This window comes from Euwallacea similis, chromosome 12 (assembly GCF_039881205.1).
Source record: "Euwallacea similis isolate ESF13 chromosome 12, ESF131.1, whole genome shotgun sequence".
In the NCBI taxonomy this organism is placed as follows: Eukaryota; Metazoa; Arthropoda; class Insecta; order Coleoptera; family Curculionidae; genus Euwallacea; species Euwallacea similis.
Window position 1 is genome coordinate 4196992 of NC_089620.1, and position 70029 is coordinate 4267020.

General features: G+C 35.0%; 9 protein-coding genes across 9 annotated transcripts; 6 read left to right on the plus strand and 3 right to left on the minus strand.

Moving 5' to 3' along the window:
• Nucleotides 1–872: 872 nt before the first annotated feature.
• LOC136412410 (dihydrofolate synthase/folylpolyglutamate synthase-like) lies at nucleotides 873–2066 on the minus strand. Its single transcript, XM_066395467.1, has one exon. The coding sequence runs from the start codon at nucleotides 2064–2066 to the stop codon at nucleotides 873–875; it is 1194 nt and encodes a 397-aa protein (XP_066251564.1).
• A 4626-nt stretch (nucleotides 2067–6692) lies between these two features.
• LOC136412411 (DNA polymerase III subunit gamma-like) lies at nucleotides 6693–8177 on the plus strand. Its single transcript, XM_066395468.1, has one exon. It carries the CDS (start codon nucleotides 6693–6695, stop codon nucleotides 8175–8177), a length of 1485 nt encoding a protein of 494 aa, XP_066251565.1.
• Nucleotides 8178–8198: 21 nt separating this feature from the next.
• LOC136412412 (uncharacterized) lies at nucleotides 8199–10007 on the plus strand. The gene is made up of 2 exons (XM_066395469.1): nucleotides 8199–8494; nucleotides 9254–10007. Exons 1-2 carry the CDS (start codon nucleotides 8199–8201, stop codon nucleotides 10005–10007), a joined length of 1050 nt encoding a protein of 349 aa, XP_066251566.1.
• Nucleotides 10008–10336: 329 nt separating this feature from the next.
• On the plus strand, nucleotides 10337–11218 carry LOC136412414 (RNA polymerase sigma factor RpoH-like). The gene has a single exon (XM_066395470.1). It carries the CDS (start codon nucleotides 10337–10339, stop codon nucleotides 11216–11218), a length of 882 nt encoding a protein of 293 aa, XP_066251567.1.
• A 613-nt stretch (nucleotides 11219–11831) lies between these two features.
• Nucleotides 11832–12989, plus strand: LOC136412415 (beta sliding clamp-like). The gene has a single exon (XM_066395471.1). It carries the CDS (start codon nucleotides 11832–11834, stop codon nucleotides 12987–12989), a length of 1158 nt encoding a protein of 385 aa, XP_066251568.1.
• Nucleotides 12990–26327: 13338 nt separating this feature from the next.
• On the plus strand, nucleotides 26328–26945 carry LOC136412416 (superoxide dismutase [Fe]-like). Its single transcript, XM_066395472.1, has one exon. It carries the CDS (start codon nucleotides 26328–26330, stop codon nucleotides 26943–26945), a length of 618 nt encoding a protein of 205 aa, XP_066251569.1.
• A 1-nt stretch (nucleotide 26946) lies between these two features.
• Nucleotides 26947–28218, plus strand: LOC136412417 (uncharacterized zinc protease RF_0338-like). Its single transcript, XM_066395474.1, has one exon. It carries the CDS (start codon nucleotides 26947–26949, stop codon nucleotides 28216–28218), a length of 1272 nt encoding a protein of 423 aa, XP_066251571.1.
• A 5996-nt stretch (nucleotides 28219–34214) lies between these two features.
• LOC136412418 (cell cycle response regulator CtrA-like) lies at nucleotides 34215–34985 on the minus strand. The gene has a single exon (XM_066395475.1). It carries the CDS (start codon nucleotides 34983–34985, stop codon nucleotides 34215–34217), a length of 771 nt encoding a protein of 256 aa, XP_066251572.1.
• Nucleotides 34986–60252: 25267 nt separating this feature from the next.
• LOC136412419 (pilin gene-inverting protein-like) lies at nucleotides 60253–60987 on the minus strand. Its single transcript, XM_066395476.1, has one exon. It carries the CDS (start codon nucleotides 60985–60987, stop codon nucleotides 60253–60255), a length of 735 nt encoding a protein of 244 aa, XP_066251573.1.
• Nucleotides 60988–70029: the final 9042 nt, after the last annotated feature.

Consider the following 70029-nt stretch of genomic DNA (forward strand, 5'->3'; position numbering starts at 1 on the left):
GATTATAATGAAAGTTTATTTAAAGAGCTAGGCATTGAAACGCAAGAAGTAGAGGGGCGTAACTTTTTAGAGATATCTAATATAATAACAAAAAAGTATAGAGAGTTAGCAAGAAAATCTCACTCAGATAAAACAGGAGGAAGCGATGAAAAAATGCAAGCCATTAATGAATATAAGGCAGGACTTTTAAAATATACTAAGCCATTAAGCAATGGGAAAAATTTAATAATTGTTGAGGAAGAGCAAAGATATGTGCAATTAGCTTCACAAGGCCAGAATGATAAGCGCATAAAATGTTTCATTATTTTTGGATTAGTAAACCTATTACTACTCATTTCATCATTAGTGTCGTATCTCTACTTAGGATTTAGGTTATTTAAGGCTGCTAATTTTACCAATGCACCTGGTATTTTGTTTAGTGCTAGTCTAATAACAGCTGTTACAACTTTTTTCTTAACAACTTATCTTACTTTTTCTTTAGTTAAAAAAATTGTAGACCTGCAGAATACTCAACAAGAACAAGGCGAAAACTTAGATCAAGAAGAGCTAAAAGAGGAAATGTTTAAAAGTAGAAAATATAAATTTTTGACTTTCACTTCTCAATATTTATTTTATCTTCCTTGTATTTTGTTGGGTGCTGGTTTGACATTACAATATCAATCTAGTTGTGTAGACAGTAAAATACTCATTGGGTTTGCTGTGGTATTAGGGTGCATTTTATTATTACAGTTAGCAACTGAGATCTACGAGAGAAAGGTTGTAGATCTTGTGAAAACTGAAGGAAGGGGTACTGAACAAAGAGCACCTGTAGGAATGTTAACCGAAAAGCCAAGCAGTACTATAGATCCTGATGGTGCTTTTAACACCTCAGCTCATGAAGTGGGTTGATTATTCTCCGTACTCAAATCTCTAGCTAGGAACAATGAGCCACAGATTAGTATGGTTTTGACGTTTTGGGTAGAGGCTTTTAATATGTGATTTGATATTGCATCGCCAATTGATTCACATTCAACTGCTTTTATTCCTATGTTATTGGCTTTTTCCCTAATCAAATTTGTATTTGTTGCTTTAGGTTCAGACTTAACACAAACCGCACATAGTAGCTTGATATATGGCTTTAAGTGCTCTAAGAACTCTTCCACATTTCTGTTACGAGTAACACCAAAAACCATATAAATACCTTCAGCAAAATTATCTTTTACCCACTGAGATAGTACTCTAGCACCATCATTATTGTGCGCACCATCTAAAAATAATTGCCAATCTTTCGGTAGTAGGAAAATTAAATTACCTTCTTTTATAGACTCTAGCCGTGCAGGCCAATAAGTGCACTGTAAACCTGAAGTGATATCCTCTTCTCCAATATCAAATTCATACTTTCCACTTAAAATACTACATGCTGCAATAGCATTGCCTGCATTAATCACCTGATGATCACCCTTTAAAGATGGCAAAGGAAATTCTATTGATTGAATAGCTGATTGAAAAACCATTTTGTTGTTCTTTTTTTTGCAATTCCATTCAAGGCCTCCTCTATACAGAGGAGATTTCTTATTTATTGCATGGAATTCTAGTGTATTCATTATAGACTTTTTTTGTGGTGCTATTACACAAGGAATATTAGGTTTCATTATTCCAGCTTTTTCACCTGCTATGGTTTCTACAGTAGGGCCAAGATATTCTGTATGATCAAGTGCAATGGAAGTAATGATTGTTAAAATCGGATTATCTATAACATTTGTTGCATCAAGCCTTCCACCCATACCCACTTCAACTAAAGTTATATCGGCTTTATGACGAGAAAAAGCTAAAAAAGCTGCAATAGTTGCAGCTTCAAACAGAGTGATAGGTTGTTCTGCAATTACGGCACGGCATTCTTCTAACAAGCTATATAATTCATTATCGTCGATATAACTGCCTGCAATAACTATTCTTTCATTAAAATTCACCAAATGTGGAGAAGTGTATGCGTGTACCTTATACCCTGCTGCTTGCATTATATATCTTATAAATGCTAGTGTTGAGCCTTTCCCATTAGTTCCAGCTATATGAATTGCGGGAGGCATTTTTTTCTCGGGGTTATCTAGTTTGCTAAGAAAGCCTTTTATGCGATCAAGAGAAAAATCATTCGGCCTGCTACCAAGTGGCTTAGGCCAATGAGGCATATATATCATAGATTATTGTTACATTTTAATTCACCTATCACACTTGCTATGCCATGCGTGTCGATTTTTTCACTAAATTGAGAACGTTGATTAATAGCAATACTTATTCCACTCATTACAACATCACTTATCAAGAAAGAACTGTTATTTTTAGTAACTTTAAAATCAATATTTGTAAATTCTTCATCACCGTAAGAAAATCTTGTGCCAATTAAGCAAGTTTCATCGTCAACTGCTTTTGTACTCATTATGATCATTTCACTATTACTCATGTATTTAGATAAAATTTTAACGCACAAACGTGTAAGATACACTTCATACTCTCTTAAGAAATCTTCCCTTTCCTTCTTGGTAGTCAAAACCCAATATTTTCCCATGACAAATCGAGATATTTCTTTGAGGTTAACATTATTCTGAATGACCTCCTGAAGCTTTTCGTGTACATGCTCTAGGTTTTTTCTATTTCCTTTTGTAGATATGCTGTCTACTTGTTGTTTCATAGTATGCACAAAAATTTTGTGATCTGTACAATTAGTGTAAGCACTTGAAGAAATTACAATAAAAACAATGATAGTTAAAACTTTAGTAATGTTCATAAGATATATTTATTAGCTATGATACTTAGAATGCAAAGTTTAATAAAGATTAAATAATAATCGCTAGCTTTAATATATCTATAGACACACCTTGTATAAATCATCTACAATTAATTAAGGGTCTGTTCTATGCGTTATGAGTTAAGTTAAATTTCCCGAGCGATAATTTCTAGTCAAGGGAATTGCCTCTGCTGGTTTCGTGGAAACTAATATGCGATGCCCACCTTAACTTCAGGTCTCAGGAATCTACTAAGGCTGACGGTAGATACGGATCCTTTTTTGATTGGTACTAAATTTATGCTTCATCAATACAGAGAACAAGGTACCTTCCTATGTTCGCCTAATGAAGTATTCAAAATTGTAATTGATGTTGAAAGGTATCCTGATTTTGTTCCTTGGTGCAAAGCCGTTTATATAAAAGAAAAAATTAACAACCAAATGGTTGTGGATCTCCTCGCAGCTTTTCATGGAATTAAAGGAAGGTACACATCAGAAGTTACTTCTCTTTCTCCAAGTGGAACAAATGAAAGTTGGATAAAAGCTGTATCATCAAATGGAATATTTAAACATCTATACAATGAATGGCAATTCATTCCCATAGATGAAAATAAAACCATGGTAAAGTTTTATATAGAGTTTAAGTTTAAGTCCAACTCATTTTCAACTCTATTAAACTCAGTATATAAATATACACAAAGTAAAATAATTGCTGCATTTAAAGACAGGGCTGAAAGCCTTGCTAAACAAAAGTTACCTTGACATTATTTATATAAATATATAATTTTTTTAGTAAGTTAAGTATTTATATTGTAATGATTTTTAGACTGTTACTTTTATTAATTTTTATAAGTGTTAATTCTTATGCAGTTGTTAACCAACATATTCAAAAAGAAACTAATGAAATAACATCAAAGGAGTTACTATCACTATTACCCGATGATAAATTATTAGGAGATCCAAAAGCACCAATTCTAATGATAGAATATGCTTCATTAACTTGCTATCACTGCTCTCTTTTTCATAAGAATGTTTTTCCTAAAATTAAAGAGAAATATATAGATACAGGTAAGATGTTATATATATTTCGTCATTTTCCTTTGGATTACAGAGGGCTAAAGGCTGCAATGCTAAGTCATTGCTACGAAAAACAAGAAGACTACTTTAATTTTAACAAAGCTGTTTTTAACTCAATAGATTCGTGGAATTACTCCAATTTGAGTGATTTGACTTTACTACAAAGAATTGCTGCACTAAGCAACTTAAAGCAAGATGCATTTAACCAATGCATTAATGATAAGAAAATAATGGATAAAATCGTAAATGATAAATCACTGGCAATTAATAAACTTGGTATCACAGCCACTCCAATATTTTTCATCAAGCTTAACGATGATAAATCATATATAGAGCATAATAAAGTTAAACATGGAGGGTATAAAGAGCTGAAATACTTCACTAATGTGATAGATAAATTATATGGAAAAGCTATAGTGAAGTAATACCACTGTAGCTTACCATATAAAAGACTCTATGCTGAGTCATTGTTTTTCACTACTGTTTGTTGTTTTTTACGCTCAAACTCTCTTTTTTTACTGTGCCAAGTGTAGTAATACATAGCGATTTTATTCTCTATTAATACTATTGTCCCATCATAAAACTGAACCATATCCATAACTTTTCTCTGAGCTTCATCAAAACGTTCTTTATACTTTTCACGATAAGCTGGATTATGTAGTAACATAACCCCTTCATTCTTGTTAGATTTTTTGTTTAACGTTTCAACTTCACCAGCAATAGTATAAGACATATAACCCCCTCTAATTGATTATAAAAATTATATTTTAAAAAGAGAAATGCGCATAAACAATCCCTTTAATTCTAGCATAATAATCGACTGTTTATTATACTAGTTAACTATAGTACGATATATAATAATTTTTGTCACTTAAAATTTTATACTATGAAATAATAACTTAAAATAAATGTTTTTATTATTTTAAACTATATTATTATATTTATAAATTGTGTATGAATTAAGTCTCCCTAATTTATAATATATGCGTAATAATTTTAGTATAAAATTGTCATACATAAGAAATCTATTTGCAAAAGAATATAAAAAAATAGAAGAATATTGTATTCTTGAAAAAAAGCAACATATTCAAATTGGCCCTGAAGAAGGAAAGCTATTAAGTTTATTTATAAAAATCCAAAAAATCAAAAGTATTGTTGAGATTGGCACGTTATACGGTTACTCGTCGATTTGCATGGCAAAAGCTCTACTAAAAGACGGTCATATATATACAATAGAAAATAATCCTCAACACTCAAGAATAGCAAAAAAAAATTTTAGTGCTTTTAATCTAAGTGATAAAATTACTCTAATAGAAGGCGATGCACTGGAAAAAATTAATGAATTATCAGCAAAAGCACCATTTGACATGATATTTATTGATGCTGACAAAAGTAGTTATCCTAAGTATTTAGATTGGGCAGAGTCATACATTAAACAAGATGGGCTAATCGTTGCAGATAACACTCTACTGTTTAACACAGTATTTTTAGAATCGCCTCCAAAAGAAGTATCAGAAAAATCATGGCATGCCATGAGGGAGTTCAATAATAGATTATCAGATGAAAAAAAATATTTCTCTATATTGATTCCAACTGATGAAGGAATGACTATAGCTTTAAAGCTAACATAAGTTAAAAATCAAGGTCAGCATAATGTTTAGGAGGGATTAAACCAGAAATCCTCTCTAATAATATCTCACGAAAACAAGGCTTTGATTTAACAATGGAGTACCATTCTTTTAAAATTTTACTTTTTTCCCATGGAAAACTACTTACATAATCCATTACGGAAATATGCGATGCTAAAGTAATATCAGCTAAAGTGAACTTATCAGTTGCAAGCCAAACGTTCTTGTTAATTAAGTGTTCGATGTATTCCATATGGCAAGGCAGGTTATGCTGAGCTGCATGAAGAAATCTAGAGTCAGGGCTGCGGTTAGTAATTACTTTTTCATTCATAATATACTTAGTAACTTCATTGTAAAATTTGTTATCGAACCAATTGATTAGAGCGCGTATTTTAGACTTAATAATAGTGGATGAACCAAGTAATTTGACGTCGCTATTGTAAGTCTCTTCTATATATTCACAAATGGCATTACTATCCGCTATTACAAAGTTATTATCTATTAACACTGGTACTTGCCCGGTTGGATTGATCTCCATAAATTCATTCCGCTTTTCCCACGGATTTTCATACACTAGATCACAGCCTAATTTTTTTTCTTTTAGAAAAGCTCTAACTTTTCGTGAAAATGGACAAAGAGGAAAATGATATAAAATCATAATGTTCTTCTTTTGTTATACCAATATCCTTTTTTTGTTACTCTATGGCTTGACCTACAACTGTACGAACTTTCTTTGTAGTCCACAGAAGTTTGCGTAGCAGGTAGTGTCATGCAAGTAGCTGACACTGGAATCCAGTTCTTGTTATACAATTGCCTAGTGCGCTCATTTACAGTTAAGTTTTCTGGATCCAAGTAGTCAAGCACTGGGATGACATCCTTTTCGGTAAAAATTGCTCTTATATCACAACATTCATACAGCTGTATGCCTAGGCACTGGGATGACATAAATAAGCGCTGAAATGACATAAATAAACATTGGAGTGACAATCTTGTAGTGACTTGCATGACAACTAACTTTTTTTTTACTTCAAAATAGCACTGTAAAAAATTTAACATATCAAATTATAGAGCTAATATAGGATATACCTTGCTAAATAAAAAAAAAAGTATAATATTTTATAAGGTATGCAGGCAAAAACTCTGTAATTTGGTCAGATCAGAAATGAAGCAGCCATATCAGAACCTTTTTGGGTTGCATACCTATTTCATTATTTGTTTTATCCGAGGCTATGAATATAGCATTAAAACATCGTCCTAGTAGCTTCAAAGATCTAGTAGGTCAAGATATATTAGTGCGTGTATTAGAAAATGCTTTTATTTTAAACAAAATCCCACAATCTATACTGCTCTCTGGTAGTAGTGGAGTTGGTAAAACCACCACTGCAAGGATAATAGCTTTATGTTTGAATTGTTCCCTGGGGCCAATTTTTGAACCTTGCGGATCATGTGAAAATTGTCTAGCAATAAAAAATTCAAGCCATCCAGATGTAATTGAAATCGATGCGGCAAGTCACACTAGCATTGACGATATTAAAGTAATCCTGGGAGATATTTGCTATTCACCTATAAGCTCTAAATTCAAAGTCTACATTATAGATGAAGTACATATGTTATCCAGCAGCGCATTTAACGCATTACTTAAAACCCTAGAAGAGCCACCATCTAGTGTAAAGTTCATTTTAGCAACTACGGAAATAAAAAAGATACCAATAACTATTATTGCACGTTGTCAAAGATTTGATTTACACAACATTCCTGTAGCTAAAATAGTGGAACGTTTAAATAATGTTGCACAAAAAGAGAGTTATTCCATTGAAAAGGGAGCATTAGAATTAATTGCACGACATTCTGGAAATTCAATGCGTAACGCCTTGTTTTTGATGAATCAAGCAGTGCTATATAGCAAAGATGGTGCAATATCCACTAAAAATGTGACAGACATACTTGGCCTAGTGGATAAAGATATTATATTCGATCTATTAGGGGCAATATTAGAAGGTGATTTACAGAAAGCTCTATCAGTGTTTGACAAGGCGATAAAAACAGCAAACCCACTTAGTATTTTTGAAGGTCTATTGCAAACAATTCAGTTAGTATGCCGTTTTTTGATTACAAAAGAGATTGATAATGCAGTTACAGAGCATGAAAAGAATAGGATAAAAGATTTAAGTATAAAGAGATCTTTAATATTTTTTTCGAGATTGTGGAAGATGTTGCTTAAAGGTATTCAAGATGTAAAAACTTCAACATGCAACGATGTTGCTGCTGAAATGATGTTAATTAGCCTCTGTTATCTTTCTGATCTGCCTTCTCCGGAACAGGTGGTCAAAAAAATTCTTTCGCAGAATGCACAGCCGGAAAATACGCGTAATGTAAGAAATGAACAGCAACAAAATTATGATTTTGACAAAGTTTTGCAACTATTAAGGCGGAGTAACCAAATTTATCTTTACAAACAACTGTGTAATAATCTACAATTAATAGATTGTAAACCTGGATATTTAAAATTAAAAGCTGTATCTAAGTTGGATAGTAATTTTTGCAATGATTTAAAAAATTACTTAAACCAGGTGACTCAGCGGGAGTGGGTTATTACAGTTGATACGGGTTATATAAACAGGGAAGTGAGTAATTTAAATTATGCACCTGCAGTTAAGGATATACTTGACACGTTTAAAGGTGCAAAAGTAGTTAATATAGAAAATAAGGAGTAAGTTGTGGATCTTAGTCAAATAATGAAACAAGTGCAAGAGATGCAAAAAAAGCTTGCAGAAGCTCAAGAAAAATATATTGGAAAAGAGTTTCAAGGTATTTCTGGTGGTGGCAAAGTTTCTGTATTAGTGGAAGTCATAAAAATAGGTAGCTATAAAGCTAAAAAGATGAACATAGACTTAGAGCTTATGAGAAATGAGGAAAAAGATATAGTAGAGGATTTAGTAACAGCAGCGTTTAATGATGCCGTTAAAAAAGCAGAAGAAGATATGGCAAATGCAACTCCTGATCTTGCAGGTATGATGGGTTTACCACCTGGGTTTAAACTTCCTTTTTGAATTTATTTCTATACTACTGAAGTTTCTTTTAGTGTAAGTATTTTTTTTCTAATATTTCCAACGCTAGTACTTCTTCATATAATGCACCTATAGTTAGCACAGCCCTACGTCATACCGCCGCGGTATCTCCAGATCCCGCTGGGATGACGGTTGTCGTTTAGCTATAAATATTTAAGAAATTTACCAAACGAAAAAAAAGGCAAAAGAAGCCCTAGTCATTGTCTATTTTCAGTATTGGCGTTTTTTAAGTCTAAAACACTGCAATTTAGCTGCTTTTAAATGCAACTCACCTTAGTTTAAATGTTTAAGAAATTTACTAAGCAGAAAAAAAGGCAAAAGAAATCCCGTGTTAGCTAGTTGTCACTCTCTAATCCTGCAAATTGGCGTACTATACTGTCTTAAACGACTTATAAGCGCGTTTCAGCTTATATAGGTAAAAACCCAGAAATGTTGTGAAGACATAAGGTGCACATAGTGCAAAAAATTAAAAATAAGACGCCAACTACGTTGTTTTCTTGCTGTTTAATCTGCACAGATGAAGATAACTGAATACCTTCAGTTTCATGATAAGGGCGCTGGCGAGGCTTGTCAAGCAAGTTTTTTCGTTTCTATTCCCAATATTATATGGTTATGCAAGAAGTCTATTAATAAAATCTTTGTCTTCTCCTAAAAATTAGTTAAAATGTAGAATATTTTGTGTTATTAAGTTAGCACTTGACTTAACTTTAGTTGTTACTTAGACTGCTAAAGTGGAATTTTAATTTTTTTACGAGGACAATTATGCATTATAAAAAGTTTTTTTCAGCAGCCGCTTTAGCAACGTTGCTAAGTTTATCAAACTCTGCTTTTTCAGATCCTGTTGGTCCAATAAGTGATGAAGAAACTAGCTACTACGTTCGTTTGCAATACAACGGTGAATTTTTACCTCTTTTCACAAAAGTTGATGGTATTACCTATAAGAAAGACAAGAGTGATTACAGTCCATTAAAACCATCTTTTATAGCTGGTGGTGGTGCATTTGGTTACAAAATGGACGACATCAGGGTTGATGTTGAAGGAGTTTATTCATACCTAAACAAAAATGATGTTAAAGATGTAACATTTGACCCAGCAAATACTATTGCAGACAGTGTAACAGCAATTTCAGGATTAGTGAACGTGTATTACGATATAGCAATTGAAGATATGCCTATCACTCCATACATTGGTGTTGGTGTTGGTGCAGCGTATATTAGCACTCCTTTGGAACCCGCTGTGAATGATCAAAAAAGTAAATTTGGTTTTGCTGGTCAAGTAAAAGCTGGTGTTAGTTATGATGTAACTCCAGAAGTCAAACTTTATGCTGGAGCTCGTTATTTCGGTTCTTATGGTGCTAATTTTGATGGAAAAAAAACAGATCCTAAAGATTCAACCAAACAGGTTACTGATGCAGGCGCATACAAAGTTCTTTACAGCACTGTTGGTGCAGAAGCTGGAGTAGCGTTTAATTTTTAGTCTATCTCAGTCTTGTTATCCCAGTGGGTTTTTTCTTGTCATTCAAGTAGCATGACACTGGGATCTAGAAAAAGAAATGTGGATTCCAGTGTCAAGGCACTGGAATAACACTATTTGCTATGTGTTTAAGCTATAACGTTCACCATTGTGTTGATAGAATATCATCTAAAGTTACATAATATTATCCAATTAGCTAACACTGCGGCCTACTGTCTCCAAGAAATTAGATGGAAAATTTGTACTTTTTTCAAATCAAAGCTTGAATTTTTGCTGGAAAATCAATATATTATATGCATGAAGTTTTAATTTAAGTTGTTATGTTGACCTCAATGGCAAACTTATGTGTCGATAGCAGAACCAATCTCATGCAATATATTGCTAGGGTGCAAAAATTTCCTATGCTGTCTCAAGAGGAAGAGGTACGATTAGCAAAAAATTGGAACCAATATAAGGATGTTTCTTCTGCTCATGAATTGATTACCAGCCATTTGAATTTGGTAGTGAAAATTGCAATGAAATTCAAAAATTATGGACTATTGTTGATGGACCTGGTCATGGAAGGAAATATGGGTTTAATGCATGCAGTGAAAAAGTTTAATCCTGATTTAGGGTTTCGTTTTTCAACTTATGCGGTGTGGTGGATTGAAGCTTCAATAAAAGACTTTATATTGAAATCTTGGTCGTTTGTGAAAATAGGTACAACGCAAGCACAAAGAAGATTGTTTTTTAGTTTACGTAAAATAAAAAAAAGAATTTTACAGTATACAAACAGGGAAACCTTAAATAATGAAGAAATAAAAGCAATATCTAATGAGCTTTCTGTATCCGAAGGAGACGTTCTGCAGATGAATTACCGTATGGCTTGTAAGGATCAGTCGCTAAACGATTGCATAAAAATAGGTGATGACTCTAAAAGGGAGTTACAAGATATGATCCCATGTAACTTGGTCAGTCAAGAAGTAACCTATCAGAATCATGAAGAAAAAGAATTAAAAGAAACAATTTTAAACAATGCACTAGTAAGCCTCAACGAAAGGGCAAGAGACATTTTTATCAGTAGATATTTGTCTGAAAACATTCAAACTCTGGATGAACTTAGTAAAAAATATTGTGTTTCAAGAGAAAGAATAAGGCAGTTGGCTGAGCAGGCGATGGCTAAGGTAAAACAATATATACAATCTGAAAGTTTGAAATTTGGTTTGCATGCGTAGTTTTTTTATATTTCTAATATTTTTTTCGATAGGCGCTTTTGCATCGGTTAGTGATGTACAATTGAAGGAAAAATATAAAGATTGGCTCGTGTATACTGCATTGGAAGATGGAGAGAAAGTATGTTATATTGTATCCTATCCTAAAAAAAAAAGCGAATATTATACAACCAATCGCAAGCCGTATGTAATGGTTAGTTATGTTGATAAAAAAGCAGATGAGGTAAGCGTTACCTCTGGTTTTCAGTATGATAAGGAGCCTGTAGCTCTCAATATCGACAAAAAAATTAAATATACACTGCCCATAATACAGGGAAGTTTTGCGTGGGCAGAGCATACAAAAATAGATCAAGATCTCATTCTAAAAATGAAGCAGGGATTATCAATGGTAGTTAATGGAAAAACAAAAACAGTGACCATTGATGATACTTATTCCCTACTTGGTTTTCAAAAAGCGTATCAAAAAATGCATGATTTATGCCATACAAGGTAAATTATTGTAACAGAATACCCAGCTATAGTATAAACTAGACTACTCTTTCAATGGAAATGTAAATAGCACTTTACTTTATATGGGATGTGGATATCATTTAAAATATATTTTTGAGAGTTAGCAATGTCAGAGGTTGCAGGTGTAGATACAGAAATCAAAAAGCAAAATTCTGTGTGCGAGCAGATGCGTTTTAGCGTGAGCCGCACAAGTCTTTTAAATACATTATCCAGAGTCAGTGGAGTGGTTGAAAGGCGTAATGCAATAGATGTTTTGGCGTGTATAAATATCAAAGCACAACACGGCAGCATAAAATTAATGGCAACTGATCTTGACATTTCAATGTTTGCCTCACTTGCTGCAACCGTATTAACAGAAGGAGAAGTAAAAATTTCAGCGCATACTTTACATGACATAGTGAAGAAGTTACCCGCTGATTTGGATGTCAATTTTGAAGTAAACAACCAAGGAAAATTATTGATGTCTTGCGGAAATGCAAACTTTTCTTTACCGAATGTAGTTTCAAGCAGCTTTCCTGCTCTTGAAGAAGACAATTATAAACATGATTTTACTCTACTAAATACAGACCTGATAGACTTATTAACTAAAACAAAATTTGCTGTATCACTAGATGATACAAGGTATAATTTAAATGGAATATATCTACATACAGATGAGCAATTTCTGTACTGCGTTGCAACTGATGGCCATCGTTTATCATGTATAAAGAGGCCAAAGCCTGGGAACATCAATGGCGAATTTGGTGTGATCATTCCACGTAAAACTGTTATGGAGCTGTTAAAAATATTGGACGATTGTAATGAAATTAAAGTAGAACTCTCAGACAGAAAAATCAAGTTTACATGCGGTGAATATATTCTAATATCAAAATTAATAGATGGAACTTTTCCAAATTATAAAGCAGTTATTCCAGCATCTCAAGATAAGCATATGATTATTGAAAGTAAAAAACTTTCAGACGTTATAGATCGAGTTTCCGTTGTTGTATCTGATAAAGTAAAATCTATTAAATTCTCACTACAAGAAAAGCTGCTAACTCTGCATTCAAACTCCCAAGAGTGCAGTGATGCAACTGAATCCATAGAAGTGGACTACAATGAAGCCCCTATAGAAATAGGGTTCAACTCGCGTTATTTACTTGATGTTCTATCCTGCATAAAAAATAAATGTAAGTTTAGCTTAGCCGATGGTAATAGTGCTACAATTATCACTGATGAAGACGATTCAAGTGCATTATATGTAGTAATGCCAATGAGAACTTAAACTCGTCATCTCGCTGCTTGTTAGCGGAATCTGGAGATACCGTGGCGGTATGGCACTTATTTCACTAGCTTTTATTAAATTAGTAATCTATCTTTACCAAATATAAGCCAAAAGGTGGTGCAGTAACTCCAGCGGCACTTCTTTTGCATTGGTTTAATATATTTAGCATTTCTTGCGGATTGGTTCTATTTTTTCCAAATTCAACTAAAGTACCCACAATAATCCTCACTTGGTTATGTAAAAAGGAAATAGCAGATATTTTGATGTGTATATGATTCCCATTTTGTATTATATCGATATCATCAATTGTTCTTATCGGATTTGCGGCTTGACAATCTTTTGAACGGAAACTTGAAAGGTCATGTTTTCCAAGTAGATGTTTAGCAGCTTCACGCATAATATTTACATCAAGTGGGCTAAACACTTGCCATACATAACCCGTCTCCAGAGCGGCAGGAGCATAGCGATTAACTATTCTATATTCGTAATATCTTTTTTTTGCTGAAAACCGTGCGTGAAACGCATCATCTACAACTTTTGCATTAAGCACGACTATAGGAATTGATTTTAAATGATAGTTTATTGCATTCCTTATTCTATAAAGCTCAAATTCCTTTTCCATATCAAAATGAGCAACTTGTCCTAAAGCATGAACTCCTGCATCAGTCCTGCCACCACAGTACAAAGTAACTTTCTCACCACTAAAATTAAATATAGCATTTTCTATCTTCTCCTGGATTGAGTTAGCAGAGTGTTGCTGTTTTTGCCAACCAGAGAAATTACTACCATTATATTCTACCGTTATTTTGTATCGCACTGCATTACATCAAGCTCTATCTAAAATAGTCATTTTCTATCTTAACATAATTTATGGTCAAGCCTACAGTGCTGCCACTCCCATAAAGTAGTTCGTCCAATCTTAAATCTTGCTGCCACTGCTTCTCTGCTTTCTCCTTCGTCTAGCGCCTCCATTGCTTTTTTTCTTAAATCAATAACTATATGCTGCTGGCATTCAACCTCCTTATCATTATCTATCCTTATCACATCCGGACTTCTATGAAAAGAGCTATAAATCGTGAAAAAGAACTGCTCATTAAGTGCTATTTGCTTAATAAATTTACTGACATTGGTATGGCTAAATTCGAAATGGCTACATGAATTTATCGTAAATTATTACCGTATAAGGTACGATGCGACAAAGCCATCCCAGTGTCAGCTACTCGGATGACACTGTCATAAAGGAACCAGTGTTAGCTACTTGGATGACAACCATTGTGCTTGAGGCAAAATTGACTATCACTTCTTTTTATAGAGCTTGCTCCAAACTTTGTTGTTAGTTAATACAAAAAACACCGTTAAAATTATAAAATACGCCACTACTTTTAATCCAAGTTTATGCCGGCGCTCTAATTCTGGCTCTGCTGCCCATTGTAAAAAATTTATCACATCATACGCCATATTTTCAACTGTGGCTTGCCTTGCACCATCATATTCCACCATTCCTTCAGAAAGTGGTGGCGCCATAGCTAATCTGCCTGTTGGAAAATACGAATTAAAATATAAATCATTTTCATCGTGTTCGCCGTTTTGATAGCCTGTTAACAATGAATAGACATAATTTGCACCATCATGCCTTGCTTTAATAATTAATGATAAGTCTGGTGGGACTGCACCATTGTTGCTTGCTGCAGCTGCTTCTTTTGTATCAAAAGGTGCAATAAAATAATCCGAAGGTATTCCAGGTCTATCGAACATTTCACCCAAATCATTTGGGCCATCTTTAACTTGATAAGAAGCTGCAATCTGTTTTACATCTTCTTCAGAAAAACCAACATCTTGCAAATTACGAAATGCTACCCTATTCATTGAATGACAAGCAGCACAGACTTCTTTATACACTTTATAGCCACGCTGAATTGACTCTCTATCGAAAGATCCGACAATTCCATCAAATTTCCAGTCTATTTTCTTATTTGGTGATGATTTAAATTCTTCTGCAGATATAAGACTAGATAGAAATAACATGCAGAAGATTGCAAATACATTAGATCCCATGCATAACCACTGTTTTAGTAAATTTCGAATTGATGTCATGCAAGTAGCTGACACTGGAATCCAGCTTATTTCATCACTGACATTATGGTTATCATGCACTCCTAGAATCTGTTGTCCATTGTATGATTTGTAAGTATTTTTATATCTGGATCCCAGTGTCAAGCACTGGGATGACAACGGAAGATAGTGGAATGACACTGTGTGTTGTATACAACGTTCATACAGTTGTGTACATGATGCTGGAATCCATTTATTTTTTTTCTGGATCCCAGTGTCAAGCACTGGGATGACAAAAGAGGGCTCTGGGATGACAGAAGAGAGTTCTGGGATGACAGAGAATTTTGTAAGAGATCTGCTTTGAATTGACATCACCTCATCTCCGGCACAGAATCACTTAAGGTTTTTGGTGGTTCTTTTGGCTTTTCATACTTACTAAGCAGTGGTAAAACTATCACAAAGTATGCAAAGTAATAAAGAGTAGATAGCCTACTCATAGTGATGTAAGGCTCTTTCACCTCTTGTCCTCCAAGCCAGGCAAGAAGTGCAAAATTTATTGCAAAAACCCAAAAAAATTTCTTGAATACCGGGCGATAAGCACCACTTTTAACTTTTGATCTATCAAGCCAAGGTAACAAAAACCACACTAAAATAGATGCAAACATGGTAAGCACACCAGTAAGTTTATCTGGAATTGAACGTAGCATTGCATAAAAAGGTAAAAAATACCACTCTGGCACTATATGTACCGGAGTGACCATAGAGTCAGCTTCTATATAATTGTCTGGATGTCCAAGATAATTAGGAGCATAGAAAACAAATGCAAACAAAACTACAAAAAATAGACCAAAAGTTATGCAATCCTTGACTATATAATAAGGATAGAGAGGAATGGTATCCTTATCTGATTTTACCTCCACTCCACTTGGGTTACCAGAGCCAAACCTATGCAGAGCTATCACATGAAGCATAGCTAAAGCAATAATAACAAAAGGCAGAAGATAATGCAGAGCGAAAAAACGGTTAAGAGTTGGATTATCAACGGAAAAACCACCCCATAACCATATAACTATTTTATTGCCAACTAAAGGTATAGCAGAAAATAAGTTGGTTATAACTGTTGCACCCCAGAAACTCATTTGTCCCCAGGGAAGAACATATCCCATAAAGGCAGTTGCCATCATTGCAAAAAATATAAATATACCAACAAACCACACCATCTCTCGTGGTCTCTTGTAAGATCCGTAATATAATCCACGCATTATATGAATATAAACTACCATAAAGAAAAGTGATGCTCCAACAGCGTGAGTGTAGCGTATTAACCACCCGTAATTCACATCCCGCATTATGCGCTCTACACTATTAAACGCATAATCAACATGCGGAGTGTAGTGCATAGCAAGAAATATACCTGTTATTATTTGTAAAATTAGCGCTATACCAGCCAAAGAGCCAAAGTTCCAAGCATAATTTAAGTTTTTTGGTACTTGATAAGAAGCGGTGTGTTTTAGAAAAGAAAATATAGGCAGTCTATATTCTATCCACCCTAATATGCCTTTTTCTTCTTTTATTACTTCTTTTTTGTTATCTTCCTGCATAACTTAAACCTTTCTGAACACATGTCCATTGCTACTTTTATCTTATTTTTTTATTGTAGCAACTTATCCTTTACGCACAAATAAAAACTTTAAAGCAATATTAATTACCTCTTCAGCAACCTGTCACGTGCTGCGTTTAACTTTTGTGCAAAATATTCCGAGCCTCCCTTATCTGGGTGAACTAATTTCATTAAATTTTGATATGCTTTATTGATTTCATTTTGACTTACCTCAGGATTAAATCCAGTTATCTAAGTGGAGAAAGTCACCTCTCCCCACTCGACTTCAAAACCGGACTAGTGACTTTCACCACATCCGGCTTCTCTCTAACTTGGTGTTTGTCATACGTACTTCTCCATGTAATTAACATTTCAAAGCTTGGTAAATTTGTTTTTATAGCTTAAATACAGCATTCTCTATATTACTAGAGAAGTCGTATTCATACATACCTAACACTTAATGTTGGCTCATAACATATTAACCACTACTCACAACTTTACCTTCCAAATTACAGTGTCCACGTCAGCATATCCTAAACATTACTTTAGGCCTTGGCTTCTTAGACAATCCCTCATTATAGGTGCATACGGGTGGCTCCCTGCTTAAAGAATAAGAGCATCTATAATGTTACTCCGTTCCATGAAATTGTTTCATGTTAGACTTAGGTTCCAACTTTTTGCCGGGAGATGGGAAACATCTTAATCAGACCAGTCAAGTTCTAATTATCCACTTTCTCCGTACCTTTTGGTCTATGCGTTAACCAACCTTATTTCGCATATCGTTCGTTACGACAATTCAGGCATTGGTTCCTCTCGTAACCATATCTAACTCTGTTTGCAGGGATTCACTATAAGGTTTAGTGTTACCTGCTTTTATCTCATGCTTGCATCCTAGAGGTTGCCACTCTCTAAAATGTGAGACATACATTACCCACGATGTCTAGGGAAGATGGAATTTTACCATCACAAAATCACGACTTTCGGGTCGCACCAACTGTACGAACATTCATTCTTGAAGGTAAACTGCACAGCAAATGGTGTCATTCCAGTCTGGAACCCAGCCTTGCCGTAATCTCATCAAGAACGTTGTGTTTTAACATAAGATCAGCCACTTTTATGCTTACCAACTTAGTGCCCAATCAAAATTCCTGGATCCCAGTGTCTGGGCGCTGGGATGACATCCTTCTGGTAGGCTCAAATTGTAATGTTCGTACAGTTGGTGCGACCCGAAAGTCGTGATTTTGTGATGGTAAAATTCCATCTTCCCTAGACATCGTGGGTAATGTATGTCTCACATTTTAGAGAGTGGCAACCTCTAGGATGCAAGCATGAGATAAAAGCAGGTAACACTAAACCTTATAGTGAATCCCTGCAAACAGAGTTAGATATGGTTACGAGAGGAACCAATGCCTGAATTGTCGTAACGAACGATATGCGAAATAAGGTTGGTTAACGCATAGACCAAAAGGTACGGAGAAAGTGGATAATTAGAACTTGACTGGTCTGATTAAGATGTTTCCCATCTCCCGGCAAAAAGTTGGAACCTAAGTCTAACATGAAACAATTTCATGGAACGGAGTAACATTATAGATGCTCTTATTCTTTAAGCAGGGAGCCACCCGTATGCACCTATAATGAGGGATTGTCTAAGAAGCCAAGGCCTAAAGTAATGTTTAGGATATGCTGACGTGGACACTGTAATTTGGAAGGTAAAGTTGTGAGTAGTGGTTAATATGTTATGAGCCAACATTAAGTGTTAGGTATGAATGAATACGACTTCTCTAGTAATATAGAGAATGCTGTATTTAAGCTATAAAAACAAATTTACCAAGCTTTGAAATGTTAATTACATGGAGAAGTATGTATGACAAACACCAAGTTAGAGAGAAGCCGGATGTGGTGAAAGTCACTAGTCCGGTTTTGAAGTCGAGTGGGGAGAGGTGACTTTCTCCACTTAGATAACTGTGTCACGCACTGGGATGACGGGAGAGAGGACACCATATGTTTATTTGATCAACAAATAAACACTAACAAATAAGATACACACCACATTTAAGCTGTGGTGTGTATTAGCTGGTTAGAAAGAAAACTTCACACCAGTGAGCAGAAGAACTCCTTGGTTAGAAGGTACATCAGCATCATTTTTATCTTTCATCACACCTTTTTCGTCAGTCATAAAATAATGGAGAGCTGCATAAGGAACAAATTTGCTCTTACTGCATGCAGGAGAAAGATCATATTGAACGCCAAGTGCACCATCGTGAAGCATATCTCCATCATTCATTCTACTGCCAAAGTATGTCAAGCTTGTGTAGATATTCTCATATTGATAGCCAACACCTGCAGTCCAGTACATAGTGTCTTTACCATCTCCTACAAATTGATCTTCTAAGCCTTTCACTCTTTTACCATCATCGGTAGTGGTACCACTACCAATTTTGCTGTATTCACCATTATTGCCTAATTTTTCAATATCTTTTGGTTGACCAGATTTGCCCAAATATGCAAAAGAAGCAGCAAATTTTACACCTTGATCTTCATTAATCTTATAATCAGCACTTGCACCTAAATTAATACCTGCCAGGTTATTGTATTCTATGAACTCATTATAAAGATGCTTACCTTTATTTGGTTCTTTTGCTTGACCATACTCACCAACCACAGAAGTTTTAACTTTTATGTTATGTTTACTAAAGTCATATTCATATGATGCACCAGCACTTATTATGTGCTCATAGTCTGGCCCAACATGTCTTAGCGTCTCCTCATGTTTTATCCCCGTTACCTTATCACTTGAATCTTTGAGAAGATCTGGAGCTATTTCTTTTACAACGGATAAACCACTATCATAGCGAGGTGAGTAGCTAATACCAAATCTTGCACCCATATAATTTGGTGAGTAGTAAGCAGCTCTAAACGGCAGTGTAGTCATAACATCTTTGTTGTACTTCCCTGCCATACGGAAGGAGAGTTTTTCACTCTCGCTTGAGAAGCTTTCAGTGTAAAGACGTGGTGTTACGTAAAATGGAAAATTTGCAGCACTTCCTTCTAAATTCACTTTTCTGAACCAGTCGCTATCTGCAGCCCCGTCGACAGTTGCAATTCTTGTTGCATCAAGTCTCATCAGAGCCTCAGGACCAAATTGGTAACCAAGCTTCACGTCACCATATTTTGAACTCAAAAACACATGTGCACTTCTGCCCCTTGCAGCATTCACACCTTGTGATGCTCCCTTACCTTCAGTAACTGGGACATGAAACTGCACATCAGCACCATAAAGAAGTCCTAAATCTTCATTTTTGTTTTCAGCTCTTAAGTGCAATATTGCATCTGAAATCATGCCCATGCTTTCGCTGTAATCACCAATATTTCCTATTCCTTCAGGAAATACTGGATTTGCTCTCTTTATGTCATTTTGAGCATTGTTGAAATAATCTGTAGATTTGCCCGGCATAATGTTATAACGCTTATCACCAATTATTCCAGGTTTGCCATGGCTTTGAGCATCAACAACACCACCGAAAGTTATTCTTAAGCCATCTTTTCCTTGGTTAGTGTCGATAATATCAACCCCACCAACTGAAACAACAGGATTTGCCTTAACTTTTTCCTCTGCATTTTTGTTAATAACTTTTACATCCTTCTTTACATCTTTAGCTTTAATTTTAGCATTCTTAGTTTTAGAAACCTTAGTTTTTGAAACTTTACCTTTTTCTATATTAGAATTCTTAGCATTTAGAGCTTTTGCTTTTGAATCCTCTATAAGCTTTGCTTTTTTCTCATTTGCTAGCCTGATCTCCTCTTTTTTCTTCTGCTCGGCTGCTAATCTTAGCTCCTCTTTTTTCTTAAGCTCTTCAGCTTTTTTTCTTGGATCAGCATTACATATTCTGTCCATCTTTTCTTTCAGTTTTTTATTTGATGTTTTCATAACTTCCACTTTTCCAGAAGTTTTTGTGCTCTCTTGCTTTTTTATTTCCTTCATACTCTCATCAGGAAAGTCAGCTGCAAAACTGCTGAAAGAACATAAAGTTAATAAAGAAACTAGAGCAGTTCTAGTATATATAGACTTTTTCATGAAGTGCCCCCAAAAAATTTCGAAATCATTGTCTTAAATGTAAATAATATAAAAATGTTGAAAATTCAACTTAAAGCAACCTTATAACGAAAATAAAAGTAAAATGCAATACCTTAAAAGCAACTTTCTTAATATGCTCAACGTGTATATTAACCAAAATTTAGTACAGAGGTTCGCTTGTTAGTGCATTATAACTCGACTATTTATTCTATGGAAGTAAAATTTTTCCACCACAAGTTCTTTCCCATTCTTCTTTAAATTTCTTTAGGTATTCTTTTTTTTCGCACTCTAAAAGCAGCTCTTCCGCACTTTTGTTGTAGCTTTCAGTAGTAATCCTTCCCTGATGATGCATGAACCTTAAGTAAATCAAATAAGTGTTAATTACATCTGTTTCACAATAATCTCGAATCTCTTGTATCTTGCCGCTATCGTATAAGCCCATAACTTGTGACCCATCAACTCCAATCTTACCAGGAAGATTAAATGCTGCACAAACTTCGTTCATTTTTACTCTTGCAGAAGCTCCAAAATCAGAGAGGGATTCGAGCAAATCACAATGCCAATCACTGCTATATCTCTGATTGTAACTATTCCACTTATCGCCAGCTTTATGAAAATATTCTGCTTGAATGCCATGGACCATAGCACGATACTTCAGCACTGGTATATCAAAAGTGCGACCGTTGAACGAAACTAATCTTGGCTTTTTCTCTGATATGTAGTTAAAAAATCCTTTCACTAGTTCCTTTTCGCTGGAATTTAGTGTGCCTCCAGATCTTATTTCTTGCAGTGTGAACACCTCATAACCACTCTGGTAGCTTATATTGCAAAGTAAAAAACTAATAACTACAACAAGGTGAAAAGGCTGACGCAGAAAAGAGTTTTGCCCGTTTGTTATTTCAAGATGATATTTTGTTAATGCATCCCTCTTCTCTTCTACACTACTATCATCACTAATATTGAGTAAATTTTTGCAGGAATTTACATCTGGTATAGTTTCAATATCAAATACCAATAAAGAATTAAGCATTGCCTATATACTCCTCCGGACGGTCGATCCAAGGTCGCACTTTCACAAATAAAAAGAGGTGTACCTTGCACTCAAATAATTTTTCTAGTTCAGCACGCGCTTCGATATTAATTTTTTTAATATTACTGCCATCTTTTCCTAGCACTATTTTTTTATGACTATCTTTCAACACAAATATGATCTGTTTGATGACTAAACTCTTATCTTTTTTTTCCTCAAATTGTTCAGTTATAACAGCTGTAGAGTATGGCAATTCTTCACGCAAGTTCAAGAATAATTTTTCTCTCGTAATTTCTGCTGATGAAAAATTTGTCGAGGAATCGGTTATTTGATCTTCTTCATAAAACCAGGGGCTCACCAATGCAACTTCAGACAAGTAATTCATCAAATCAGAAAGACCATCATTCTTTAATGCTGATATCATAAAAACCTTTTCAAATTTATAAAGCAAATTCAGATGCTCATGCGCCATCTTTAATTCAGGCCTTTTTACCAAATCAGTTTTATTGATAACCAAAATGCATCTGCCTTTTGTGCGCTGCAGCCGCATAAATATAGTCTTAATTCTTTCTATATTTTTCAAATAATTGCTTACATCAACAAGCAACAAAGTGATGTCACTATCCTTAACTGCCGACCATGCAGATTTGACTAAAGCTTTTTCAAGTTTTGTTTCTGCTGAGAAAATTCCTGGGGAGTCAGTAAAGACAATTTGTGTGTTGTTGCATGTTGCAACACCCCTTATTTGCGTCCTTGTTGTTTGCACTTTAGGGGTGACAATTGCAATTTTCTTGCCTATGATGCTGTTAATTAATGTAGACTTCCCAGCATTTGGTAAGCCAGCTATGGTTACAAATAAGCATTTTTGTTCTTTCACAAAGAAAATTATAAAGAAAACTGAATGCCCGCGTCAAGCTACTTATATGACAAGAAGGATGACAGAACCCTTTTTGGTTAGCATGCAAAAAGGAAAAAAACTTATTCTACAAATTAAAAATACAATATACTCAAAAACTTTTCAGAAAATCCATAGGAGGGTTTGCTAATGAAGGCTCTTAAGTTGACGCCATTGCCTGAACGACTGCTTGATTTAAGGGTAACGTTTTAACCATAAGGTCACTAACTCCTTAATATGTGTGTTCATAATTTGATTTTCCACGAAAGACATAATAGCAATAACCAGTGTAAGTTAAAATGATTGGTAAAAGCGGTATTATAACAATGAGCATTAAAGATAAACTTGGCCCAGAAGCAGCTGCATCCAGAATGGTATATTGAAAAGGTATAATCCATGGGTAGATACTAATTCCTAAACCTAAATATCCCATAAAAAAAATAGCAATACTGAGAAAGAATGGACGGTACTCCTGTTTAGTATTCTGAAGATCAAACCACAGCATGAAAAATAGCCAAGATGTGAGTAATGGAATAGAAAATAAATAATAAAAATTTGGCATGCTAAACCAAAAGTTTTTAATACGTTCATTTAAAAATGGTGTCACTACACTCACTAGTCCCATGAAAATACCTACAAAACCAAGCGTATAAGAAGCAACCTTGCGTGCCCATTCTTGTGTTATATTTTCTGTCTTCATTATGAGCCATGTAGAACCTAAAAGTGCATATCCAAATATCACAGCAATGCCTGTCATTACACTAAAAGCACTTGCCCAATCAAATTGGCCACCAGAAAAGTTGCGTCCGTTTACTTCTACACCATGTATAAATGCACCTAAAATCATGCCTTGGCAAAATGCAGCACCAAGTGACCCAAAATGAAAGGCATAATCCCATAATCGCCTGTATTTTCCTTCTGCCTTAAAACGAAACTCAAACGAAACTCAAAGGATACTCCGCGCACTATAAGGCCAAGCAGCATAATAATGATTGGAATATAAAAAGCAGGCATTAATATTGAATATGCAAGAGGAAAAGCAGCAAACAACCCTCCACCACCTAGTACCAACCATGTTTCGTTTCCATCCCAAAATGGTGCAATTGAACTTATCATGTGATCACGGCATTTATCTGACGGTGCAAAAGGAAGTAAAATACCAATACCTAAATCAAACCCATCCATTAAAATATACAGTAAAACAGCTATGGCAATTAGTAGTCCCCAGATTAGGGGTAAATTAATTAAGGAAGAAAAATCAAACATGATTGTTGCCCTTTCCAGATGTACCAGCATCAATCACTGAAGCTCCAATACCGTGTTTATAAAATTGCTCTTCTTCTTTAATGACAGGAATTCCTTTGTATATAAGTTTCAGGATATAGTAACTGCCTGCTCCAAATATAAGGGTATACATAACGATAAATGCAATCAAAGACCATGCAACCTGAGGACCGGTAATCGCAGGTGAAAATGATTCAATTGTGCGCATAATTCCATATACAGTGTAAGGTTGACGACCAATTTCAGTAGTGAACCAACCTGCAAGTAACGCTATGAACCCAGACGGCATCATTGATATCCACCATCCATGTAAGAAACAACTTTGGAATAATTTGCCACGAAGATACTGTATAACACTTACTAACCCAATTATGATCATTAAAATTCCAACTCCAACCATTATACGGAAGGACCAGAATACCCATACTACAGGTGGTCTATCTTCTTTTTTCCATTCCTTTAATCCTTTTACTTCTCCTAAAAAATCATGTGTTAAGATCAAGCTGGCAAGATTAGGAATTTTTATCTCGTAGTGATTAATTTCATTTTGCTGATCCGGATAAGCAAATAAAAGTAAGCCAGCCCCTTTTTCGGTTTCCTATATACCTTCCATTGCAGCAATCTTAGCAGGTTGATGCTTTAGTGTATTTAATCCATGCCTATCCCCCATGAACAGCTGAAATGGTGCAGCTAAAGCTACCATAATGGTTGCCATACCAAGCATAATTCTTGCTTGAGGAGCATGTCGTTTTCTCCAAAGATAAAATGCTCCTACACCACCAACCACAAAAGCTGTTGTAAGATAGGCTGCTGTTACCATATGAATAAAGCGATAAGGGAAAGAAGGATTAAAAATAATCTTTAACCAATTGGTTGGATATAGTAGACCATTCTCACCAATCGTGAATCCAGCGGGTGTTTGCATCCAACTGTTGGCTGCAATAATCCAAAAAGCTGAAATAAGCGTTCCCACTGCAACAATACAAGTAGAAGCAAAGTGCATACGAGAACTTACTCTATTCCATCCAAATAGCATAATACTCAAAAAAGATGCCTCCAGAAAAAAGGCTGTTAAAACCTCAAAGGAAAATAGAGGGCCGAGAACATTGGCTATGCGGTCAGAAAAAATTGACCAATTGGTACCAAGTTGATATGACATTACAACTCCAGATACTACTCCCATGCCAAAAGCAACAGCAAAAATCTTGATCCAGAATTTATAAACATCACGGAAACGTGTATCACCAGTCTTAAGCCAACACCATTCCAAAAAGACTAGAAAACTTGCAAGCCCGATCGTGAAAGCAGGAAATATAATGTGAAAGCCTATTGTGAAGGCAAACTGAATTCGAGCTAATAATAAAGGATCAAATTTAAACATTTTACCTAATACCCATGTATTACAAATAATAGCCAAATCTGCCTATAATTCAATCCATTTTTTCACAAAATTGACCTTACCCAGAAAAAGTAGAGAGAAAGTTAAGACGTTTTTGTCATGAGAATAAATTGTGCAGGAATACAACTGTTCTTCCTTGTCATACCGTCACGGTATCTCTAGATTCCGCTAACACGTAGCGGAATGACGATTGTCAGGCCAGCGCCCCTATGATGTCATCCCAGTGCCCAGACACTGGGATCCAGGAAACTTAGTTGCAAGTAATGCATTGGGTTTGGTGAGTATGGGTTTTGCGTTATAGAATGAAGCACTTTTGGTGAATTTATAAAGAAAGCTGGATCCCAGTGTCAAGCACTGGGATGACACCCTACTAGCAGAAGTTACTCTCAAATGTTTGTTCATGTTAGCTACAAACATTAAGAAATTTACCAAACGAAAAAAAAGGCAAAAGAAGCCCTAGTCATTGTCTATTTTCAGTATTGGCGTTTTTTAAGTCTAAAACACTGCAATTTAGCTGCTTTTAAATGCAACTCACCTTAGTTTAAATGTTTAAGAAATTTACTAAGCAGAAAAAAAGGCAAAAGAAATCCCGTGTTAGCTAGTTGTCACTCTCTAATCCTGCAAATTGGCGTACTATACTGTCTTAAACGACTTATAAGCGCGTTTCAGCTTATATAGGTAAAAACCCAGAAATGTTGTGAAGACATAAGGTGCACATAGTGCAAAAAATTAAAAATAAGACGCCAACTACGTTGTTTTCTTGCTGTTTAATCTGCACAGATGAAGATAACTGAATACCTTCAGTTTCATGATAAGGGCGCTGGCGAAGGGTGTCAAGTAACTTTTGCATTTAATCCATTTCTATGGCTTATATAATAATCGTTATTGTAGTATAATTTAGAATAATGCAATAGATACCTAAATGTTTTAGCTATTAATTATATGTTGCACAAAAGCATATATTGCCCTACCATCCAAGTAGGTTAGAAATAAAGAGGTTTTTATGAGTTTTACTTTACCTGAATTACCATACGATAAAACAGCTTTGGAGCCTTATATATCTGCAAAAACCTTAGATTTTCATTATGATAAGCACCATAAAGGATATTTAAATAAACTCAACGAGCTAGTTGAAAATACGGATTATCAACATGTAAAAATTGAGGAATTAATAACAAAAGTGCATGGTAATAGCGGCAACTTGCCTATATTTAATAATGCAGCACAAGTTTGGAATCATACTTTTTATTGGAATTCAATGAAAAAAAATGGTGGTGGTAAGCCTAAAGATGGTAGTCTTCTAGCAAAAAAAATTCAAGACGATATCGGTGGCTTTGATAAATTTTATGAAGAATTTTCGAGTCATGGAGTAAGCCAGTTTGGCAGTGGATGGGTATGGTTAGTGCTCGAAAAAGGTAGGTTAGGAAAGCTCAAGATCACCAAAACTCCAAATGCAGATTTGCCATTAATTTATGGTCAAGTTCCATTACTCACTATGGATGTGTGGGAGCACGCCTATTATTTAGATTGTCAAAATCGTAGAATTGACTACATAAAAGTTTTCCTTGACCATTTAATTAATTGGGATTTTGCAGAAGAAAATTTAAAAAAGAACACATAAGATGAATGTACCCCAGGTAACAAAATTAGATAATGGTCTGCGCATAATAACTGAGCAGGTGCGTGATGTTGATTCCGTAGCTTTAAGCATACGAGTTGGTGTTGGCAGTAGAGCGGAAAGTGCAAATCAAAATGGAATATCCCATTTTCTAGAACACATGGCTTTCAAAGGGACGAAGACAAGAACTGCATTTGAAATTGCAAAAGCTTTTGATGACATAGGTGGAGTTTTCAACGCTAGCACCGGCAGAGAAAGCACCACCTATTATGCAAAAGTCCTCAAGAAAGACATAAAAACTGGTATTGATATATTAATAGATATATTGATGAATTCTACGTTTCCAGAAGATGAATTGGAACGTGAGAAGGGTGTTGTAATACAAGAGATTTTTCAAACTAATGATTCACCAAGTGACATTATTTTCGACAAATATTTTGAGGCAGCTTATAAAGACCAACCTTTCGGCAGGTCAATCTTAGGCACGCAAGATACTGTAAAATCTTTTACTCGAGGAGATCTAGATAATTACATAAATGAGCATTACTTTGGTGAGAATATGCTATTTGCCGTTGCAGGAAATGTTGAACATGAAGAAGTTGTTGCATTAACCAAAGATTTTCTCTCAAAGATTCATTCTAAAAAGCTGAAAAAAAGCCAAAATGCGAGCTGTACTGGTGGTGAGTATTTAGAACATCGTAAATTAGATCAGGTACACTTGCTAATTGGTCTACCTAGTGTTTCTCGCCATGACGATAAATATCACACGTTTCAAGTGCTTGATTCTATATTAGGGAGCGGAATGTCATCACGTTTATTCCAGGAAGTAAGGGAAAAGCAGGGATTAGCTTACTCTGTTTATTCATTTAATTCCAGCTATACTAATACAGGAATGTTTTCCATTTTTGCTGGTACAGACAGTAGTAACTTAGATAAGCTTTTAAAATCTATAACAACAGAGTTGAAGAAGTTGTCTACAGATGATTTGAAGGAAGAAGAAGTAAATAGAGTGAAAGAGCGAGTAAAATCCCAAATTTTAATGTCGCGCGAAAGCGTGAGCTTACGTGCTGAAACATTGGGGCACTACTACGGTAACTATAATAAATATATCAGTAAAAATGAATTAATAGAAAAAATTAGCGCAGTTACCACTGCTAACGTAAAAAAAGCAGCAAAAGAATTGTTATCTCAGCATGAAAAAACCACTCTAGCTGCAATTGGAGAAATTAAATCATTGCCAAGTTACGATAAAGTGGTTTCTATGCTTAAAGCTTAGTGTACTTTAATTATGTTGCTTAAGCTCACTAAAAAGTTCAATGAACGGTTGCAAAATCCTTTCTATAAAAAGTTTGCTTTCTGGTTCATCGCGTATATTACTCATCAGTTTATTCAAAGTTTTCTCGCTGTTTCGTAAAAATAAATAGCTTTCTACTGTTTGCACACCAGACAAGACAGTCAAAATTCCTCCTATCACTAGACAAGCAGCTATAGCAGGTACGGTACCCACTGCAATTGCAGTTGCGATTAATGATAACCCAGCTAAGAATGTAACGGCTGAAACGCAAAACGCTATTTGATGTTTTTCTTTATTGTTAACCATAAATACCTCACAAAAACTATATTTCTAACATACCAGTTTATCATGTATTGTCAAGTTTTTAAAGAAGATTAAAAAATGTAACGCACATGTGCAAAAGACGCTAACTATGGATTAGCCAAGGAAGAAAGAGTAGGAAGAGGAAGGCTTTTTCTGTTTTAGGGAATATAAAATAAGCGTAGAAAAATATGAACTAGGTGTATAATTCACAGTGTAATGGTATCTCACTAATCCAATTATTTTTCTCCCAATCTAGCCTATCATCTAATATAGCCTGCCTTATTGATGCCATTAACTTATTCATGAAGAAAATATTATGAATGGTAACGAGCGTGTAAGCCAGGAGCTCTTTAGCTTTCAGTAAATGGTGTATATAAGCTCTTGAATGTTTTCTGCAGGTAAAACATAAACAGTCACTTTCAATTGGGTTATCATCCAACTCAAATTGTTGATTCCGCAAATTAATATGCTCTTTGCACTTTGAAGAAATAGAATTTCTGTTTTTTACTTTAACAAGTGCGCCACCATGCCTTGCTAAGCGGGTTGGATGCACACAATCAAATGTATCAATTCCAAGACTAACTCCGCGAAAGATGTCCACAATCCCACCAATACCAAGCAAATGAGTAGGCCTGTCTTTTTTCAGGTGGTCCATAGTGAAAGAAACTACATCGTACATCTGCTCTTTACTTTGACCAAGTGATCCACCTATTGCTTGACCAAAAAATGGCAAATCGTTGATAAAATCACAACTTTCTCTACGCAGATCGTGATATATTCCGCCTTGACTAATTCCATACAGTGCCTGCTTGCCATTATTGTTTTTTTCAAATTCATTTAAAGAACGTTCAGCCCATCTGTGGCTCATGAGCATTGATTTTGCTGTGTACTCTTTGCTTACGTGAAATGGAGTGCATTCATCTAAAACCAGGATTAAATCTGCACCTAATTTCTGTTGAATTTGTATAGATTTTTCAGGGGTTAAACAATAAGTTTTGCCATTGATGTAAGAACGAAAAATTGCTCCATCCTCATTAATTTTGATCAGAGTTTTTTGTTTTTTTCTTATTCCTTTTATCTCTTCCGAAACAGATCCGTGGCCTAAACTAAATATCTGATATCCACCTGAGTCAGCTAGCATTGGCCCATTCCATCCCATCATCTTGTGCAAACCACCAAGTTTTGCAACGGTATTCTCTCCTGGTTGAAGCATTAGGTGATAGGTGTTGGAAAGTATTATCTGAGTACCTGCTTCACTTATTCTTTCGGTATCTACAGCTTTAATTGCAGCTTTTGTTGCGCAGAATATAAAAGCTGGTGTTTCTACGTTTCCATTTGGAGTTTTAATTGTTCCAACTCTTGCAGAACCTGACTGCTTGATTATCTTAAATGCAAATTCTTTTTTCATCTATTTGCCTGAAAGTTCTGCTATGATGTTTTCTACTTTCTCAGGAGTAAGATTTTCATAAAAGTCATTATTGATCTGCACAACGGGAGCATTAATGCATGCACCGAGACATTCAACTTCTTTTAAAGTGAACAAATTATCTTTAGTAGTCTCACCGATATTGATTCCAAGTTTTTTTTTAAAGGTATTTAAAACTTCTTCACTATTGCACAACCAGCAAGGAGTTGTTCTACAAATTTGTATTAGATATTTGCCTACTGGTTTTAAATTATACATGGTGTAAAAATTTGCCACTTCATATACACGAATATGTGGAATATGCAGCATATCAGCAACATAACGCATAGCAGATTCAGAAACCCATCCGCATTGCTCTTGAACCAGATATAGTAAAGGCATAACAGCACTACCTTCTCTACCTTTGGGATACATCTCTATAAACCTTCCCGCTTTCTTGAGGTTTTCTGATGTAAAACTAAACTGCTCTTCTTTTTCTATCATTCATAAGACTCGTGTAAACTTTAACAGATTATACCTGTAGAACCAATGATTGCAATTGTTGGTTTTTTGAGAAATAGCGTTTTGCAGTATCATACTACCCATACTGCCCAACTTGTAAATTCTTTTGGCTTGGCTATAGGGTTCAGTTAAACAAAATCTGGTCATGCGCTAGCTTCAATTATTTGACGTAACCATAAATTTGTTTCGGTAAATCTCAATTATTTTAGCTACAGCTAACTACTTTAAAAAATGCTTAAGAAATTATGGTATATTATTTATAAATATACCATTCTTGACATTTATTATAAATGTTGTGTATAATAAACTATATTTATTAATATGAGGTTAAACTATGAGTAAACAATTAAACTTATGGATACAGGAAACTGGTGAAGAGAATTTTAGAAAATTTATTACGTCAATATTAGGCAGTGAGGAAAAAGATAGAGAAGAAAGGCTTCGAGCTCATGCCACAACTATTTATAGAAATTATGAACAGAGCCATAATCAAAAGCATTTTAGAGAAAATAAATTTGCTTCTGGTGCAGTAGTGATAGCATCTTGTGCTCTGATTCTGTTGTTTCGATATTTTGATTTAAGAGAAAAAGTGCAAAGACCGCTTGAATACATGGCACTTGCATCAATTGTTATTTTTGGAGTTGGATTTTTATATTCACTTTATCAAGAAAACGAATATAAAGTTTCTGATAAAAGGGAAAATATGGATCAGATTACGAAAAACATCAAATGCTTCCTGAGGTTCAAACAATTATGGATGAGCTAAAGGCAGAAGCCCTAGGAAAGAGTCAACAAAAATCTTAGTCAAAACTTGCGATTCCGCTACCTGTTAGCGGAATCTGTACAATACATAGCGAATTTTGCCTTTAGGATAGATTATATAGTTTTAGATACTTTATCCTCTCCTCATCTACAAAGCTTCTCAGCCCTCTTCAAGCTTATGTTTACCTTTTAGTATAAAATATTATATTAATTTTTTAATTTTAGTTAAAATTTTCATTGACATTAACACACAGGAGTAATCATAATAGCATTTTATTAATATTTTAAATAAAATTATGTCTATATTAAGAAGATTGCTCGGATCAACTCAAATACACCGGAAGTTAAAGAAGCGATAGGTTTTAACCCAGCAAACGTAGGGTTGATTGAAGGAGATGGAGTCGCTTATGGACTCAGCTATCAAGATAATGGTAATGGGAGCAGTAAAGTAAAATTACTTATTAGTCCATTATACCAATCAAAAACATACGAATGGGGTACAAATATCAGCGTAGCAAATGAATTTAAAGATCAATTATCTCTCACATTAATAGAAGATTCAGCTAAAATAGATAAAGTTGGAATTGTCTTTCCTGAAGAGGGAATTGGCGAAGAAGGAGAAAAATACGTTAAAGGTTTGTCTTTTAACACTTACGGAATTAAACAATCAGTTAATACTCCTTCAGTTGAACATTTAGGTAAAACAAAATTACAAAAGAATATTAATAACGACAATGCTGCAAATGCAGGCAATAGTTACTTTCAACCAAGAGCAGCAAAGGTTGACAATGGCGATGTAATTGTAATCGCTCATAACTTAAAGGATCAAACTTTAGTTTCTTGGTACTTAGAGTCAAATGGAAGTGGGAAATTTAAGGCTTTACGTGGAAAAAAAGGCATCATAGAAAGAAAATTATTGAAGTTTAATAGCCCAGGACAATTGGCATTAGATGGAAATACAATACTTTATTCGCAAGAGAGAAAAGACATTGTTGAAAATCAAGAAGTAAGAACAAATATTTTTAAGTTCGATATGGCTAAAGTGGTTGATGGTCTAAAAAGTGGAAAGGAAGATGAATGTTTGCTTGGTAAGAAAAATTGTCAGATAAATAAAGTGCCATCTTTTTCTAGTGAATATGAAATAAGTTTTTTGCAGTATGTAAAGCAAACAAAAGGAGATGATCTAGTTGCTTTTCTTGCAGAAGACCGCTTGCCTAATAGACAAACGTTACATTTAACAAGTCTTGTTAAGAATGGATCAAAATCGAACTTTACTGTTTGCGAATTTGCAGATTCTATAGAGCAATTGTACGTTAAAGACAATGGTCAAGACAGTTTTATTGTAACTGCAATAAGTGAAGAAAACATTGCAATTTTCAATCATCAAAGATTTGAAAAACCTTCTAAGGTAACAATAATACCGGCAGGTAGTATCAAAACTCTCAGTGATTTTGTTGATATCATTAACGGTCGATTGACACCTGATATCATTTCTAGCAGTACCGTGGCTCCTATAACTGTTACAGAGACGGTTGTGACTTCTAAGAAAACGCCGACTGCTGCAATTACTAACACAGCAGAAACCGACACTGTGAAGACTACCAAATTGACAACAGAAGCATCAACTACCGTTGCAACGACTTCTACGATGAGTAAACCTTCAACAGAGTCAACGACTCAAACAAGTACAGTAACAGTGAAGCCAATAACAGTAGCAAAAACAACTACTACTTCACAAACGACCACGGTTGCTACAACGTCAACTAGTGTGCCGATAGTAACTTCAGGGACTGAGACAAGTACTGTAAAACCCACATCAGCGACTGTTGCGTCGACTTCTACAGCAAGCAGTACTACGATGAGTAAGCCTTTAACAGAGTTAACAACTAAAATAAGCACGGCATCTACATCATCAGAGCCAACAACAGTAGCTGAAACTATTGCCACCTCACAAGCAACTGTGATTACTACAATGCCAACTAATGCGCCAACAACAAACTCAGAGAAAACTACACAAACAGTATTTAGTATACCAAGTACTAGAACAAAAGAGTCAACAACTCCTATATTCACCACGACTTTACTTCCTCAGTCTACTTCTTCACCACAACCTACTCAACTTGCTATAGGGTCTAATAAGGCAGGAATGATAGGGGGATCTTTGGTTGGAGCAATAGGTATTGTTGGAATTATAGGATTCATAGCATATAGATATGTTAAGGGTCGTAATGCTGCTCCTGTATTAGAACTAACTGATTTGGGTTATAGAAGGCGATCATCTTCAAGTAGCGATGAAGAAATTTTTACCACTGGTAACAGAATGCGAACTATATATCAATCTGAAACAGTGCTAAATAGTATATCAGTAGAAAGTAGTAGTCGATCAAGAAGTAGCTCATCGTCTTCAAGCGGTGGACCAGGCTCTTGACTAACTGAAGCGGAGTCTAAAAGTGAAAAAAGCTTATCTTGGGATAGTGATGATGTGCCGGAATATCACCTTTAGCTATTTGTCTAAATGTTTTTAATATGTAGACTGTTAGGAAATTGTCTTTTGCTTTTGTGATTTTCATGTTAAAGTATAATTCCTAGGTGAAATAAGTAGCTGCTGTTGTGTGATAAACATAGCAGAGGAAAGTCCGGGCTCCAAGGAAAAATAGTGATGGGTAATGCCCGCCGGAGGTAACTCCAGTTATAGGGCTACAGAAAATTACCGCCTAAAATATTCTTAGGTAAGGGTGAAAAGGTGTGGTAAGAGCACACCATGGCAATGGCAACATTGGTAGTCGAGTAACCAACACTAGGAGCAAGATTAAATAGAAGTAGACTTTATGTTTTCCTCATATCTACTTGGGTAAATCGCACGCAGTAAATGGTAACATTTACTCCAGATAAATAGCTACATAAACAGAACTCGGCTTATATTTCACCTAGGCGTTCACATGATATGTGCAATATAAGCCATGCTATACTTAAATGTATAGGCATTTCATGCGTTGTCCTTCACTTGTTCTGCTTGATAGCCATCACTACTTTCGCCTACATTAACATTAGAATATTCTTCATCATCAACATACTCTTTCAGAACATATCCTCTGCCCCAAACGGTTTCTATGTGGCTTTTTCCATCATTTGCACTTTCAAGTTTCTTACGTAATTTGCACATAAAAACATCAACTATCTTGTTATCTGAAGGTTCATCTAAGCCATTGTAAAGATGATTTAAGAACATTTCTTTTGTTAATACTGTTCCTTTACGCAGTGCTAGCAATTCTATCATAGAATACTCTTTATTAGTAAGGTGAACCGTTTTACCTTTCACCTCAACAATCCTGTGATCAAAATTGATATTTATATTACCAATCTTTATCACCGATTCAGGATGGCCTTTAGTACGACGCACTATGGCCTTAATTCGAGCTAATAACTCACTTTTATGAAATGGTTTGGTTAAGTAATCATCGGCACCATACCCGAGTCCTTTAGCTTTGTGATTGACAGCGGATATACATGAAAGTATTAAGACAGGAACTTTGATTTTTGCACTTCTTAGTCTTAGCAATATATCATATCCGTCAATATCACCAGGCAAGTGTATATCTAAAATAACTAGGTCATAGTAATCTCCGTTTGAGGAAACCATATTATTGTTATAATCTTGTGCAGAAGTAACAACGTCACAGAAATGTCCATCAGAAGTTAAGGCGTTAACCACAGTCTTTGCACTTACTTGATCATCTTCAATTAATAATATACGCATATTTTACACCCCATAAATAATTTATAATTTTAGTAATATATATAACTAAGGAAAGTAATAAATCAAATTTTTATTAACAAATGATCAAAATTACACTTATTAATTAATAGTAAATATATTGTTCCAAAGTTATATAAATAGATCTAAAATATAATAGACATACCATGATAGTAATAATATTTTTAGTAAATATTGAATTAAAGTTACTATTATTAAAAGAATACTTCGGTTAATAAATATTTAACTATTCTATATGTCTGTGTTATATTTTTAATTTACTTATCCTACTATTTTAAAGTATAAGTAATATTTTCAGGAATATTGTGTGGCAATATCAATTTTAGGTGCTGGTGCATGGGGTACAGCAATCGCAATTTCATTAGGTAGTAAGAAAGATGTGATTTTGTGGACTCGCAATGAAACTACATTTGAATCAATCAACGGGAAAAGAGAAAGTGACAAGCTACCCGGTTGTCGAATTTCTGATAATGTGTCAGTAAAATTGGCTATTGAAGACACAATTAATGCTTCAGTAACAATCCTCGCTGTTCCCACTCAGTCTCTGAGGAAGGTATGTCAGCAATTGCATAATTGTAATCTGAAAAAAGATGTAGCAATAATTTTAGCTTGTAAGGGAATAGAAAAGTCTACATTAAAATTACCTAGTGAAATAGTAAATGAAATTTTACCTAACAATCCTATTGCTATTTTTTCAGGTCCTAGCTTTGCTGTAGAAGTTGCAAGAAAATTACCCTATTCAATGGTTCTTGCATGCCAAAATAACACATTAGGTTCAAAGCTAGTATCAGAGCTGCAACAAGAAAATGTTAAATTGGAGTTTAGTAACGACATTATAGGAGTACAGATTTGTGCAGCGTTAAAGAACGTTTTTGCTATAGCGTGTGGGATTGTTCTAGGTAGTAAACTTGGGTTTAATGCTCATGCAGCATTGATTACGAAAAGTATGAGCGAAATTAAGGCTTTATACTCAGCAAAAATTGGTGACGGTAGTGTGGATATAAATACACTACTTGGGCCAGCATGTCTGGGTGACCTAATTATGACATGCACATCCTTGAATTCAAGAAACTTATCTTTTGGGTTTAAAATAGGTAATAGTGACAATGGCTTTAATGTTCAGCAGATTTTGTCAGAAGGCAAGTCAGTGATTGAAGGTTTTAGCACTGCTGAGTCCATATTTAATTTAGCAGGAAAGCTAAAGATAAAAATGCCTATATGTGAAGCGGTCTATAGATTATTGTATGAAAGCGTCTCTATAGAGGATACTATTTCTGTTCTTATAAGTTAATTTTGTATTTGGATATATTGTGAAATTTTTATATAAATTAATATCAACGTGGTGGCTGTCTGGAACAGTAAAAAAAATGCCAGGTACTGTGGGTAGTTTGGCTTCTTTTCCGCTTGTTCCTGTAATCCTGAGCAACAAAATTTTAGGTGCAGCAATTATTTCTTTTTTATTCTTAATTGGATTATGGTCTACAGGTAATTATATAAAACATTACAAGACTTCATGTGATCCAAAAGAGGTAGTAATTGACGAAGTGGTTGGTCAATTGCTGACGATACTTTTAGTTTCGATATTGTTAAGCCAAGAGATGAATTGTTCTTCATTGTTGTTGTGCTTTTTTTCTTTTAGGTTTTTTGATATAATAAAAACGTGGCCTATAAATTTAATCGATAAAAATACCAAAGGTCCTTTAGGTATTATGCTAGATGACGTTATAGCTGCAATTTTAGCCTGTGTTCTTACAGGAGCCTTTTATTGTTTATTGTTGGTGTATGCAGGATAAAAAAGTTTATTATTCAAGCTTAATTGTTCAAAATCTAAAGGATTATATACTGTACACAGCGAATTTATCTGAGTGGGAAGTACACGATGAATTTGATAATATCATATTTACAATAAATGGTACCAGGGAGTCATTATTTAATTTTGTGTTCTGTGGAGATCAATGTACCGAGCTTTCTATACAAAAAACTCTAGATTATCTCAGAACAAGAGATATAGAAGCAACATGGGTAATAAATTCACATATGAAAATAAGAGATATTTTAGAAAAGTGTGAAATAAAACACGTTAGCACACCAAAAAAAGCTTTACTTAATATGAAAAATTACTTTTTACCTGCTGATGTTATTCCAAACTTGAGGTTAAATGCTGTGAATGGTAGCAACCTCTTAGAACAGTTAGATCTACACACTTCTAAAATTTTTTATCATGGCGTTGGAATTGTCAGCACATTTTTTCGCGGATTATCAAATTATGATGATAAGAACTCAAGATTAAGATTTTTTCTTGTAACACTAAATAATGAAATTATTGGGACATGCGGTCTTTATGTTCAAGACAGCGTAGCTGGTTTTTATAGTGATGGAGTTTTACCAATTTACAGGAATCGTGGAATAGGTACCCAAATGGTTTTAGAAAGAATAAAGATAGCTAAACAGCTTGAATGCAAATATATAGTAGCACATTGTATGAAATCTTCTGTGAACCTTTATAAGAGATTGGGCTTTCAAATGTTAGGCAATCTTTACTTATATACCTCTTCAGCATAATTCTGAGCGGTTACAAATTTTTACATTTGTTTTAAAAGTGCTATGTTTTTTTTGTATGAAGTGGTTTTAATATTGATTCTAATATTATTCTTTCTCTCTTATTCTAAATTAAAAATTAGTAATAAGATTAAGAACTTACAGCATCAAAATGTTATCATAAATAATTTAATTGATACTGTGAATGATGGGTTTTATATTTGGGATGCAAAAAAACGTATAGAAAAGTTCTCTCCCAATTTACTAATTTTGCTTAATACTGTTTTTTACTCATTTAATGAGTTTGTGAATTTTTTTGAGCAATCAGAAAGCTTAATCAAAAATTTTGTTGAGGCAAAGGAAATAAATAAATCTTTTACTCTAGATTTAAAGTCAAAAGACAGTGAGGTTTATTGCATATGTTACGGTAGAAGCATAATAGATGATTCTAACAATGTGATAGGTGTGCTGTTATGGATAAGGAATGTCTCAGACTGTAAGATAAAGGCTAACGGACTTGAGTTAGAAAATAGTAAGCTTACACAGGAAGTGGAGAGCTATAAAAACGTTTTCAACTCTTTACCATTTCCAATACTAAGATATAACAAGAGTAGAAAGGTGGAATTTTATAACTTGTTTTATGATAAATATGTAGATGGTTCTAAGAAATTTGCTATTACCGGTAGCGCTCATAGCACAAAACCAGGAAGACATGTCATAACTTATAAGAACGAACCTAAGGTTTTCGATTTTGTTAAAATTCCAATACAAGGTTCTGGTAGCATAGTAATGTATGGGAAAGATGTTAGTGATGCAGAGAAATTATATACTGAATTAAACAGTTATTTAGCTACACAGAAAAATTTGCTTGAGAGGTTACCGGTTGCTATAGTAATATATAGTAAGAATCAAAAGCTAAAATTTTATAATAATGCTTTTATAAAAACCTTTCAATTTGACCCAAAATTTTTGGCATCTTACCCAACTTATCACGAAGTTATGCTTTACCTCTTCGAATCTAAAAAGCTTTTAGAAAAAGAGGATTTTCAAACTATTAGTAACCAAAGACATGAGTTGTTCAAAAAATTATTTGAATCGTACGATGATACGATGCACTTCACAAACGGAAAAGCGTTCAGGGTATTAACAATACCCTACGCTTCGGAAGGTTTGCTGTTCTCTTACGAAGAATGCAAAAGATGATACTTAAACTCCTTCTCTCTCTACCATGAGCTGTTTTACTTTCGCTATTGCTCTTGCTGGATTAAGTCCTTTAGGACAAGTTTTTGTGCAATTCATTATTGTATGACAACGATACAACTTGAATGGGTCGTTTAAAACATCAAGTCTTTCACCTGTCTTATTATCACGGCTGTCAGCAATCCATCTGTAGGCTTGTAATAGTATTGCTGGTCCTAAAAATTTATCACTATTCCACCAGTAGCTTGGACAACCAGTTGAACAGCAAGCACATAATATACAGTCGGACAAGCCATCTAATTTTTTTCTATCTTTAGGAGATTGAGAGTATTCTTTATTTGGTAGGGCAGGCTTATCTGCTTGTAACCAAGGTTTAATTGATTTGTATTGCTCATAAAATTGGCTCAAGTCCGAGACTAGGTCCTTTATCACATACATGTGAGGTAATGGATATATTTTTACGTCACCTTTTATATCGTGTATAGATCTAGTACATGCAAGAGTATTGGTTCCGTCAATATTCATGGCACAAGATCCACATATGCCTTCTCTACAAGAACGTCTGAAAGTTAAAGTCGAATCTATTTCATCCTTTATTTTTATTAATGCATCAAGTACCATAGGGCCACAACTATCCATATCAATAAAAAATGTGTCTATTCTAGGGTTTTTCTCGTCATCAGCAGACCAACGGTAAATTTGAAATCTTCTGATGTTTTTTGCTCTAGCAGGAATAGGATAAATTTTGCCCTTTTGATTAATTTTAGAATTCTTTGGCAAAGAAAACTGAACCATATCACTTACCTTTTATTGTTTATAGCTAAAACCCTTTGTAGATAACATATTTTATTATCATCTACTATATTTTTATTAAATTCCTTTTAAATCGCACACATATTGTAGCCAAGCGAAGCTAAAATCTCTCTTTCTAGATTTTTCATTATAATTTCTTCATCTTTTTTTTGGTGATCATAACCAAGTAAATGCAGTAATCCATGCACTAACATGTGTGCAATGTGAGCAAGAATGGGTATACAATACTCATGCGATTCTCTTTTTATTGTGTCTATTGAAATTGCTATGTCTCCTAAATCGCACTCATTAGACAATTGTTCATACGGAAATGATAGTACGTTAGTTGGCTTATCCATTTCTCTAAATTTTAAATTAAGTTGATGTAGCAAGTCATCATCAGCCAGAGCTATTGATATATTTGGTTTATAGTGGTCTATTTTTAATTCTTTTAGAGAAGCATTGATGACACCTAATACAAAATTTTTAGGATTTTCTATAATGCTGCACCATTTCTTGTCAAGAATATTTACTTCTAACATGAGTGACACATCAGTAAGGGTGTCATGCAAATAGCTGACACTGGAATCCAAAAAAGAAGAGTTATAGACCCTTGTGTCATGTACACAACTGTACGAATATTGTACACTAGAAGGATGTCATCCCAGTGCCTAGACACTGGGATCCAGGAATTTTGATTAGACATCAAGTTAGTGAATATAAAAGTAGCTAATCTTATATTAAAACACAACGGCTTTAATGTGGTTGCATTAAGGCTGGATTCCAGTGTCAAGCACTGGAATGACACCTCTGTGTTTGATGCAAAATCGGCTATAACGTTTAATGCACTGCCTTCGAGATAAATATTCATACAGCTGTGCGTTGCGTGCTGAGATGACATCATTTAGGAACTGAAATGACAGGTATTACACATCACTCATCCTTATTATTTCATTCCATTCAATTTCCGAAACTGGAGCAATTGATAAACGTGGTTGTTTTAATATAGTCATATTTTTCAAAAGTGGGTTTTGTTTTATATTATTTAACGTTACTTGGTTATTTAAAGGTTTCAAAAACTTTACATTCACTAATCCGAACTTGGGATCATTAACATGATAATACTCTTTAAATACTTCAACGATTCCAAGTATTGCTTTCTCTTTACCTGTATGATAAAAAAACGCAAGATCGCTTGCTTTCATAATTTTCATGTAATTTTGAGCTTGATAATTGTGCACACCATCCCACTCAACTACCTGCTCCTTTTCCATTTTTTGCCATGAGTATTCACTTGGCTCTGACTTGAGTAGCCAAAATTGCATTATTTTTTTCTTCTTAAGTAAGCTGGTATATCATAGATATTGCTGCCCCACTTAGCTCCTTTGCTTACCTGTTCAGCTGGTTTTGTTTCCAGTGTTTTGTCTTGCGTACTTTCACTTTGACTATATGGCCACTTAAATTTCTCTTTCTCTGAGTCTTCGCTCTGACTTATAGGTGAAGTTTCTGATTTATTATTGCGACCATCAATGCCAGTTGCAAGAACAGAAACTCTAACTCTTCCCTCCATCGCTTGATCAAAAGTAGCACCAAATATTATATTTGCATTTTCATCTACTTCTTCACGCACTCTATTGGCTGCAGCATCAACTTCAAACAGAGTCATATCTCCGCCACCAGTAATGTTAATTAATATTCCTTGCGCACCTTTCATTGATACATTATCAAGCAATGGATTAGATATTGCAGCTTCCGCAGCACTAATTGCTCTATCTTCTCCTTCTGCCTCTCCGGTGCCGATCATCGCTTTGCCCATCTCGCTCATTACTGTTTCTATATCAGCGAAGTCAAGATTAATAAGCCCTGGCATGACCATCAAGTCAGTTACTCCTCTGATGCCAATATGCAGAACATTATCAGCAAGTTTAAATGCATCAGAAAATGTAGTTTTTTCATTTGCAATTCTAAATAAATTCTGATTTGGAATGACAATAAGTGTATCCACGTATTTTTGCAGTTCTTCAAGTCCAAGCTCTGCAATGCGCATACGGCGCACACCTTCAAAACCGAACGGTTTAGTTACAACTCCAACAGTCAATATCTTTTTTTCTTTTGGCGCTCTATCCTTAACTGCAGCTCTTGCTTCTCTGGCTGCTTTTGCAATTACCGGTGCAGCACCGGTTCCAGTACCACCGCCCATTCCTGCTGTGATGAAAAGCATATGACTATCTTTTATATGCTCCATAATTTCATCGATTGATTCTTCTGCTGCACCTTTGCCAACATCAGGTAAAGCACCAGCACCAAGACCTTTGGTTAAGTTAATACCCAGTTGAATTTTTTTATCACATAAAGACTTTTCCAGCGCTTGAGCATCAGTATTTGCTACAACGAAATTCACTCCTTGCAAATTAGATTGGATCATGTTATTCACAGCATTTCCACCAGCACCACCTACTCCCACAACGGTAATCCTTGGGTGTAATATAGGTAACTCCGGCAGACTAAGATCAATAGACATTTAAATTACTCAAATTTAGCGAATTCACTTGATAATAAGTTACCGCTTTTTTAACAATATGCAAATACTTTTCACTCCTATAGACATAAATAGCAAACGGGATTTACTTATTCTTAACATTATTAATTAATAGATGTAACGATTACAGATGTTCAGATAACATCACTTCAATTCAATCAACACAAAAAGATCATAAAAAGGGATAGAAGTCTATCCCTTTTTATTGAAAATTGCTACTCACTTGCAGCAGAAATTCCTTCTTTTGATACCTTGAATATTTGCTTGAGCTCGTCTATTTTGCTTGCTGGTGTTTCACCATTAAGCAATTCACCTGCTTTCTCAATTTGACTTGCCTTATTACTATCCTTATACATAAAAACACCAGCAGTAACTACTGCAGCTACTGAAACAGTAATTATCAAACTAGCAATTAGTGGATGAGCAACTAAAAATGCAGATACTGCAGTAATAGCAGGACTAACAAGTGTTGCAGCTTTTGTTCCAACGAAAGCCGCATAAGCTGGGCTCAAAAAATAAGCAGCTATAAGTGCTACTGCTAAAAACGTACCACCAACAACAACAGTTGTTTTTAATTTGTTATTCTTTGCATACTCACCAAACCCACCAGCAGCACCTGGAATTCCCCAATAATCATCAGCTTGTTTATATTCTTCTGAAATAGCACAAAAAACGCCATCCCCTTTTTTATACTTATAATTTGTTAATACCATAACTCTACTCCTTAAATATAATGTTAAAATTTCATTAAGGGCAGTATATAATGAAAAAAATTATCTGTCAAGTAAACTAATTCTTTAATATACCCTTATTCTATAATTCAGCGCTTCAGCAATGTGTGCTCTTTTTACTTTTTCAGTTTTTGCAAGATCTGCAATGGTTCTTGCAACTTTTAATACGCGTGTGTAGCCTCGATTGGAAATGTAATTTTCTTTCAGTACGTATTTTAGCAATTCTAACCCTGCCTGATCTGGTTCAGTAAATTTATTAAATGCTTCACCGCTTACTTCTGAATTGCAACGAATATTTAATTCACTATAGCGCTCAGTTTGAACTTTTCTTGCTGCTATCACTTTTTCTCTTATGATTTTAGTACTTTCTCCCTCCACAGAGATTTCAGGAGAGAGTATGCTAACGTTTGGCATTTCAATGCATATGTCTATTCTATCAAGCAATGGTCCTGATATTTTGTTTTTGTAATCTGTGCCACACTTTGGAGCTTTGTTGCACGATCTGCTTGCATCACCTAGATAACCGCACCTGCAGGGGTTCATTGCAGCTATAAGTTGAAAATTGGCTGGATAAGTAATGTGAGCGTTCGCCCTTGCAACGGTAACTTTTCTATCTTCAAGTGGTTGGCGCAGAGAATCAAGCACGAGTCTTGGAAATTCAGGTAACTCATCAAGAAATAACACGCCATTGTGAGCCATGGTAATTTCTCCGGGTTTTGCATTCTTTCCTCCTCCTATCATTGCTGGTATGGAACATGAGTGATGAGGTTCACGAAAGGGGCGAGTTACTTTGAATATTTCATTACCAGTTTTTGTTATGCTGGAAATAATATTAACATCAATCATCTCCTGTTCGGTCAAATCAGGCAGCAACCCTATAAAGCGTTTAGCAAGCATTGACTTTCCAGTACCAGGAGGGCCAACAAGAAGCATATTATGCCCACCTGCTGCTGCAATTTCAGCTGCTCTTTTTGCAACAACTTGGCCTTTAATATCCTTCATATCGGGAACCAATCTTTTTTCTTTGGGTGCAGCGCTATAGTTAAAAGTTACCGGCTGAGTTAATTGTTCACCCTTAAAGTGTCTGATAATATCAGTTAATTTCTCTATAACTAGAATTGAAACATTCCTTACCCATGAAGCCTCTACTCCATTTCCCCTTGGGCAAATTACTCCTTTATTTGCCTGTTTTGCATTGATTGCTGTTGGCAGCACTCCTGAAACTGGAATAACTCTGCCATCAAGGGCAAGCTCACCCATAATGATATAAGACTGAACTTTTTCAACTGGTATCACATTCATTACAACAAGTAGTCCAATAGCAATAGCCAAGTCATAATGACTGCCTTCTTTCAGCAAATCCGCAGGGGAGAGATTAACTGTAATTCTTTTTGGAGGTAGTAGTAGATTGATTGAATTTAACGCTGCTCTGATGCGTTCTTTGGATTCCGCAACAGTTTTATCTGGCAATCCAACAATATTGACTGCTAGTACAACATAGCATAATTCTATTATGCCTATTTTGATCAAAATTTGCAAGACTTTTTATGCGAAATACTATGTATAAGTGATTGTGGTTGATTTCAATTTGATGAATTAACATTCTAATAATATTTTGCTTAGTCTGCCAATCCACTTGATCAAGCTTTGACTCAACACTTGAGGAAAAGTTTTTCAAGCTATCTGTAACAAGGCTCAATTCTTGTTGTAACTTCTTTTGATCGAGTGTTCTTTCTTTCTCTTCTTCAATTTCTTTCAAATGTTGTTTCATTGTTGTAATTCTTGGCTCAAATTCTTCTTGGCTTATAAACCCTTTGGCATAGCTATCAATAAATTTTTTGATACTTAATCTTAACTTATTTTCTTGCTTTTCACGTGTTTGATTATGTAGAGGTTTTTTGTTCTCTGACAATCTACGTTGATATTCATTTGCAATCCTATCTGGCTCTTTTAATATACTCTTAACTTCTTCCCATATAACTGTATCGAGTACATCAGTACGTATTGATTTATTGTCACATACTCTGTTGCCATTAAACCTGGAGCCAGAACAACGGTAGTAAGAATAACATTGATTTCTACTATATGCACCACAATAAGTATATTGGCAGCGCTGACATACTGTTAAACTCCGCAACAAAAACGTTTCTTTTCTTTCCCGTACTCTTGCTCTTTGTCTATTTTCAGTTAATTGTACTTGCACTGAATCAAATAAATTCTCATTGATTATTTTTGGCACTGGAATATAAGTCCAGTTCTCTTTATCACTATTAAAGCGACCACTTTTAAGCTTGCCACAAGTTCCTTTTTTTGATTTCCTTACTTGTGGCTTCGAGCATGCCTTAGTTTTACCATAAGCTGCTTGTCCTATATAAGCAGGATTTCTTAACATTTTCCAGATAGTACTTCTTTTCCAACGTTCTTTTCCTGTTTGTGTTATTACCGGTATCTCGCTAAGTCTACGTATAACTTCATTGATGCTTATTCTTTCTTGACCAACCCAATTAAATATTTTGTGCACTACATCTGCTTCTTCTTGGTTAATCTCAAACTGAGCACTTCCTTCACCTACATGTTTTGCTATGTAGCGATAACCATAAGGTGCATTACTCATTACACTTATACGGCCAGTTTTAGCTGCATGAAGTTTTCCTCTGCGATTACGTTCCATAATCTTTGCACGTTCATACTCTGCTACTAATCCTTGAATTCCTAAAAACATATTAGATTCTGGGTTATCCTCAAATTTATGATTTAAGAAAATAACCTCTGATCCTGCTTTTCTAAATTCTTCGAGTAAGAGCGCTTGGTATGCAGATTTACGTGATAACCGATCAGGTGAATGAATATATATCTTATCAATCTTACCTTCTGCCACTCTATCACGTAAACTCTCTAAGCCAGGACGTTCTAAGTTTGATCCACTGTAGCCATTATCAACAAACCTGTGCTCATCTAATAACTCATGTCCATCACTACTAATGCGGCGCTCCAGTTCTGCAATCTGACTCTCTATCGTATTCTCCTGTGCCTGTTGTCTTGATGAAACTCTTGCATACAAGCTTACCATTGTCATTTTCTTCTACCTCCTTTGTTTTACATTTCAATAATTGTTCATAAGCATCTGCCAAATATGTATCTGTCAACCGATTAGGCTTATAACCCCAATAAATAGCCAACTCTCCCTTTTGCATGTTTTTCTTCCTATAAATTTTCTAGGAGACTTCTATTGCCATAGCTAAAAGAAAACGTTTACCATTTTAAACTAAACACCTTATTTAAAAAAGCTGTCTAGTTCGCGCAAACAAGAAATTCTCCCTAATAAATATACAAGATTTGAAAAAATTATGTCCAAAAAATCTTTGCTTAAATTATCATATTATGTATAGTATAGCTTATTTAAAGTGTCATGAATGTTCATCCAAGTTACGAATTCTGGGAGAGTGATTTAGAAGTTCCCGTTAATCTTTTACTAGATCGCTTTCAAAATTTAGAATCACGTAAACTATGGCTTGATTCCCTTTCTGGTAAACAACTGAGCATCATTTTTCAGCATTGCTTTAAAAATCATTTAAATGGGCAGCTTTTTCAAGATGGAAACTACGATGATAGATCCACTCAACAAAAACGTAAGATACTTGCCAGTTACTCTGACTCTCTTTTTAACTATTATCTCATTAGCCACTTTGATCGTACAAAACTTGAGGCTACAGTTAGTGAAGTAGCAAGATTTGCCCTTACTCAAGAGTTAATGAGATCATACCTGATAAAAAATAATACTAAGTATGATAAAAGATCCTTGTTATTTTTACTGTTTCACATAAATTGTGAACTTCTAAAATCTGTCTATCACTTTGATAAAGTACAAAAGAAAGGTTTCGTATCATTTGCTCTACAGAAATCACCAAGACAAATAAATACTTCATTTAAGGAATTTATGTCACAAGAAGCCGTAGAGCAGATACTTAAGGATGATGATCAGTTGCAGGGTTTTTTCCATCATCAAGATCGAATATATATGTTTGTACGTCGAGGAAGTGACATGGATTTACTGCTTAATTCAAACAAAGTTGTTCATGGTCATAAACCTGAGTGGATGATTTTAGATTTTTCCCTCGATGGTACACAGGTTAATCTCTGTGCTAAAAATACTAATAAAGCTGTGGAAATAGCAAATAGCATTGTAAGTGGGTATTTTGACTGCGAATGTACTTTTGTAAATGTACAAGATAAGAACTTTCCACTACAAGTGCACAAATTTCTTCAAGCATGTATAGAGGGTTCTGATTCTAATATTTGTATATTTGAGTTAAATTTTAAGTCATATTATTTTAAAAATAGTAATACATATCTTACTTTGAGTGTAAAGCCATATGATCCTATTGCACCAGAGTTACATATTTTAAAGCCAGCTATTGGCAACATACTACAATCTATTCAATCAGCTAAAGTAATGTTCCAAAACAAAAAGGTAACATTTTCTTTCAAAATAAGTGGGGAAATTTATTATTCAGAGCATCCGCTCAATAAAAAAGAAAGAGAGGAGCTAAAGAAACATATGGAACAATCCTATGGCCTTAAAATTCTTTCACGAGCAAATTGCTGATCTTTTAAGTTCAAATGGTTCTTGGGTTAATCCAAGTCAAAATCACATTAAAGCAGCAAGATACTTATTCGATCTTGGATTGATAAAAATGCAAGAAAGGTACTATATTGTTTGCTCTCGTGAGGAAGATTATCTTGATTGGCCAAATGTAGTTGATCCAAGTTGTAGTAATGAGATTTTTATTGATTCAGACTTTGATGAAGCATGTGATGATGCTATTTGTGAAAACTGTTCTCGTCATATTTTACCTAACACTTATCAAAAACAGAGATTTCATCTCTTATCCATATACTTAAATACAGAAAAGATCATAGACTGGTTTGAAACTAAGTTGAATGATTCAAGACTTATGTGGGGAAAAGTGGAAAAAGGAGTTTATTATATTTGTAATCAAGGTCATATTGTAAATCTAATAATCCTTGATTTTTGTACTGATGCAATATTTCTAACTATAGATAAACTTAGAGTCCATCCGACAGTTCTCATTATTCTAAAAAAAGATATACCGAATCTATTATTAAACCTATATGTGGTACGAATGGTAGAACTGTTTTGTCAGCTTAAGACTTTAACTGAGATATTTCAAGAAGCAGCTAAAAGAGGAGTACCAGAGGTAGTAGAAAATACTTCTTTGCAAGTTTTACCAGCTTCGTATATTTCGCTTAAACGTGTTGAACCAATTATACCAACAAAGCTTCTGGAGTTACAGGTAGTTAAAGGTATGGTATATGTTAATAGTATTGAAGTTATAAATAAAAGAGCTGTATCGTGTCTTAATATTTTTCGAATATTATTTAGGCAATTTTTACATGACTGTGAGAAAGAGTTACCACCTGAAAAACATGCACTTATCAATATTAATCAGTTAGAAAAACTCTTGGGACTTAGTTTAGAAGCAGGTTTAGAACAACAAATCAGAAAACCATTAAATAAAATGCAAAGAACAATCAAATCTACACTTGCTGAGAAATTAGGATTAAGTATTGAACGTGATGATGTAATACAAACACTTGGTTGGCAAAGATTATCACATGGTTATCGTATTAACCCTTTTACTTTGACTATAAAAAAATAGAGTTTTTTTTTATCAAAAATAGCTTTTTTCAGCTCCATGAATAAATTTTCCCACCCCACGTGCAAATGGTCCTGTTTTTACATCAAGCCATTTATCCTCTTTTGAGCCATTAGCCATTCCTTTAACTATTTGCTTTGTTTGTAAAAGCTCTTGTACTATACGCTCTAATCTATCCCTTCCCATACTATGAAAAATCTCAGGCAGTCTATGTCGTTGTTTATGTATTCCTGCACTTCCTGTATGAGTAAATGGATGTCCTGAACTAGCAGCTCGCGCAATTGAATCAATAAGATATATTTTAAGATCTTTATCGCTAATATTTTGAGCTTTTAATTGTTCAGTGATGTCTTCTAATAGCCCTGTTTCTTCATTTCTTAGATAAGTGCGTATGGTACGATCAGCCAGGCCATTTGCTTTAACAACAGCTCCATGAAATAGTGCATTTTGTCTTGGGATTTTTCCAATTGACCTAAAAATCATTGGTTTAGTTATATCCTCAACAGGCCAAAAAGCAAAAGAACACCTGACTCCATTTACGAGAGCAGAAGTGCCTCGAATAGCATCTCGTGCTTGCTCTACGGTTGATATAGGTTTTTCTCCCTTTAATTTCCTCATATGATGGGCAGTAATTATTGAAGCTCCAGTGCTACATGCTAAATCAGATAATAAACACATGAGATAATCCCCTACTGCTGGGTCAGCATTTAAATCTGCATGAATGAAAGAAGCGAGGGGATCAAATATAATGAGCTTTAAATCCTTTATTCTGCTCAGCTGCTTCATTACCGACTCAAATTCTGGAGATATTTCTACAACTTTACCGCGAACATTCTTAAGTATGGTAAATGATCCTCCTATATTTGGCAGTGGTACAATAAATAGCCTATCTTTAGATTTTAATCTTTCACATTTTGGATCAAGTCGTTCTAAGCGACGATGTATTTCATTTGTATCATCTTCTGCAGAAAATACCACAACAGATCCATGTTCAGTAACAAGTGGACCAAATCCGCATACCTGATCTATGCTACCTGCAACCTTGAGGGCTAGGTCAAGAAGTAGCATACCTTTACCAGTATCACCCATTGCAGCCAAAATAGATGTTACACCCAAAGGAAATAACCCTTCAACAAGAAATCTTTGCTTTGGTACTGGACCTATAAAACGCTCCACACTCCAACTGAAAATATCAAGTGGTGGTTTAATAATTATTTTTCTTGAGTTTTTTTTCAATAAATTCCGAAACATTTATTCCCTCTAACACACAATCAGCAGCATCCCAACTCTTTGGTTTATTCGGTGGAATCTTAAGCGTAGCAAGTGATGCAACACCAAGTTCTAAAAGTTTCTTTTCAGCGTTTTTGGCATATTTATTACCTGCTTCATCATTGTCCGGCCAAATGATAATATGTTTACCTTTTAGCGGAGTCCAATCTGTTTTATCAAGGGTAGCATTTGCTCCAAACATTGCTGTTGTTGCAGTTATTCCTTTCTCTATAAGTGCTTCTGCGCATTTTTCTCCTTCAACCAGAATAACCTTATCGGACTTTAAAATACCTGGAATATTATAGAGAGGTCTTATCTCTGGCTCTTTGAATCTTTGTTTTTTAACATCAAATGGTTTAAACTGTTTTTTCTCTAAAGGAGGATCATAACGATAGACTATTACAATCAATTGGTTATTTTCATCGTAGTAATTCCAACTACAAGTCAGATATTGTTCTAGATTTCTGATATTGTTTTGTTTCTTAAGACCAAGCCATTCACTTATTGAAGCCATTACTTCAGGAAATTCTATTTTGGCATTTTTCCCATGTACCGTTGCCCAAAGGTCAATAATGTCACCACCTTCTCCTGTTGCAAAATCTTTCCATAATCCGGCTCTTTCGCCTGTTAATTCTATTACAGTACTTTTGCCTTTGTTACCCTGTACATCACCTACATAAAACTTATCACCATGAAATGTCCCTCTTGGTAGTAGATGAAAAAGACAAGATCTGATGTTTTGTAGAAGCTGAGTTTTCACGTTTTTGTGGACAAATTAAGCCGTAGCTATAACTTTAGAATTCTGCCAACGCCCATTTACCCTGCTAATGAATTTTGCTGGTATTGATTTACCGTTTCTTAGCTCATATACTACCTGCAAGACATTTGCACGTTTACTTGGTTGAAACATTACAATACCAGATGTATAAAAGCTTCTTAAAGCATTAGCACCAATTAAAGCTTGAAAAGGACTTTTTGCGAGTGTAGCTGTCGATACTTTTCTGGTATGACGTGTGATAATTATTCCAGCCATAGGATTAATTATAGAACGTAGTTTTTCTATTCTGCTTTGCAGGCCGAAAAATATATTTTCATAGTCAAGGGAATCCAAAACGATAAGGTCTATCATTTTGATATCACACTTTTCTTTTATAATATCTTTTATTTTCTCTATACCTTCATCATTTAAAATTAATCTCATCTTTGTAGTAACAATCAAGTTTTCTTCTGCTAGATTTGGCAGCCTTTGATTAGTTATGATTTGTTGTATGCGTTCCCTGATATAATTGTACTCCATCTCATTTTGCAGATAGACTATTTTTAGTGGCCTTGCTGACTTCATCTTAAGAAACGACACTCCTGCTGCAAGATGTGCAAGCAAAGAGAGAAGAAAATAACTTTTGCCAACCTTTGGAGTACCACCAATGACTAAAAGACCACCTGGAGTGAGAATTCGTGGAGCTATTATGTCTTCTGGTATTGGTGATTGATCACTCAAGTACTGCTTTACAGAAAATATTTTTTCTTCTCTTTTCCCCCCTTTTTTTTCTCCACTCTTTGATTTTTTATTGAGCCACTTTCTAGCAGAATATATATCACCCTTAATTAAAATCCAAAGATCAATAATATCACCACCAGTTCCTTCAGTAAAATTACGCCAATCACCAGCTTCCTTACCTACTATTTTAACTGTAATTGTATTTCCATTTAAGTCTCCAATATAAGTTTTATCTCGGTAAAACTCACCATTTGGAAGTAGGTAAGAAACACACTCCTTGATATTATCAATTAATAATGCTTTTATCTTTTCTTGCTTTTTAGACATAAAATTCCCATACATATTTTTCATACGTTTAAAGTTGAGATTAGCTAGCTCACAAACAGTTTCAAAAGACTTTGAATTCAGCCAATTAATTGCTTCTTTTTTTAGCTTTTGGTTTTTTCCTATTGCATCCTGAATAGCTCTAGTAATGACAGCAGACCAAAGCTTTTCCTCGTCGTACTTCAAAATGGTACTCTGTCAATTTCATAATTTTTACGGTATTCTGGAGTAATTACCGAGGCAATTTTGTTCTTCTCTCCATATTCATCAGTTATAACACCCACCTTTACTATAAATTCCAAACCATTTAACTCTGCAACTGAATTTAGCTTACGAGCAAGGATTGCACTTTCTGAATTGTCATGTGGATGAATGTCGCGTGCCGATTCCAAGATACTGCGAAGCATAGAGCGACCCATTTCTCCCCAAGTATCTTCTGCTTTATTACTTTTAATACCAATTATTTGGTAAATCTTGTGCTTTTCATATAGACCTTCAATAACGGTAAATTCTGTATTTAAATAAATGCTACCGGTAGTGGGGCTTTTAGTAAACCAATGCTCATAACCTCCAGGCTTGATTGTCATTTTTACCTTTACTATTGTACCTTTTGGTATCAATCTACTTTGCGGTTTTACAGTGTTAAAATCAGTTAATAGGTTTTGTAACATATATCACTCTCCATGTTTAAATTTTAAAACTTGCTTTTAATCTTTGTAAGCAGCTTGCCTAAATGCGGTTCTTCAACCATACTCAGGCGTCCACTGCGGTCTTTAGCTGGGTATCCCCAAGGGTTTAAAGTGTGGCAAACAAAAGAGCGCTTCTCCGTTCCATCATCTTTCTTGATTCCAACCATACTGATTACTTCGTCAACTATCCCAGGAATTTCACTAGCAGTTTTAGCCCCTTCGCATTGAGGTAGCCAGTTTGGACGATTAAAATCGTCTAAATACTGACCTAAAGTACCAACTATGATGATGTCTTTGTCTCTGATATGTTGAAATTGATTGAGCCAAGCCATCATTTCTTGAGCAAGTAATCCATAGGCAGCTCTCATATCCTGTTTTCCTGATCTCTCAGAAAAAGCTTCAGGTTGCATTTTTGCCCATAACAGACATAAACGTGAAGCAACGGTTATGCTATCTACAAAGATGCATCGGTATTTAGAAAACTCAGAGGAAAAATCTTCGTACTTACTAGATACATGTTCATAGTGTCTTTGGCTGTATGCTTGATCAGACTTCAATGCAGGATTAGGTCCCCCTATAAGACAAGCAATATCTCTAGCTTCATTCCAAGTGCGAAGACTAATTGAATCTCCCTGCCAATCTTGAACGGCAAGAAGCCCTGCTTCAAAATCAAGACAAAGTGTTGGTTCATCTATAGTCTTTAGTAGACTTGTTTTACCAATACCATAAGGACCAAAGATGACCATCTTTACACTTGATATTGTTTGCAATCTTTCATTATTATTCAAAATTTTAAGAATCATTATTTATCCATGCTGCAATGTATATATACAAGAAAGGCAAAAATTTTGTTCAATTTTTCTTTTTGCCTGCGTAGTAAATAGGAAAAAGTTTGGCACGTATCTTCTTGATAATATTGTTTAAAGTGGTTCTTGAAACGTTGTTCATCTTGGCAACTTCATGTAAGTTAAAAAATTTAAGTTGCTCACATATATTTTGCCATTCCTTTGGTAAAACCGAGATCATATAGTCTACATCAATGCGTTTTGTTATTTCACCCTCAAATAGCTCTGTTACATCAATACTAATGTAATTGTTGATATCACGTTTTGCACATCGCTGTTTCTTTAACAAGTTAATAGCTTTATTTTCAGTTAATCTTGCTACAAAGGTATTAAAGCTACTTTTGTCTTCATCATACTGATCAAGATATGGCCAAATTTCACAGAAGAGTTCTTGCTCAAGATCTTCGTGAGCTTCATTAATAAAGCACTTAGCAAGTTTCAGTCTATAAGCTTGATATTTTACATTTTTAATAACTATATGGTAGTTTTGTAATTTCATAACTTTCCTTAAAAACAAATTGATGCTTTTAAGGATGAGAGTTATTAATGCTGTTATGTAGGACAGGAGCAAAAATAAATAATACTGATGCGATTTTTAATCTATTGATATTCTGTTATTTTTTTTTGAGAATAATACTGATGCAATTTAAAATAATACAGTTTAGGTTTTTGGAACCTATTTTAAATGGATTTCAAAAAAATGGGTAGCTCAGACTTCCTAAGGTTATATTAAAAATATATAAGAATTTCATATTTTGAAATTCAATATCACCTAAAGAGCTAAAAATGTAGATTTCGCTATTAAAAGAATAGCTTAAATTTTTAAGAGGAAAATAGTTGAAAAGTATGCTCTCTATAACCTTAAGTTCCGTTCCTAATTACTGGCTTCCTAAATCAGGAATTAGGAATCAGGAATCTAGAACTAGCCTGTATGGCGGATTTTCACCATGCGTTCCTAAAACCGTTCCTAGGAACGGCATATCTGAAGTCCGCCAATATGGAGGATTCTAGCTTCCTGAAACCCTTATATATAATATATATATATAATACATATATAAAAATATACACATATATAAAAACATATAAAATATAAAAGTAGAATAATAAAAAACCTCTAGAAGTAGAAAAATCATGTTTAGGATAAGTAAGGTTTTCAAATTCAAGAATTATAAAAAATTTTCAAAAATTGAAGATTTTTTGGACGAAAATTTTCCAAATCTTGTATATATATGTACTCGACAATTGAAAGACTTGGTAAACAAACTGGCTGTAAAAGAGTTTTCATGTTAGTTTTTAGTTGTTAAATTTCGAAAATTAAAGATTTTTTGGACGTAATTTTTTCGAATCTTGTATATATATGTACTCGGCAATTGAAAGGAAATGCTCACCCTAGATCTTGGTAAACAAACTGGCTGGACTATTTTAAATGATGGAATAGTGCAAAGTGGAAGTAAGAGTTTTCATGTTAGCAGGTTTAGTGGTGGTGGAATGCAGTTTTTAAATTTTCGTAATTGGCTTAATGCACTTAAGTATAAATTTCCAGGTATTGAAGTTGTGTACTTTGAAGAAGTGAGAAGACATCTAGGAACTGATGCTGCACATATCTATGGAGGGTTTTTAGCACACCTTTCTGCTTGGTGCGAGGAAAGCAATATTCCCTATCAAGGTGTTTCGGTTAAGACTATTAAACGTTTTATAACTGGCAAGGGAAATGCAAGTAAAGCTGATGTTATTGAAGCAGTACAAGAAAAGGGTTTTTGTCCAACAGATGATAATGAAGCAGATTCTTTAGCTTTAATGTTCTATGTTATGAATTTCAGTAAAGATCTTAATACATTAAGAGTATCATAAAAAGTGGGTCCTTTTGGCCAGGCTGGCGGGTTTGGTGGTCCTAACCTCGGGCCTTCTTTAGCGTTAGACATATTTCAAATGTTAACTACTTACGAAATTATAGCTGAGCAGTGCTAAAATAAGGAGAAAAAAAAGGTGAGAATTACGCAAGCAGAATGGGCAAGGGAAAAAGGGTTTTCGAGGCAATATGTCTGTTCTTTAGTAAAAAAAGGAATAGTTGAGCTGGAAGATGGACTTATTGACCGAGAACAAGCAAATGAAGCGGTAGCAGCAATAAGAGATCCAAGTCAACCACTGAGGAGAAAAGAGCGCGGAGAAACACTTTCAACGATATTGCTAAAAACGCGAATAAAAAATGAAACCGAGCGTGGTAAACTTTTGGAAGCTAAAGTGAAAGCTGAAATAGGCAAATTTGTGTCAATTGAAGAGGTAAAAACTGAAGCATTTAACGTAGCAAGAGTTGTTCGTAATAATTTGCTTAATATTCCAAATAGAGTTTCAGCACTGCTTGCATCACTCAGTGACACTGAAAAGATTCATATGGCGCTAACCGAAGAGATTACAAACTCACTTGAAGAATTATCTAACACTAAACTTCAAATATAAAAAGATTTTGAATATAAAATGGCTGATAACTTAAGTTTGGAGTTAATAAAGTGTCTCATTAATCAACCTGGATTAGATGTTAATGTCAGAGGATTAAATGGAAAGACACCACTACATTGCGCTATAGAGTTTGATGAATTAAGCATGGTGGATCTGCTACTCACAAAAAAGAATATCAATCCTTTCGTAGAAGATAATGATGGTAAAACATCTCTTGACTATGCTAAAGAAGGAAAAAAAGCAGAAATATTACAAGCACTAATTAATAACAAATACGGGTCAGAACAAGATAGCTTACTTCATTTAGCTGCAATGATAGGTGAAGTTAATGCAGTTAGATATTTGATAGGAAAAGGTATTGACGTTAATGTACGAAATGCTTTGCATCATACGCCATTACATCTAGCAGCAGGCATAGGACATGCAAATGTTGTCAAAATTTTAGTGGAAGAAGGAAACGCTGAAATTGATGTCTTTGATGGACGAAACCAGGCACCAATGCACTATGCAGTTAATAACAAAAAGTTGGAGATAGTAAAGTTACTGCTAAAGCTTGGAGCAGATGTAAATAGCGCGCGCATGGGACAAAACTCAATGAAATTGTCACCTGTTCATATAGCCGTAAGTAATACTAATTACGATGAAAGAGACTTATGTCTTGATATCCTCAAATGCTTAATAAGGGAGCCTAATACTCAAGTCAATTTGCAAGACTATGAAAATAAAACGCCACTACATTACGCTGAAAGACTTAAAACAATAGAAGTTTTACTAACGCGAGAAGATATAGATCCATTGGTAAAAGACGATAGCGGCAAGACACCATTTGATTACGCTAAAAATAGACCTGAGATAAAGAAGGTTTTGATGAGTAATAAGTACGGTTCTGAAAAGAATAGTCTACTCCATTTAGCTGTACAAACGGGAGAAATTGAGCTTGTAGATGCAATTTTAAAGGAAGAAATCGATATTAATATCTTAAATAACAAAGGTCACTCTCCGATTTATCTTGCTGCAGAAAAAGGGCATTTACATGTAGTAAAGTTATTGCTGAAAAAAGGAGCAAATTATACACCTGTTTTGCACTTAGCAATCAAATCAAACAATTTAGAATTACTTAAAGTTTTGTTTACTGAAAAAAATGGGGCATTGCTTTGCAGAGATACCGTTGTTAATTTTCCAACCCTTCATAATAAATATATAGCACAGAAAGAAATAGCAGATAAAAGGATGAAAAAACATAATAATATTATCTGCATCTGTATTACAGTTAGCGCAGTAGCAATGGCAGCATATATAGGTTTAACAGCAGCAACAATAAGCAGTGCAATCATTTTTGCAACAATAACAGGGATATTTGCGCTTGTTATAGCAATAATGATAAGTGAGATGAGCAAAAGATGTATAGAAAACGAATTTCAGAAAAAGATGTTTATGGAATTGGAGGAGTGTAGTTCTACTGTTAATGGTGTCGAGATAGAACCAATTATGAGTAGATGCAGACAATGATATACGCAACATCTTTTTCTGAAGGTTTAAAACCAGATCCAGAGCTTAAAGTATCAGAGTGGGCGAATGAGTATCGAGTTTTAGCCCCAACTGCAGCATCAGAGCCAGGAAAATGGAGAACGGAAAGAACTCCTTATTTAAAAGAAATCATGGATTCACTATCTCCGTCTTCAAATGCAGAAAAAGTAGTATTCATGAAAGGAGCGCAGATTGGGGGAACAGAAGCTGGTAACAATTGGATTGGCTATATTATCGATCAAACACCAGGTCCAATGTTAGTTGTGCAGCCAACAGTTGAAATGGGAAAGCGTTGGTCGAAGGGAAGATTTGCGCCGTTAATAGAGAGTACACCATGTTTAAAAAGTAAAGTAAAAGACCCAAGATCAAGAGATTCAGGGAATACTGTACAAAGTAAGGAATTTCCAGGTGGAATAGTAGTAATAACTGGAGCAAACAGCAGTGTAGGACTGAGATCTATGCCAGTAAAGTATCTCTTTCTTGATGAGATTGATGCGTATCCAGGAGATTCAGGAGGAGAAGGAGATCCAGTACTGCTTAGTATTGCTCGAACTAATACATTTGCACGGCGAAAGATTTTTTTAGTATCAACACCAACGATTCATGGAATAAGCAGAATTGAGAAAGAATTTGAAGCAACAGATAAGCAGTACTTTTTTGTACCATGTCCGAATTGTAATTACTATCAAGTTCTAAAATGGTCACAAATAAAATGGGAAGATAAAAATCCAAATACAGCACACTATATATGTATAGAATGTGGTAAAAAGATAGAAAATCATCAAAAGACAGAGATGCTGGAACGTGGAGAATGGAGAGCTACTAATCCAATAAAAGGGGAGAAAAAAGGATTTCATCTTTCAAGTCTTTATAGTCCAGTTGGCTGGTATAGTTGGACTCAAGCAGTAGAAGATTTTCTGCATGCAAAAGAAAGTGAACAATTACTAAAAGTTTGGATAAATACTACGCTTGGAGAAACTTGGGTAGATAAAGGAGAAGTACCGGACTGGAAGCAATTATTTAACAGAAGAGAATCTTTTCCCGTAGGCACAGTACCAAAAGGCGAAGTAATCCTCACAGCAGGGGTAGATGTCCAAAAAGATCGTTTAGAAGTAGAAGTTGTCGCATGGGGAAAAAGCCGTGAAAGTTGGTCAATAGACTACCGAGTATTTGAAGGAGATACTGGAAGTGGAGAAGTATGGGGAAAACTTTCGGAGCTCCTCAATCATCATTTTATCGGTGAAAATGGTCTTGAGTATATGATAAGCATGATGGCAGTAGATGCTGGATATGCAACACAAGAAGTATACAATTGGGTAAGAAGTCATCAGGGGTCTGGGAAAGTAATGGCAGTGAAAGGTGTAAATAAAGCACTAGTGCCGCTGAGTAGCCCAAGTAGAGTAGATATAACAGTTGGTGGTCAAAAGCTGAAAAGAGGAATAAAGCTATGGCCAGTAGGAGTATCGATATTAAAGTCAGAGCTTTTTCAATTACTTAATATTTTAAAAGAAGGTGAAGAAACACCTCCAGGGTACTGCCATTTTCCGGAGTATGCACCTGAATATTTTAAGCAGCTAACGGCAGAGCAATTAGTCAGCAAGGTAGTGAAAGGATATACCAAACAAGAGTGGCAAAAGGTAAGAGAAAGAAATGAAGTACTAGATTGCCGAATTTACGCGAGAGCAGCATCGATAGCACTGGGAATAGACAGATGGCCAGAGAGTAAATGGAATAGTTTGAGTGGAAAAATGGAAAGTAAAAAGCCTAAAAAAGTAAGGCAAAGCCAATGGTTGAATGAGAAGTGAAATGTATAACGAAGAGTATTTGTTTCAGGTTGAACAAGCAATTCAAAAGCTTCAGAGTGGCGAAAGAGTAGTATCAATTGCATATGGTGACCATGTGGTGAGATATGCTGAAGTCCAGATAAATGACTTGCTGAATCTACGGCAACGTATTAAGGCTGAATTGAAAATTGTAGGTATGAAACCTAAAAGAAAGATTGTTTTTTCAACAAATAAAGGAATTTTATAAATGCTACTAAAAACCTTCAAACAATTGTTTAACAAACCAAAGATAAAAAGCTCTGCCTGGGATGCATCAGGTTCAGGAAGAAGATTTTTTCACTTTCAACCAGAGTTAGGAAGTATAAACAATTTGCTGTCCCAAAGTCTTGAAACTTTACGTAGTAGATCACGTGACATGGTGAGAAAAAATCCATATGCAGCAAATATCATTGATACAATAGTAAGTAACTCTATTGGAACAGGAATAAAACCGCAATCAAAAGCAAGGGATGGAGAATTTCGAAAGAAAGTACAAGAATTATGGCTGAAATGGACAGATGAAGCAGACAGTAGCGGAGTAAGTGATTTTTACGGATTACAAGCTCTGGTATGTAGGAGCATGGTAGAAGGAGGAGAATGTTTTGTACGTTTAAGAACAAGAAAGCTGGAGGGATATGTACCATTACAACTGCAAGTACTGGAATCAGAGCATTTAGATAATAAGAGTAATCAAAAACTAGCCAATGGTAATGTAATAAGAAACGGCATTGAGTTTAACAGGCTTGGGCAAAGAGAGGCATATTACCTATTTAAAGAACATCCAGGAGAAGGCTCGTTTGGAGAATCAGTGAGAGTGCCAGCAAATGATGTTTTACATATTTATAGACCATTAAGACCTGGGCAAATTAGGGGAGAGCCATGGCTTTCTAATATACTGCTAAAGCTTTATGAGCTTGATCAATATGATGATGCAGAGCTGGTGAGAAAGAAAACTGCAGCAATGTTTGCAGGGTTTATTACAAGACTTGATCCTGAAGCAAATATTTTAGGAGAAAGTGAAAGTAATGAGCAAGGAGTAGCACTATCTGGTTTAGAGCCTGGAACAATGCAGCTTTTAGACCCAGGAGAAGATATAAAATTTTCAGAACCATCGGATCAACTATGTTTTTTAAAATTTCTTCAATTTTGTTTTATTACAACTTTTTATTGTAATTCTACAATTCTACTCAATCATGAGGGGTATTTTGGTAATTAAAAACCTATTCATTATAGAAAAAGAATTTTATATCAAACAGTCATCACAGCAATTCCTGCTTAGATTTTGTGGTTAGTGAATATGTGCTTTAAATTTGTGTGGACGCACATATTCACTGTAGATTCAAATAGTATGTAGGCTCATTGCTTCTTTCAGTCTCGCATTAGCAATCACTATGATTTTACGCATTAGAGCTGTCATAGCCACCATCTTCTTTTTACCTTTACCAACAAGCTTGGAATAGAAGGTACCAAGCGCAGACTTAGACCTTGAAGCAGCCATTGCAGCTGTAAAAAGCTTTTCACGAACGTTGCTTCTACCACCTGTTATTCTTCGGTAACCAATAGTTTTTCCACTTTCTTTTGGATGAGGTGCAACTCCAGCAAGACTTGCAACTTCTCCTCTACCTAAGTAGCCAAGTTCCGGCATTAGACATAGAAAATCTTGAGATAATTTTGGACCTATTCCTGGAACTGTTCTAAGAATTTTTTGGCGCTTCTGTAACTCTAGATTCTCATCAATAATTTTTTGTATAGTATTGTTGAGTTCATTTACCTGACTGTTGAAAAATTCAATGGTTTTTTGACAACTTTCTTTTATATGGTCGTTTTCAGGTGCTGCAAGCCTACATTTCTCTTGAGCTCTCATTTTTGTAATGTCATCACGACGTTGACAAAGTGCAGCTAAGGTTGTTTGTTCTTTTGACATAGGCACAAATAGAGATAGAGTACTATAGCGTTCAAACCCATATTGAGCAAGGGCTCTTGCATCTGATTGATCAGACTTTGCTAAAGTTCCATGAGATAGGACAAAGCTTTTTACTTTGCGAGTATTAGCTCGATGTACAGCAATATTCATGTCAATAAGAAAATGTGATAAACCAAGCTCATATTTTCCTGTATTTTCTAAAGTCACTAAAGAATTAGGTAGGATATCTGAAAATTTTTGAAACATTCGTTGCCAACCAGCAGTATCATTGTCAAATTCGACAGCGCTCTTCTGTTTGTGAACAGCAATAACATTTTTAAATTTTCCGATGTCAATGCCAATAAAATTTTGATAAGACGTAATCATAATAACCTCGATAGTTTTAATTGATTTAAGATTGTAAACGGGTGCATATTTATGTCCCACACAACTATTCAAACATATCGAGAGATGGGCTAGTGTACCTTGATCCGAACGGTTGTAATACCAATAGTTGGTCGGTCGCACACGCCCGTGATAGCCCTATTTTCTTATAAAGATAGGACTATCTTCCCTCTTATCTTCTTTATATCATATTTTTAACTTACAATAGTTGGAATTTAGGGGATATCAATGCTTGTTTTGCATCAACTGCTTATGAAGAAACAGAGCATATATTTTACTTAAGTGAAGATAAGCTCTCTGAGCAGATTTGGAACTTTCGACGTACACCAATTTTAGAGCGATTTAGTATAACTTATTACTACGAAGCAAAGAGTTTTACTGATCAAAGAATAATAGAGTTTAATCTAGCGGAATATTATATTGATTGTCAAAATGACTCAGATTCAAAGCAGAAGGATTCTATTCATGAGCTAGAAAATTACATAGCAGCATTCTATCCAGGTATGGTTACTTGGCATGAACATCGCCACTTAAATCGCCCTTGGAAAGATTTTGAGCCCATTATTACAAAAAAATTGGACGTTTTTTTCACGGATCTTGTATATACATAATATCAACTGCACAATCAACTATGTCAGTACTCACACAATCAGGCAGAGCAGCTATTGCTGCAAGCATAAAAGAGCAACCAATACATCTTGCTTGGGGATCTGGAGATTCTACCTGGGAAAGCAGCTATAAAGTTGAAAAAACTTTTACAGCAGGCGGCAAGATAAGTTTAGATCACCACACTATTAAAGATGTAAAAGTTTATACAGGGCAAACAATTTATCAGTCAAGCATAGATTATATAGTTGATAGTAGCTCAGGCGCTATTGAGCGTGTAGAAAATGTGCAATTATAGCAGATAGCGTAATCACTATAGAGTATACTCAAGACACATCACCGGAACTAATTACTTCTGCAACATTAATTAAGGAAGTTGGACGTCGTGTTGTTGATGAGGTTCTCTTCTGCAGCGGTGATGAGAATGGAGAACTTGTGACTCCATCTGGAAGGTTTAAACCATCTAATGTACCAACTAATAATCTCTATCTTAAATTTACTTTCGATTTCACGGACGCAGCAAGTCAAGTAATAAGGGAGCTCGGGGTTATGGTTGGTACAAAGGTAAAGGAAAAAGTGTCATCTGGGTAGAGATATTTTGAGCCAAAAGACGTGGAAAATCCTGGAATTTTGTTAGTTTTAGAACACACCGTACCACTTATCAGAACTGCTGCAACCCGGGAAACTTTTTCGTTTGTAGTGACATTTTAGAAAAAGAGAAAAAAGATGACCTTAAATAGCTATTATAACCGTTTTAATCCTGACAAAGAATACGAAAAAAGCTTGTTTCTTGCAGGAAGAGGTCTACAGTCTGCAGAACTAAACGAGACTCAGGAGTATGCTCTCTCTAAGCTTAAAGGCATAGGCGATGCAATATTTCGTGATGGTGATGTTATAACAGGAAGCAATTGTATTATAGATAGAGAAACTGGTAAAGTTACACTTGAAGGAGGAAAAATCTACCTTCGTGGAGCAGTTAGAAAAGTCGAAAAAGAAGAATTTACTATTCCACTAAGTACTACAGTTCGTATCGGTGTTTATTACGTAGAATCTACTATTACAGAGCTTGAGGATGAAAATCTTCGTGATCCTGCTGTTGGTACACGTAATTATCAAGAAGTAGGGGCTGCAAGGCTTAAAGTTTCCACTATTTGGGGATACCAAGTAGAAAGTGTTACTGTTAACTCTACAAATGGCGAATTTTACCCAATTTACAATATTGAAAATGGAGTATTGATAGAACATTCACCACCTCCACAAGCAAATATAGTAACCACAGCTCTTGCCCGTTATGACAAAGAGGCAAATGGTTCCTACGTTGTAAATGGTCTTGAAGTAATGTTTTTGCAAAAGGAAGAAGAGGGCAAAAAGCAAGTATTCGTGATTAATGAGGGCAAAGCTCATGTTGATGGTTATGAGATTGAACTTCCTCACAGCATTCGTGTTTCTTTTGATGAAGATCCGAATATAAAATCAGTTGAATCAGAACCACATACTTTTCAGCCAAATAGCCAAAGGGTAATGGAACTGAAGGTTAATGATTTTCCAATAAGTGAAATTAAAAAAGTAGATATAACTGTTCAGAAAACCATTACTGTTACTCATGGTTCATACTCTGGGGCTATTGATCCGATACCTGACTCTGCAGTACTTGAGATTATTCAAGTTAAACAAGTCAATGTTATTTATGAAAATAGTATAGATTACAAATTAAACGCAGGAAACGTTGATTGGTCATTACCAGGTAAAGAACCAGCTCCTGGAAGTAGTTATCAAATAACTTACCGCTGTCGTACTCATGTAAGCCCTGAAGATATAAGTGAACAGGGATGCAAAGTAAAAGGAGCAGTTGATAACAGCTTGGTTTTGATTGATTACACCTGGAAAATGCCCCGCTTTGATTTAATTACTATCGATAGCAAAGGGGTGGTAAGAAGAATAAAAGGAATTTCTCACCCTTGGCGACCATCGATGCCTAAAGCACCTAGCGGACAACTTTTGCTCTGCTACGTTCATCAGACGTGGAAAAAAGGCGAAGGGGTAAAAATAGTGAATAATGCTATTCATGCTGTACCGATGAATGAGCTTGAAGCAATGAAAAAAGGAATAAATGATCTTTATGCTCTTGTTGCACAGGAGCGTTTACGCAGTGATGCAAATTCAAGAGAACCTACCACCAAAAAAGGAGTATTTGTAGATCCGTTCTTTGACGATGATATGCGTGATCAAGGAATTTCGCAGTCTGCAGCAATAGTAAATAAGGAACTAATTTTACCGATAGACGTAGAAATTGTTGATGTTGAAAAGAGCACAAAACCTTATCTTTTACCGTATGAACTTGAGCCGGTATTGGAACAGCTTTTACAGACTAAAAGTGAAAAAATTAATCCGTATCAAGCTTTTGATAAAGTAACCGCAAAAGTTACCATAAATAAAAATATTGATCACTGGACGGAGGTTACCACGAATTGGAAAAGTCCAGTAACTAGAGTGTTTAATATTACGGAAACAACAGAGCTGCTGTCAAGTACTTCATACGAAGCTGAATTTATGAGAGAAGCAGTACAGAATTTTGAAATTGAAGGTTTTGAGCCAAGTGAGAAGCTTAAAGAGATAAAATTTGACGGAATAATTATTCAACCTACAGCGTAAAAAAAGATGTTAACAGCTAACAACCAAGGAAAATTAAAGGGAAAAGTGAAAGTACCAGCAAATATTCCAGCAGGTACTAAATTAGTACAGTTCTTCGGTGATAAAGGCAGTTATGGAGAAGCAACTTATACTGGTAAAAAAACAATTACCATAGAAGAAAGAAGAAGAGTTATCGCAGCAAGACGAGTTGATCCTTTAGCGCAAACATTTACTTTAAATGAGAGTAGGCACATAGGAGGCATAGAGCTATGGTTTGTAAATAGCGGCAAAAAACGTGTTGTTGTGCAGATTAGAGAAACAGCAGTGGGAATGCCCTCGCAGACTGTCATTGCTGAAAGTTATATTGAGCCAAAAGATATAAAGGTGGATGGCACAGCAACACGTATTACTTGGTCACCAGTGTTTTGTCATGCAGGACAAGAGTATGCAATAGTTTTACTTACCGATGATTCAGAGACAACAGTCAAAATAGCAGAACTTGGCAAATATGATGCAGTAAATAGCCGTTGGGTAACAAGCCAGCCATATCAAGTAGGAGTATTACTTTCATCTAGCAATGCAAGCACCTGGACTCCACATCAAAATTTAGATTTAACGTTTCGATTACTAGCTGCAAAATTTAGCGAAGTTTCTCACATTATTGATTTTGGTAAAGTTACCGCAAACAATACTTCAGATTTAATTGTTTTGACAAACGTCGAAAAAGTAGCATTTGACACCAATGTGGAATTTACCTTAACAGATGAAGAGGGAAGAGAAAACTTTTTGTCTGATAATTTGCCGCTCGCACTGCGTGAAAGACTATCTGGAGAGCTAACGGTAAAAGCAAGCCTAAAAGGAGGGCAAGAAAAAAGTCCTGTTCTCTATCCTGGGTTACAGCTAGTTCTAGGTAATCTTTCAGAGTCTGGAGATTATGTTACAAGAAGCATTACAGCAGGAGCTAACACTAAGATTACCATAACATATGATGCGCTAATACCTGGCACTGCAGATGTTAAAGCATATGTGCAGAAAAGCGTCGAAGAATGGCAGCTAGTAAATTTAACCTCGGGAAAACCAATAGGGGAAGATTGGGTAGAGAGAACTCATGTGCTATCAAATTTTAACGCCAATGAGACAAGGATAAAATTGGTTTTAAATGGAACGGTTATTTATCGGCCAAAGGTAAAAAACTTGCGGATTGTTATAACATAAGAAAAATGCCAAATGAGAAAACAAGGCGCGGATATCCTTTACCGCATCCAGAGAATATTGCAGTGGAAGATGTAGTACGTATTCGCAGAGCTATAGAAAAAATAGATGAAGATATTACCGAAAGAGAAGATGAGCATAATCAACTAAAAAATAATTTTAAACGATTTAGATTTGAAACTTTTTTGAATTTTTGGGAATGAAAGAAGCAATAGAAGCGTTACATCAAAGGATAAAGGATTTAGCAGCAAACAGCACACCTGATCAACTGGCATATCTTGCGAAATCGCTAGAATTGATAATAGATAAAAAAGCTATTTCTAATGTTGTGCAGATGAACACAATAAAAGAGATAGTTGATGCACTACAAAAGAGACTTAAGGATTTAGCGGCAAATAGTACACCAGATCAACTAGCATATCTTGCTAAGGCATTGGAATCAATAGTCGACAAAAGTGCAGTTTCTGAAATTGTACAGATGACAGATGGTAAGTTAAAAGAACTTCTAAACGCTGCAAGATCACATTTGAATGACATAAATACCAATAAGGAAAATTCAATATCGGCGATAACTGTAGCAAAGACAAAGTCTGTAGATGAGATCAATACGCTAAAAACTAATACCTTAGATACTTTAAAAGCATCATCAGATTCACATATATCGCTACTTGATACGAGAAAAGATGCCAATATTGCAGCAATAAATAGTGTTGGCAATGATCATAAAGATGGTCTTAAAGGTTTAGTAAATAACTTCCGTACTGTTAATGATGTACCAAGTGGCTCATCAATCATGAAAGAAGTAAGAAATCGTCATATGATTGAACCTAGAGCATTACCTTTTTTATTTGGTGTACTAAGTAGAAAAAATAATTACTTTGGTCACGGAACTTTTACAACTGAGCTTGGTCAGTGGAGTAGTGATGTAACAAAAACAGACTATATGCTGCAACTACTAGCAGGTACTCACACATATGATACAAGCTATGTTAGTTTTTATCGGCCAAGACAACTCAGTTTTTTAGAAGGAAGTAAAGGTACATTTATCTATGGGGAATCATACCCAAGATTCATGTATGATGGATTTTCGGAGCAATTCAATATGTTGAAATACCCTTATGCTGCATTGGGAGTAATATTCGTAAAAAACACAAGCAATGTAGATATAAGTAAAACTCTAAACTTTGTTGGATCTGCAATGTGGTATAAAGATGAAGTTAATTATGGAGGAGCAGGATTATTTATAGGTACACCTGATAAAACTAATACAAGGAAGTCAGAGATTTCGAGAATTACTTGGACACGTATTTACCAGCATGAAATTAGCAGTCCTGAATTTATTGCATCAGGTAACATAATCATTCCAGCAGGAAAAACTGTTACAGTGTTACTTTATACGTCATCCAATCTTCACTCAGGAGGTGAAAGAGTTGGTGAGACACCTGAGTTCTTTGCAAGTGAGCACACGTATAGCACAATCTATGGTCAATTTATTCAGTGGGGAATATATAATTTTCGCAGCAATTTTTTAACCAAAGGGCTTGAGATAGATGTAGAAAGGACATTAAGAGCATGGCAATGTCCAGGATTAGATGCAACATATAAACTTTGGCATTAAAAAATATATAAGTTGAAACCAAAATACTTGAAAACAAGCCAGAGAGAATTTTTATTGGTAATAGTTTAACAGGGGAAAAATTGTTCAACGCAGTAAAAAGAATATTTAAGAAGAGCTATTGCAAAATGCGAAATTTTCTATACTTTCTAGTTTCTGTCTTTATTTTAATAAATATACTAAATCTTAAAAAGTAGTAATCAGAAGAAGAAAATTAAAAGAGTTTTTTTACAATTTAAAAATTATAACGCAACTATATGACAGAAGAATTTTTACACGGAGTAAATGTTATTGAAGTAACCTCAGGGGCAAGAACAGTACGTACAGCTAAATCATCAGTGATAGGTATAATTGGTACTGCCACTGAAGCTGATGAGCAAAAATTTCCACTGAATAAACCAGTACTGATAGCAGGAAGCTTAAAAGAGGCTGCGAAGCTTGGTAAAACAGGTACCCTTCCACAAGCAGTAAGCTCTATCTTTACACAAATTGGTGCAACAGTAGTAGTTATTCGAGTTAAAGAAAGTGAAAACAGCGATCCAAAATTAAAAGAAGAAGAGACGCTGAAAAATATAATTGGCGGTGTTGATAAAGAGACTGGAGAGTATCAAGGGATTCAAGCATTCCTCAGCAGTGAAAGTATAGTTCATGTTGCGCCAAGAATACTCATTGCGCCTCAATTTACTTACCAACTACCAGAAGACGGCAAAAATCCAGTGGTTGCAGCATTAATTCCTATAGCAGAAAAGCTGAGAAGCATAATAGTAGCAGATGGACCAAATACTAATGATGAAGAAGCAATAAAGTGGAGAAAAAGTGTTGGCAGTCCTCGTGTTTACGTTGTTGATCCTTGGGTTAAGGTATTTAATGAAAAGGAGAAAATTTTACCTGCTAGTCCATTTGTTGCAGGACTGATTGCTAAAATTGATAATGAACATGGGTTTTGGTGGTCACCTTCAAATCAGGAGATTAATGGTATTGTTGGTACTGCAAGACCTGTTGATTTTACACTTGGTGATGCAAGTTGTAGGGCTAATCATTTAAACGAAAACGAAATTGCAACCATTATTCATCAAAAGGGATATAGACTTTGGGGAAATAGAACGTGTTCAAGCGATTCAAAGTGGAAGTTTTTATCAGTAAGAAGAACAGCAGATTTAATTAATGATAGTCTTCTTCGTGCACACCTTTGGGCAGTTGATCGAAACATTACTCGTACATATTTGGATGATGTAATTGAAGGTGTAAATGCTTACCTTGCACATTTAAAAGCAGTTGGTGCTATTCTTGGAGGAAAATGTTATGCAAACCCAGATTTAAATACTGCAGCAAGTATCGCCGATGGTAAAGTCTACTTTGATTTCAACTTCACTCCACCTTATCCTGCTGAGCAGATTACTTTCCGCTCACATTTAATTAATGATTACATTGAGGAGTTAATATAATGCTACCAAAAATTTTAAAGAATTTTACTGCCTTTGTTGATGGCCGAGGCTATGCAGGGCGTATTGATGAAATTAGCTTACCAAAACTTGCAATTAAAACTGAGGAATATCGCGGAGGTGGAATGGATATACCAGTCAGCATTGATATTGGTATGGAAAAACTTGAAGCAGAGCTCACTTTTGCTGAATATGACTCTGAGCTCTTTAGACTTTTCGGATTGATAAACAATAATGCAGTCTCTCTTACTTTAAGAGGAGGGTTGCAGGGAAGTAATGATGCCGAATCAGTAGTAATTAACTTAAGAGGGCTCTTTAAGGAACTTGATTTTGGTAACTGGAAGGCTGCTGAAAAAGCAACACTAAAATGTATAATTGCTGCCAACTATTATAAGCTTACCATTGATGGCAGAGAATTGATTGAAATTGACGCTGAGAATATGATTCGCAAGATCGATGGTGTTGATCAAATGACTTCTATGCGCACAGCTTTAGGAATTTAACTAAAAGGGTAAAACAATGCAAAAAATTAAATTAACTGAACCAATAAAAATCGATGGAATTTTAGTTTCAGAGCTAACTCTACGCCGTCCAAAAGTTCGAGATCGTTTAGCTGTTGAACGTATGGGTAATAGCGATGCAGAGAAAGAAGTAGCACTGATTGCAAATCTTGCAAGTATTTCAAGAGAAGCAGTAGAAGAATTCGATTTAGCAGACTACAATAAGATTCAAGAAGCGTTACAAGGTTTTTTGTCTCAGCAGAAGAATTGAGGTTGAGCATATTATCACTTAGCTCAATGGTTGGTGGTGGAATCAATCAGTGGCTTGATATGGATATTGAAGAATTTATTACTTGGTTTGAAAGTAGCGGAAAATTATACAAATGAAGGCAATTTCTATAGTAATTGGAGCAACACTGCAAAGCAGTTTTAATAGTACGATAGCAGGTAGCACGAAGCAACTTTCTCGTATTGGTAGTACGATAAAACAACTTGAATCATCAAGTAAATCAGTATCCAAGTTTAAACAATTAAGCCACGATGCTCTGCTTGCTAGGCGTTCTTGGAATGAACTAGAAATAAAAACAAAATCTCTTGCTCAGCAGATAAAAAATGCAGAAGCACCAAGTAAGAGCCTGCAAAATGAATTTACAAAATCTAAAGCTGCAGCACTGAAAGCTAAAACAGCTTATTTACAAAAAAGAAGTGCTCTCCACCATTTACGCACGGAGTTCAGTAAAAGTGGTAGAGATATAAAATCTCTTATTGGAGACCAAGCTAAACTTGGCTCTTCTATTGAAAA

Coding starts and splice junctions, on each gene's coding strand:
- LOC136412418 (XM_066395475.1), bottom strand. CDS start 34,985: ATGCGTATATTATTAATTGAAGATGATCAAGTAAGTGCAAAGACTGTG.
- LOC136412411 (XM_066395468.1), top strand. CDS start 6,693: ATGAATATAGCATTAAAACATCGTCCTAGTAGCTTCAAAGATCTAGTA.
- LOC136412415 (XM_066395471.1), top strand. CDS start 11,832: ATGTCAGAGGTTGCAGGTGTAGATACAGAAATCAAAAAGCAAAATTCT.
- LOC136412416 (XM_066395472.1), top strand. CDS start 26,328: ATGAGTTTTACTTTACCTGAATTACCATACGATAAAACAGCTTTGGAG.
- LOC136412419 (XM_066395476.1), bottom strand. CDS start 60,987: ATGAATATTGCTGTACATCGAGCTAATACTCGCAAAGTAAAAAGCTTT.
- LOC136412414 (XM_066395470.1), top strand. CDS start 10,337: ATGGCAAACTTATGTGTCGATAGCAGAACCAATCTCATGCAATATATT.
- LOC136412417 (XM_066395474.1), top strand. CDS start 26,947: ATGAATGTACCCCAGGTAACAAAATTAGATAATGGTCTGCGCATAATA.
- LOC136412412 (XM_066395469.1), top strand. CDS start 8,199: ATGAAACAAGTGCAAGAGATGCAAAAAAAGCTTGCAGAAGCTCAAGAA. Junction 8,495..9,253: donor ATGATGGGTTTACCACCTGG/GTTTAAACTTCC, acceptor GTTGTTACTTAG/ACTGCTAAAGTGGAATTTTA.
- LOC136412410 (XM_066395467.1), bottom strand. CDS start 2,066: ATGCCTCCCGCAATTCATATAGCTGGAACTAATGGGAAAGGCTCAACA.